Below are 72,089 nucleotides of genomic sequence, written 5' to 3'. Positions count from 1 at the left end.
CCTCGAGCAGAGGAAAGATTAGCTCCATCTTCAGGTAACATTTGGGGAGGACAGACCCGAACCTGTTCTGGCGATGGTGTCACAATGGAGTCAGCTCTGACCAGCTGTCCGTTTTGGCGAACAGCATTTTCACTCATAGAGCGCTCTCTTTTTAGCCTGCCAACTGCACGGATTTCTTCATTTTGAGGGGTTGGAGGAGGTCTTTCTAAATCCAGAAAATCTAGTGGTCTTTCACTTAATGTAAGTACACGAGGTGGTGTTTTTAGTGCCAGAGGTTTCAAGGGAGTTGACTGAATAAGGTCAAGATCTGCTGGTCTTGAAAATGGAATGTCTTCATTATTTCCTGCTACAACAATCCTCTCTGGAACCTGCATAATGACACTAGCGTTTGGAACTCCTTCTTGGAATCCTTGTTCCAGGTCAGCATTTGGTGGTGCTACCTTTAATTTCTCCGGGACCCTCATCTGCTGACTAATAACTTCGGTGTATTCCATTTCATACTGAATTCGACTAATCTCCGCCATCTCAGCAGCAGTGGGAGAAGGAAATGCTGCCCCACTCACTCCCTGGGCCCGCTGGAGGGTCCCCGGCAAGGGCCGCCGCCCGCCGGCTCCCGGGGCGTTCGGCTGGGCGCTCCTAGAGGCGGTTGGCCGAGCGCACTGCGGCGCCGGGGCAAAGCACCCGCCGGAGCGGCCCAAAGCGGGCCGGGTGTCAGGAGTAGGATTTAATGATTCATCCCTTACATATAGTACCCAGTGCTCAACCCAACAAGTGCCCTCCTTCATACCATACACATCCAATACAACCTTGATGCATGCTTCTCAGGGGACCCATACTCCTCAGAAGACCCAAATTAACACATCTGTAAAAACAAAATTCTAAAGAACAGTTTTACTTACTAGATGTTTGATTCTAGCAAGGGGATAATCTCTCATTAGAAACGGATTGGATTTGTTGTTGTTATTTTAATGTGTCTGGGTAAAGGGGATTTAAAATAGGTTGTTTTGCATGACATATGATGTTCTGTCACATTTACTGGCATAATATTTTCTTCCTCAATGACTGCAACTTTTAGTAGATATTTCATTTCTAGCACTGGTAAGGAGGGATTACTTATGCATTATAAATTAATAGATTCTCATTACATAATTGGTTACAAATGCAGCAGAATTCAAACTGAGACCACTGTAGGCAGGAGTACTATTTCCTTGCTTTAGATAGGTCTATGAGCATTACACTTTTTTTCTTTTTGCAAATAAGATGATGTGTTTCACATCAATTGCTCAAACAAGTGCATCAGAGCAATTCCTGTTCTTGATAACAGACTTCAAGGCTGGTGCATGTGAATGTGGGGTGAAAAGACTGTATAAAGGTGAAAATATCCTAGGTACTTCATTTGTCCTAACAAAGTATAACGCTATGCAACTAGCAAGAAATTCGTTTGAATCTCCCCACTACCAGATTAATAGAGAATTATTATTATTATATTTTTGGAGAAGGTCCAGTGTAACAGGATGCAGGTAGAAATCACAGAAGTATTATTTTAGGTTTTATGAACAGGAAAACCACAACATATAGCACCAGAGTCATTTCTTTTCTCTTAATAAATATGTGAATAGTAGTTAGAGGCTAGGTTTCTGCTCCAGCACCCTGACCAATCAACTGTTCTTTCTATTATAATGCATCTATTTTGGATCTCAGATTGACCTGAGGGAACTTGGCAAGTTGGCCAGGTGTCAGGGAAAAGTGGTCAATGTATCGAAAGAGCAAAGGCTCTAGGGAAAGGTAAAGAGCTAAATCAGAAAATCTAGGTATAATTCCAGGGATATGGGGATTTTTTTTTTTTTTTAGCTTTGTCTGAAATTAAGAAGGAATGAAAAACTGAAATTGGGAAAAGATAAATTCAGACTGACTATCCAACGCAAGACACAGGGTTGAGGATTATTAAAGGAAATAGTGAAAGTTCATTATATGGGACAATGAAAACCTAGACCAGCTGCAGAGTTCCAGAATGCACCCAAAGTAATCCTATCTGGGCTCCAGGGAGTAGCCTGACCTGGGTAGCAATTTCCAGCTTTAACTTAGGATCTCTGTTATTGCATTAGTTTTGTGGGTTGGCTCCAGGCATAAAATAGTTTTCAACGGTGACTATTATTTCCTGTAGTTGAATCCATATTTCCGTGGGCTGCCTTGCATTCAGGGCTGCTAAAATCTTCTACCTGCTTCATGGCTCTGGGGAATCTAATAGAAATTTTCACGCTGAAGTATGGACAGCTTGCAAAATAAGAAGCTTGCAATGGGATATGTGGTGTTCATGCCAAGGATATTCATCACTCATCGTTACCTGTGGGTTTAGACTGATCCAGGAATGTCCTTGTTCAGAAACTCTTCCATATGACCAAAAAACCTCAGATACGATACAGCCTTTTTGATGAAGTGAAAGATGTAGTGTTACAGTGATAGGGAAAGGGCTCATGAGTTTGAATGAAAGTTTTGGTTAGCAGTGTATATGAATGACAGAAGAGAGGTGGGATTACTTTGCTTTCATGAGAATTTACGCAGCCAGTTCATTATCATTATGCAAAAATTTCCCTTTGTTTTCTTGGAGTTTGAACTCAGGCCTCAATTCCTTAAAGGTCTATTTTGATCTACTCCATAGGTCAGCTGCAAAGACCAGGTTATAGGTGTGTGAGTTACTGTTGGCTTTAGCCCTCGAGGTGGCTCAGGGCTGCAGAAGCCTGTGGGACAGTCACCTTGGGCTAGAGCTGATTTGTCCATTTACCTCAGTGTTGCCATACAACAATCATTGTGTAAACTTACCATACCACCTATCTTTGAGTAATCCTCCTAGCTCCCTCTGATGGCCTGAAACATGCAAAGAGAGGTCAAGGGTCATATATGTTGTGCTTTCCTTCACTGACTCTTTCCCACAATCTGCTTTCTTCTACCAAAGACTTCCCCTTGCGTCTGCCCACGCATGACAACATGTATGTCCTCTTTTGAGTTCTGAACATTTCTAATCATAGGAAGTTTCTGATTTGACTTTATTTCAAAAGCTCTTCTTTAGCCAAAATGACTTACGTACTTATTTGTTTAGTGTGTAGTAGGAAAATAAAATGCCAGGCGGGAAATTTCCAGATCCAGCTAGACTTCTTTCCATTGAGTAAATCACCTAACCTCTCTGTATAAAAATGTTGATGATCTCTGATGTCCTTTCAAGCATGATGAATGTGTGGAAATGCTCAGTGTAGTCATGCTATACCATCTGGTTTTTAGTATTACTGTAAGTGATTCATTATATAACATGTAAACCTTGTAAATATTAAAATAAATATTTTTATTGAAAACAATATAAGTATCCATATATTCAACACTTGAGTAGATGTTTCATCTTAGGCACTGTGCTTGTGCTGGGTATACAAAAGTGACTAATTCATAGCTCGTGCCCCTAAGAAATTCATCTTCCAGTGGTGACCGATCATAAGTAGAAAGTTATGTTCCATATGGTGAGGCTGATGATAGAGATGATGTCTACACTCAAGGCAGGGTGGATGCAAGCTCCCAGAGATGCCTTCGGTTTGACAAAGGGGTGTGAGGAAGACACTGAAGTCTGCAGGCTGCTTACCCTCATCCTCAACTGGTTCTGCATGCACATCCTTCTGCCACTGTAGCTAAAGTTCTGCCTTTACCCCGTTGATTGTGATGGACCTAATCATACAACACCTTGGTGTCATCCTTCATCGTGTAGTTAGGAAAGATTCCCTTCTACCTATGAAAGGTAGATTTGGGTTTCAATTTTAGGCATGAAAGTGCACACTGACAAAACACTGATATATGAAGGTCATGGGTCATTGATTGCCTGTGTTTGCATCTGTCATTGGACTTGGAGGATGCTGATAAAGTTATTTTTAACTTTTCAGTAATTTAAGGCAAGGGGTGCCTGAGTGGCTCAGTCGTTAAGCGTCTGCCTTTGGCTCAGGTCATGGTCCCGGGGTCCTGGGATCGAGTCCCGCATCAGGCTCCCTGCTCCGCGGGAAGCCTGCTTCTCTGTCTCCCACTCCCCCTGCTTGTGTTCCCTCTCTCACTCTGTCTCTCTCTGTCAAATAAATAAATAAATAAATAAAATATTTTAAAAAAATAATAATTTAAGGCAAATGTAGTGATTCAGGGGAGAATGACTGCTACCTGTAATTAATGCTGTAGAAATAGGAAAACCTTCAAATTTTGGAAGAAAAGAGAAAGTTTTTTTTTTTTAAGAATTTTTATATAGGAAGGTTCTTTGAATAAAAAAAAAATTTGAATCAGTGCATATCTTTTTAAAATGCAGCTTTGCTGAGTGCCTGGGTGGCTGTCAGTTAAGTGTCTGACTCTTGATTTTGGTTCAGGTCACGATCTCAGGATTGTGAGATCAATCCCCCCATTCCCCGCTGCCATGCCGGGCTCTGTGCTGGGTGTGGAGCCTACTTAAGATTCTTTCTCTTCCTTTCTCCTTCTGCCTCTCCCCTTCCCCTCTCTCCCTCTCTAAAAAAAAAAAAAAAAAAAAGTAAATAAAATACACCTTTGTTATTTCCAAGTAATTCTAGTATCCGCTACTGCCAGGAAATAGCACTACTAGCTAATAAGAGTAATAATGGCTCTTAAGCCATACTGTTCCTGGGGCTGGACTCTGACATTTCCCACTTCCTATTTGAGCTTGGTCAGTTGGTTTAAGCTGTTAACCTTTCTCCCTCAGTTTTTCATCTGTGAAAATGCAGGTTTGTAATAGGACACATCTAACAGAGGATTCAATGAAACCTATATGCAAGGCACTTTACCAACAAGTGCTTAGCTTTGGAAAGCATTCACATTATCCTTGACGTTCACCTTTGGGGAGTCCTTTCCTCAATGTACTTTCGCATCTAGCATCTCATTTAATCTAATTTCAGCACAAATGTTGTTAGGTGGCTTTTGCTAATGAAGGCCCAGACTGGTGAAATTGTTGATCCAAAGAGATGTAGCCGATTAAGTGCAAATTCCGTATTCCTCCTCTTACTCCCAAGAAGCTCAAAATAAAAGGAGGAAAAATGATGGCTTGCGGATTCTTCTAGGCCTGACCGATGTTTTGCTTTTTTTGTCAAGTCTTAGTCTGGAGAGATGTTTTCCGTCATTTTTCAGAGCTGCCATTTGCCATTGGCTTTACTCCTAGCCGACTCTCACGCTGGCTGGGTTGTGAGCTCCGTGAGGTCAGCACGTGGGCAGGTTCTATAACGTCTCTGTCCTTTCCATTGCTCAGCCACGGTTCAGCCCCAGTTGCTCTGGGACTCCCAGCGCCTGTGATCTTAACCACAGGCGGGTCTGTGATTGGTAAATAACAGAATAATGTCAGATTAAAGTGAAAGGTGTGTTGCAATTGTCCTACGCAAGAGGAGCCGGAACAAAGGAAGCAGGATTATGACTTTCAGCAGGAAAGGAAATTCTCCAACTCGGCTTCTGCACAGACAGGAGCCCTTTCGGCTCCATTCCATGAAAATTTAACACGAGCACTCGTGTGATGGGCTCGCTCCTCAGAGAGGAGCCCCCCTCGTGCCTCAGGACTCTGAGCTCCAAGCAGACACCCTCCCTCCTGTTTTCTGAGGCCCCCTGTACCTATGTCCCCACCCCGTTTCTGGGCACTTTGGGCATCCCCTGTGGCAGCCTGCAGCCTTGCTGAGATCATGATATTTATGCTTTTGTTTATTTATTTACTTTGCCAATTACCTTACAGGGTCACAACGATTGTTTTTGTTACTCCTCCATTCACAGACTTGCACAGAATTTGAATGATGATGGTCGCAACTCTGTGTTCCCCATAAGCCTCTTATTTTTAGGGGAGCATTTTGCAGTATGCAAGGCTTGTCAGGAATGCGTACAAGTGCTACAGAAGCAAAGCCTGTAAAATCACTCTCAATTTTCAATACAATCCCATCTCCCTTACCTGCAACTCTTGGGGCCAGGTAGATTTTGAAATTTATATGTATATTTCTGGGTTTTAGAAGACAGTAGGTATGTGGACCATCTATCATCTCTATGTCATGTATGGTCAGCATGGTGTGATCAAACACACTGTAGTAAGTGGGATACGTGAAAATCGCAAATAGTTTCATGGGCGTTTAGTGACATTTTGAGTTACAAGATGCACTTTTGGTTTTCAGAGCTTTTTGGACTTTGGAATGGATTGCCTAAGCATCTCTCAGGGCCACTTCCTCTCTGCTGCTCTGATTCCGGGGTCGCATGGTGCCGTGTGAAGGCTGGCCTCTCAGAGAGGCAGCCTCTTGGGAAGCAGGGGCTGAGCTGCTAACCTCCTGCTTTCCACCAAGTGTGTTTGGGTAATTCAGCCACACTTTTCCATCACAGGTTTCTCTGTGTCTGGGAAAGGGAAAATGAGGTTACCAATTTCACTTTTTTCCCCCATCATTTTCCCCCACATTTTCCCCCCCTTATTGGCTCATTTTCCCCACTCTGCGCGTGCCCAGTAGAGACTTCTCTTAGCTCATGCTGTCTTCCTGTGCTTTCCTATGACTTCTAGGAAAATCTCTAAGATTGGAGCCTATTTGTGCTCTACAGGATATAAGCTGTTTGAATAAAACAAATGAATTTAAGACTTAAAACTGACATCTGTCTTTGTCTGTTTGGGCTGCTATAACAAAGTACCATAGACAGGGTAGCTTGTAAACAACATTTCTCACAGTTCTGGAGGCTAGAAGTCCAAGATCAAGGTGCTGGCAGATTTGGTGTCTGGTGAGCGTCTGCTCCCTCAAAGGTGGCCACCTTCTCACTATAATATGGGTAGAAGAGGCTAGAGAACCCGTGGGGGTCCTTTTTTTAAGGGTACTAATTCCATTCATGAGGGCCCTGTGCTCATGACCTAATCACCTCCCAAAGGCCCCAACTCAAAACAACATCACTTTGAGGGTTAGGATCTCAACATAAGAACTTTTTTTCAAAGGAGCAGGCACATTCAGTCTATAACAACTTCTTTCCTTGAAGCTGGGTTCCACTTTCCCCAAGAATGAGAAATTGTCAAGAAAGAAAATATTTTAGTTTAATATTAAAAAATATTTTGCTCATTTCATCAGCATGATAGTGTTTAAGAAATGAATCACATGACTCTTTTATATATACATATATGTGTGTGTTTTGTGTATGTATACATATGCAAACATATTTATATCTTGACATAGAACATTTCTAGATTATATAAAAGTTTGTGGCAGAGTGGAGCCTTATATCATCATCTTTTAGCCTAAGAGACTTTTTACATATTAGCCATTTAAAAACTTTTACAGGTATCCCAGTTGTAGGAGTACTCTCGTGGCAAGAGCAGTGACTTGCAAGTATTGTATTTAACAGTGAGATGGTGTTTTCTACCTATAATTGCCTGGGCCTTGTATTCCCTTTAATCTATTTAATGAATTCTAGAGGTAATGTATTTTTGAAGTGGAGGGATTAGCTGAACTATCTTATGTTTACTCAGTACTTCAAAAATCAGTACTAGTCACACGCACACTCACACACACACTCACATATTGACAAACTAAAGTGAGCCTCTCAGACACTCTTGGGAGGGTTGGTTGTTGGGTAGTTGATCTTAGAGATGAAACATTGATTGGGCTTTTGGAGATAGAGATAGGAAGGTACTGAGGGGGCTGTAATACTGAAATAGTAAAGTTCAAGTAACAGAGAACTTTCAGGAACAAATCCCCTCAGTCAATGTGAACTGTTTGTGTAAGGAGGAAGCCATGTCTACTCATCATTCACATGATTGCCTCAGTACATATTATCTGTGAATGGTCTGCTGAACTCACTGCCAACATTTTCAAGATAAAATATGTGGCCTGCTGACCACAGGGAGAAGAACTATTTCCCTAGGTTTTCTCCTCTAGCCATAATAATATTACAGGGATCAGATATTTTGAGCCCTGCTTCCTGTTAATATGAAGGGAGGATATGATGAGTCCTGACAAAACCACGTGTTTTAAATATGGTATGTTGGAACCTTGAAATAGGGACATCCTAGTGCTATTTCATTTTTTGTTCTTTTTGTCTTTTGCTATTTCATTTTTTGTAGAATGAACAGCAAGAAACTGAAAAAGGAGGATACTTAAATTTATTCATTTGCCACTGTGCTGGAGGGGTTTTATCTTCTTGTTTCAAAACATAGTGGGAACTCTTTGTTGGACTCTTTGCTTCAAAGCAAACCAGGATAAAGTAGGTTCATCTCATCCTATTTGAAAAGGATTATTTAGGGGTGCCTGGGTGGCTCAGATGGTTGAGTGTCTGCCTTCAGCTCAGGTCATGGTCTCAGGGTCCTGGGATCGAGTCCCATGTCGGGCTCTTTGCTTGGCGGGGGCCCTGCTTCTCCCTCTGCCTGCCACTCCTCCTGCTTGTACTCTCCCTCTCTCTCTCTCTGGCAAATAAATAAATAAAATCTTTAAAAAAAAAAGAAGGATTATTTAGTGAGGCTCCATTAGAATCTCATCACCAATCACATTCAAGAGAAACTGGTCCCAAAGCGTGGGCATCAGGCTTAGCATTCTACAATTTTACTCATATTTGGTAGAGGTCATTTCTTCCAATATTTTAAGCCTGAATTGGTATGAGTTTACATGTAAACTACTATAACTCTGCTCATATACTAAGTCTTTGAAGCCATACTTTCCTTTATGTCCATTATTTTCACCAGTTCTTTCTTCTTTTCCCACTCTTTATTCCTATAGCTTCACTGACTTCAAAGAGAACATGAGAGAATAGAGAGATTAAAGAATGAAGAAGGAAGAAACAACAAGAGGACTCACTGCATTCTGTGTCCCTCAATGGGCAGTTTATTTTCTGGCGCAGGGCATGGTGGTTAAGAGAGCAGGACCATGGATGCAGTGAGCCTGTGTTTACATTCTAGCGCCACCACTCAACAGCTGTTCAACTTGAGCAAAGTTACTTATCTTCTCTGTGCCGCCATTCCTGTGTGAAAAGTCAGGATAACAGTGCTGACATAGTAGTTTTTTTTAAGGGTGGTGGTGGTGTGAGGATTAAGTGAGTTAATCCATTTAAAACACTTAAAATGGTGCCCTAAACAAAGCAAGCCCTAAATTACTACTTCTAAGTTTTGTCTGTTTGCACTCATGTTCTTTTCATTTTTGTTGCAATTGCATTTTTGTCCCATCCTTTTTCCTGTTTTTTTGCCTTTATAACAGGGCCCAGCAGGTGATGAAGAGTGATTGACAGGGTTGCAGGTCTAGGGAAGAGAAGAGTGACTAAGACTGGCTAGTCTCTCATCCTTCTGCCTTCCGAGGGGAGCACACAGCAACAGTGAACAAGGAAAATTCAGAGAGTGTCAAGTACACAGATGGAAATAGAACAGTGATAGGGCGGAGATTCATGAGGGTGGAGAGCATGGGGTTACTTCAGATGGAATGATGAGAGAATGTCTCTCTGAGGAGATGACATTTGAATAGGGATCTTCATGTTCAGAAGGAGGCAGCCATGCAAAATGTTGGTCAAAGAACATCCCAGGAAAGGAACCAAGGATTAGCAAGTTAAAGAAAGTCCTGAGGCACAGACTGGACTGGTCTTTTCAAGGAATGCAAAGGATAGTCAGCATGGCTGGAGCATAATAAGCAATGGAGGTGTGACCTGAGGCCAGGCTAAAGAGAGATGGGTTAGAGGAAGAGCATGTGAGCTTGCAAAGAAGGCAAAGGGTTTAGATGGTGAGCAGGGTTTCTCAGCTGCAGCACTATTAACATTTGGCCACATAATTTTTTGTTGTGGGGCACAGTCCTGTGCATGATAGGATGTTTAGCAGCATTCCTGGGCTCTACGCAGTAGATCCAGTAGCATTCACCTCAGGTGTGACAATTAAAAACGTCTCCAGACATTGTCAAATGTCCCTGGAGGGGCAAAATTATCCATGGTAGAGAACCACTGATTTAGAGTGTTTTCAACAGGGAATGATATGAACTGATTTGCATTTTTTAAAATATAATTTTTGTCAGTTTGTAGAGAATGGAGTGTTGAGAGTAACAAGTGGAAATAGGAGACTGGTTCTAGGAAAGAGATGAGTGTTTGGAGTCGAGTGGTGTCAGCAGAGATGTATAATTAATATTAGTGGCTAGTATTTATTGTTAGTAAGATGATATGAGTAAAAGCTTTGTAAAGATTTACATATTATAAAGCAACAGCACAATGGAGGGCACATAGTCGGTACTCAGTAAATGTATGCTGAATGAATAAATGAACGAATGCATTATGGTTACCCTAATGTAATCATTGCTACCATGGCGAGTTACAGAACATTAAGTCCATAGTCAATATAGCGGTGGCTTTGGCTTCATTTTTCTCAATGAGCTGGTAGGTAAGATTCTTCCGGTTGTTGAAGGTTGATTCTGTCAGTAGGGTAGGGCCCTCAACTACATACTGAATCAGAGGAAAGTCCTAAAACTAGTAAAGTCTCAATTGTTTTTGTTCTTTCCACTTTAGATGATTATGCCTCATCGTAAACTTGACTACAGAAAAATGTGTATAAGGTACTTGACCTATTGTCGGGAGAATAAGTCATTATTTCCGGCAATGGATAAAAGCCTTTCCTTTTTGCATTTTGCATTCAAAAAATGCTCTGGGCGCGCCTGGGTAGCTCAATCGGTTAAGCGTCTGACTTTTGATTTCAGCTCAGGTCATGATCTCAGGGTTGTGAGATCTAGCCCTGTATCAAGCCCTGTCTGCACTCAGTGCAGAGTCTGCTGGAGATTCTCTCTCTCTCCCTCCCTCTCCCTCTGCCCCATCCCTGCTCTTGCTCTCTCTCTCTAAATAGGTAAACAAAACTCTTTAAAAAAAGGCTGAGTACCAAAATCTTTTAACCCTATTTGATGGAATGGGCTCAGATCTGTATTGAATTTTTTAAATCTATTTTTTATTTGGAATGATTCTTAATATTACCTATTGCATAATATCCATCTGCCCATTAAAGAATCAAAAGTGTACAAAAGTGACAGGGGACATGGCACAACAGTGACGGAAGGATGGCAAAAGGATTGGAGGCTCTGGTTGGAATATTTCTCTGGGTTTTTCTGGAGGATGCGAAGCTGCGCTGGAAAGCTCATAACAAGAGATTTTCCTATGATGTGTCTTTACTTTCTCCTGCCAACTGGATTGGAAATATTACAAATAAAAATATTTCTTGTGGTATTTTCACATATCTTATTCTAGCTCCAGGAAAAACACTATACGTGAAATATAACCATAAAAGGCTCCATCTGAAAAGTGATCAGTCTTTAGGGATGTTTGATTCATTTCAAGATTTAGGTAAAAGCCAATGTCTTTCAATTCTTCTCTTAAATCTAAATTACAGTTTGCTTCAGGTGGTTGTTATTGGTTTGCCAAAGGATTTCCATACCAAGGGTCTCCTCCTAGTTCATGACATCTAGGTACTTTGGTGAATTCAACAAACCTTGCATAAAGTACTTTTTTGAAGACTTTTTAAAGGAGTTGGTTCTTCTTAGGGATTTGAAGGGCAAAAAGCTGTGGGAAAGGAAGTAAAAACACTAAATGTGATCAAACTCCTTAAAATGAGGTTTGAAAACTTGAATGTGATTTCCAGGAAACCCTGAGAAAGAGTAGTGCTCTTTATCAGTGACTGGAGGGCAGTCTAGAGGAAAATGACAAAAGTCTTTTTCAATTATTTGGTAATGCTCAGTGGACTGAACAGCTATTAAAATAACATGACTCCATATTTTTTTATCATTTAAAAATTACAGAGAGATCATTCCCTACATATCTACTTTATCCCAGTTTTAAATAGGGCAATAAAATATCATTGAATCAAGGACTATGAATCCCCATAGTACTAGAAAGAAAATAAATTTTGCTATTAATTCTCCTAGTTTGAGAAATAAGTAGAAGAACCAGCAATAAGTCATCTGCATTTTTTTTTACCTCTTTCTCACATTTGTATTAAGATGAATATGCAAACAAGTAAATACCAAAATGTACCAGACTGAAGCAATCCTAAATAAGACATCCTAATATTTTGAGAACGTTTTGTAATGTTTATAGGTCTTTTTTGCAATCATTTTTATTTCTTCACTGACAAGGAACATATACTCCTTTGTTCATGCTGGGGCCCAGGTATCCTTAACAAGGTTGTTTCCAGTTTAATAAAATATATATTTACATTGACAAATTCCAACCAGTTAATAGCCTTGGAACATAAGTGTGATATTTGTCCTATTTGCATGAAGGCCGTTTGTTCTTTCTTTAGGTCTGTGCTCTTTATTGTAGGTAGGTGGTGAAAAGCTCACACATGAGTTTATCACTAGGGAAAAGACGAGACTTTGCATGGGGATGGGATGGTGGGGTGGGGAGTGTATTGACATCTCCTCAGGGAATAGGTGCTAAATCCTTTCAGGGGTTGGAGATTCCCTGCGAGCGAGGGTTGGCAAGAACAATGTAAATGGGGAAATGAGTTAAGCCCACCACAGGGAGAAGAAAGTCAAACCATTTAACTAGTTTTTAAATAAATTAATCCCTTAATCCCTGTGGCATGAGTGATAAAGACTGAACAGATTATATTTTTAGTTAAAATATGTGACCAATGGTAAACTATGCTGATGAATTTAAGAGAGCAGTTATTTCTTTTCTGTGGTCATGATTTTTGAATAATCATTTTCGCTATGCATTCAAAATAGGTCCTGATCTGGGGATACCATTTACACTGCTCCTTTGTCATTGTATCACAACGTCTCTGGAAAATGTTCTCCCTTGATCCTCACCCCCTTTTTTCCTGCTAGCTACTCCCCTTCCCACTTAAGACTTCCTCAGAGAAACCTGCCCTGCTGCCCCACCCCTACCTCCCCAACCCAAATAGGTCTGGTTCTCCCTTTATATGTTCTCACAAGTCCCTGAACTTTTCTTTACATTCTTTAAGTTTTATATTGATTTTTTGATTATTTATTAATGTCTGTCTTCCTTAATAGACTATAGGATCTATCAGAACTAGAAACAGCTTTCATCATATTTACCACGAATATCCCCATTTATTGGCTCAATCCTTGACACATGTGGCCCTAAAATTTTCTGCATGTAAATAAATAACATACTCCTTACTCCACCACATTTAAAACCAAGCAAACAGATATTTTACCAAAATTTGTGTATCCTTTATCTCTAGCTAAAACAAAAGAAAAATCTTTGTTTGATCCTGAGCTATATTATATTCTGCTCCTCATGATTTTGCTTCCCATCCTAGTTCATTTTGGAATTAAAAACCAAAGTTCTGTGATCCAGAAGGTAATATTGTTTTTTGGAAATGGAGAACAGCTGTATGTTACAAGAATTCAGTTCAGTGTTGCTGAAATATATGTAGTATTTTATTTTTCTTCTGATCCCTTTGTAAGCCTCTGGAAGAATAATATACACCTGTCAGTTAAACAAAAATGGTCAAAAAATTTTATTTCACAACTAGTCATATACTGAGTTCAGGTTTAAAATTTCACTATTTCATACAACTTAATCTAAGAGAGAGACTGACTGTGAACCATGGATGGGAAGTGAAGTCAAATCAAGTTTCAGTAAGAAGGTATTTTGACCACTAGGCAGACAGTAAAACCAGTAAGTCTTAACTGAAAGTTAATCTGGATTTGGATCTACTAGAAAATATACAAACTGAGGGAAAAAAGAATAGTCTCCATTTTGGGAGGAGGATGTGTGTACATATTTAATAGTCTTTTATACTGATGCTCTGGACTCATTTTTTCCCTCCTTAAAAAAAAAAAAGCATAGAATTATTCTATGACCTAGGATTGACTTTCTGTAAATGTATGTTTTACTGATAAATTATAAATAGTTTATGATGATTTTAAATTAAAGCCAGAAGTTAAATTTGGAACATGGAAGAGATAAATAAGTTAACTCTCAAAAATGTTGTGTCTTAAACTGTCATATCATATATCAAATAAAAAACTCTCTAGGGACTCTATCTGGCTGTGATCAGAGCTATTCTTAGCAGAGCCCCTGTCTGTTCTGGTAGTTGGAATCTGTGAGCCTTTGCTTTGGTAATTTTATAGTCACTGAGGCTGTTTATATTGAAACGCCCACTCTGGCTCTCACATTAATAATTATTAATGACATGATAGTTAAAAGTGGAAATTTAAGTTTCAGGGCATTTGGAGATATTTCAATAGAACCAAACAGTCTGAAGCATTGGTAAGTATATATCAGGGCTGTTTGTAATGATCACGGAGGACATACAATTACCTCTAAAGGATTGGCAGTATGATTAAGTGTGGGGATAACTAAGTGTGCTAATAACTGGTGGGTGAAAAAGGCTTTGAAGAGGAGGGATTTAAAAACCATGCCCCATGAATTTAAAATATTGGTTCCCCTGCATCTTTCAGAAGCATCGTGGCATAGAAGAAATAGCAAAACTGACCTTCCTTAATCTCAATTGCCACAGCTATAAAATGGGGTAGGGGGTTACTACAGTCCATTTTGTGGGGTGAGTATTAAAAGATGCAAGGTAGTAAGGGGTTACTACAGCCCATTTTGTGGGGTGACTATTAAAAGATGCAAGGTAGTAAGTGACTGACATAGTAGGTGTAGTAGGTGCTCAACAAATGATTTATATTATTGAGGAGGCAGTGAACGGAATGGTTCAACGTCCTTGCTTTATTACCTACTAGCTTTGTGATAAGATCATCAGTTTCTTAAGGTTTTTCTGTCATCTGTGAAATAGGAAAAATGACACACGAAAATTGCAGGCCAGTTTGAGGAGTGAATACGTTCATGAACAGAACTTTCCTAGTATATTACCCGGCACGTGGTTAACTGTAAATAATGGCAGCTTTAATTACAATCGTTAACATAATAATGAACAGTAACATCACTCAGTCTTGATATGCCTCGGTTTTTTATCTCTAGAATTAAACTTCCCTTGAGCAAAAGTACTGTTTGTGTCTGGTGGCAATACTGTAAAGAAAATCCCAGCCATGAGCGCTGTGTAGTCAAAGGAGCAAAGACTTTGGGAACCAGAAATACTGCCCAGTGGGGATTTGGCCTTTGTGTTTTACAGAGAGCATCGTGAATGGGGATAATAAGCATTATTGTCTTCAAAGAAATATTATTTTGTTTTTTGTTTTTAAAATGCTTTGAGGCAGAGTCACCAGAATGTAAGTCCTGAAGATATAACAATATATACATATATATTTTTAAAAAGTTCTTACTATTTCAGTCATTTCTGTCACCTATTTGTTTTCAGGAAATTGCTTTAGTTTCATTTAATTCATATACACACTGGGCTAGGCATGTATTATGCCTATCATGACCCCAGGAGTGGCTGGTGTTAGCTAATTACCACCTTAATTTTTAGTGACCAATTTTCAAACGTATAAAGCAAGACGGTAGAGAATGTAGGAAGCATCAACAAGTTAGCTAACTCGTCCCAAACCCCTCCATGCATCCATGCAAATACTTTCAAAATTACCTGCAAAGTTAATGGGAGTCCTCACGGTAAACATTGCATTAAGAGAAACACTCTTCCATCCATGTCTTTATGTTTTTATAGTCATTTGTATCTATTTATAGGCTAATTCATGCTATTATGCCTCTAAGGAGCGATCTTATCTGTGTATACCCTGATTTCCATTGCTAGGACTCCTCAAACATAACCAAACAGAAACGTAAGATCACCAAACAACACGTAACATTCTTAATTATAGAGTTGTTACTCTGCATGGTCTAACGTATACACTTACAACCTGCCCATATGGAACGCCAAAGGAAAAATAAAACAAACTAAACAAAGTACTGGGAGTGGAGTGGAGCAAGTAGCAAAAAGAATTGGAGGAATCATTTTTACTTTTTTAGATATTCTGAGTGTCAATTACTATCCTGAACTTTAGAGGGGCAACAAATGTAATTTCTCTTTCAGGTAGGAGAATCGATTCCTTTGGAAACTCTGAACTCTTTTGGGGATCAAGGTCAATGTTTAACAAACTCCCCATACCTTTGGCAGTTGGACAAGTTGGTGTTTTTTAAACTGAGATTGTACAAGGCAGGGAATTTCCACAGTCTGTTCTGGTGTTACCATCATTGTTAATGTGGGGATGAAAGGCATGTGAAGGGACTATAAGGAGGGGCTTTGTTTTCATTTCCTTATTTTAGGTAGGGGTAAAAAAATGTCAGATATCGGCAACTTCATGTGGTCCGCCTAGTAGTTTGTGAACCAGTGGTGTTAGGTTTTGTTTCATTCCTAGGAGGCTCTCTGAATGAAAACATGACATGCTGAAAGGAAAGTTATGAAGGTCATTTTCTCAGTCAATTGACAGAACATTTAATCACTGTATTTACTGCTCTATTATTTTAACTGTGAGGATCTTGAACACAGAAACTGATTTATCTTTCAGGTCTCAGCTCAGTTTCAATTTAACTTTTACAGAGAAGGGTTCTCAGACTTTCTACCTCCATCTCTATTTTCTCTCAAAGTAATGCTTATTAGAATTTGTTAATTATATGAAATATAATTTATTAATGCAGTTGTATTAACCTTTACAAACTTCTTTCTTTCCCCCGACTAAAAAGAATCCATAATTTTATAGGCTCCTCAATCCTAGATTGGCTCTTAGATATTTGTCATGCAAAATCTGAGAGGAAGGGGTGAACTTTGCTAGCAGGTAAAACGATCTCTATGGTAAGGGAGAGAGAAGGGACTGGGGGTAGGGTGTAAAAGGAAAAAGGAATGGAAGTACAGAGCATCTGCCATAAGGTATCTAGTGATATTTGACACTAAATATATATACGTATATGAGCATGTTTATATTTACATATTACTGTTATTTATTAAATAATATTTGTATTTGTATATTATTGTTATTTATCAAAGAAATGGCCAATGCTTTGAAAATGCTTTATGTCTAGAGGAAAAACAATCAGTAAAATATCAAACTTCAAAAAGTTGACTTAATATTGTAGCTCACATTTCAAATCATAAAATATCCGTATAAACTAGACACCATTAAATTGAAAACTATTTCAAAACTTTGCAAAATGTGTTCTTTATTACAAGGTGTTTTGCTGTATCTGGCTCTGAGTAATAATAGCCCATAAGAGAACTTTGTATTATTGACAAGTCTTTGGCAAGATATTTTCTGTTCTTTTCAGATAGTAGTTTGGTGGCAAAATGCAACCATTGTAGGTGTAAATTGTATAAAAATAAAAAATGAGTGCAGAAAATTACTTATATGATCCTAAATGGTCCACAAGCGAAACTGAGTTAATGAGCATGGGGGAAAGTATTTTGAAGAGATGGGTATTTAAACATATAGAGGTATAAAGTTTGAGTGGCTCAGGTTCCCTCATATAATACTTAAGGAATTTTCATTCGTGTAAGAGTTGGATTGTGTCCAACTGCTTGAGATATATCTTTATTGTAAAGGAAGTTTTCCTAAAATCAGATTGCTTCCCTAACTCTGCCTTTTAAAGAATAAAAAATGTTAACAATTACTTATGAGCGCTGACTTGGGCTCCGAGCAGAAATAGAAAGCACAAGAAAATGAATATCGCATTAAGCATAATGCCACCACAGGAACATTCACCAGATCACTATCTTCTAGGCTGTTTTATTTCCAAGGATTTGTCCTCCAGCTGACTATTTCGGAGACGCTAAAAAGAGGGGACAGTCATGACACAATAAGATGTAGGCTTTCTGGTGATAATTTAACACTTTATGGTCCCTTTAAATTCTCAAATCTTTCATCAAAGAAGAGATTTAGGACAATTCAAAGGAAGGTTTTTATTATAATAGCTATGAGAGGTAAAAGCACTCATTGACTTTAAAGGTGAAATTAAGCTGTTCCAAAATAAAGATTTTTTTTCCTAAGTCAAATGTAAAGGCAGGGCAAGTGTTGCTAGTTAATCTTGTGAACAGTCTGTTAGTCTATACTTAGTCTTAACTTCCCAATTTCATAAGGGAACTGATTTGTAAGGGAACTTTTCTATTTTAGACTTCAGAAGTTTCTTCAAAATACCTTCTCTGAAGGCTTTATCAGAGCAGAGATTGTTTGAGATGACTCAGTATTAATTTATTATACCAGGCAGACAGGCTTTTGGCTAGCAAACCTAAGTCCGGTTACACAATGTCGTTCGAATGTCATTTTGAGAGGAGAAGCAAGTTGGACGAGTGGCTCCAGGTAGTGGTCCCTCTCAGTGTAAGAATTCAGGAAATGAGCTGCTTTCTCATTCATAGTACTCATGAAAGAGAAATCCTAGGATTTGGTTTAAATAAATTAATGGGCTCCTTATATTTCAAAACTGTTCACACTTTGTTTTGGCACTCCAAGAAGTGCTATAGTATTTATGCATAGTAAATTATGAGAGATTAGTGATCATCCAATTTAGAATGAGCTAATGGTGGGTTTGTGTCAGAGAACTGAATTTACGCAGTTGTGTGCCCAGCACTAAGTAGGCATGCCAGTCTCGGGAAACTATGAAATGGCCATACAAGAACCCAGGGGGTGAACATGATGGTAATCAGGGCCATAAAGACACGGACTACCTTTCATGTTTTAATTTGCACCAGTGCGTTTGAGGCCTAAAAGCAGAAGCTGTTCTCCAGCATCTGCCAGACAAGCCCATGTGTTTTATTTTGTTTGTTTGTTTTTTTTAGAACATAAAAAAGTTGTAAAGCATGAAGACTTGCTCAACAGCTGGGCTACAGTCTTCGCTGGGTTAAGCCTATTCCTAATTCCGTATTTGCGAGTATGGATTTGCAGGAGTCAAATTCTCATGTTTTGTGAATTCAGATCTAGAAGAAATTATAGGATAAAATTGGGCCATTCTTTAAAAATAAAATCTATTTAAGTCATTATTTAATTCCAAGCCACTATCATACTGTATTTGGTGTTTCCTTCCAAAGAAATAGTATTCAAGACATTTGCCATGGTCCTGATTCTGCAAGACTAAGTCCTTTCTGTCTTATGGGATAGATAATTGAAAGGGCCTTTTAGCATTGTTTTTTGGATGTGCAGCACAAATCCCCTTATTGATTCATCTCTTCTGCTCTCGTAGGGCCTCATTCTATGTAGCATTGGAATCAGATAGGATACATTGTTCAATCATTTATTTATTCAATAATATTTATTCAGTATCAACTATGCACTAGATACTGCTGTAGGCCTGTGTTTCCAATATGGAAGTCACTAACCACATGTACCTATTTGAGTCCTAGAAATATGGCTAGTTTGAACTGAGATGTGCTCCAAGTACAAAAAGTATTTGCTGGATTTTACAGACATAGCACACAAAAAAGAAGGTAGATTATATTAATATTTTTTAGATTGGTTATCATTTAACATATAATCACTATAAACATTGCTGAGAAACTTTGTGAGCAACAAATATCATTTGACTTAGTAATATCTACAAAGCATGGATATGGAAGCTGTGAATGTCTATTAGAGCTAGTCTGTCACTGGCACAGGGTGACAACCACAGAGTTCCCTCATGGCCAGAAGCCACTTTGTCTAGATGCAGGGATCCTAAGAGAAAAGATGCTGACCTGAGTATGCCCAATTGTAGTGGGTTAAATGGTCAAAGCTATGTGCACTTCCAGGGGTGCCTGGGTGGCTCAGTCAGTTAAGCAGCTGCCTTTGGCTCAGGTCATGATCCCAGGGTCCTGGGATTGAGCCCCGCATCTGGCTCCCTGCTCAGCGGGGAGTCTGTGTTCTCCCTCTCCTTCTGCCTATTGCTCCCCCAGCTTGTGCTCTCTCTCTTTCTCCCTCTGTCAAATAAATAAATAAAATCTTAAAAAAAAAAATATGTGCACTTCCAAATCCCTGGAAATGAGTGGCCTTATTTGGAATAGGGTCTTTGCAGGTGTTTAAGTGAAGGATCTCAGTATGAGATCATCCTGCGTTATCTGAATGGGCTCTAAATCCATTGACAAGTATCCTTATAAGAGACAGAAGAGGAGAGGTCAGGAACACAGAGGACAAGGCCGTGTGAAGAAGGAGGCAGAGATTGGAGTTATGCAGCCACAAGCCAAAGACTACATGGGTCTACCAGAAGCTGGTAGGGGCAAGGAAGGATTCTCCCCTGGAGCCTCCAGAGACAGAATGGCCCTGCTGATACTTTGATTCTAGACTTCTGATCTCCAGAACTGTGAAAAAATAAATTTCTGTTGTTTTAATCCACCATATTTGTGGTAAATTGTTATGGCAGTCCTTAGAAACTAATACATCCACTCTCTTTCTTCCCTGTAATACGTGGATTAGATAACTTTGGTCCTTGAGAAGGATCAAAAGAATTACTCTAATCTAAGGTCCTTCATATGGAAACAAAGACATTCCCTTCCTGTAAAATGATGGGCTCTTTGTTTTTTTTTTAAATTTAAATTCAATTAATTAACATATAGTGTATTATTAGTTTCAGAGGTAGAATTCAGTGATTCATCAGTCTTATATAATACCCAGTGCTCATTATATCATGTGCCCTCCTTAATGTCCATCATCCAGTTACCCCATCCCCCCACACCCTCCCCTCCAGTAACCCTCAGTTTGTTTCCTATGATTAAGCATCTCTTATGGTTTGTCTTCCTCTCTGGTTTATGACAGGCTCTTTGCACTTTCTAGTTCCCAAATACATAGGTTCGGTTTAATTTTTTTACTCACATTATTTCACCCATGTTCTCATCCTTTCAGTCTGTGACAAATCCCAACCAACCTCTTCCTACACCCTGATCCAGGATGGAAATAACTCCTCCATGCATTGCCTCCCATGTTATTACTGCTTATTTCATTTATTCAACTAATATTTTGAGAATCACATCTATAGGACAATACATTGCAATATTTTTCTTGGGACACACTGTGAACAAAACAGACAAAAATCTCTGGCCTCCTGGATCTTAATTTCTAGTAGGGGCAGAGAGACAATAAATGATAACAACAAATAACATAGCATATTATAGACTAATGAGTGTTGTGGAGCACAGACAAGTAAAGCAAGGTACGTGGATTCAGGGGTACTGAAGGTGTGGGAGGCTGGCTTGCAGTATGAGATAAAGTGGTCAGCGTGGGCCTCATTGAGTAGATGACATTTACACAAAGACTTGAAGGAGTTAGCCAAGCAGATATCTGTGGGAACAGCATTCCAGGCAGAGAGAACAACTACAGCAAAGACCTCAGGGTGGGGAGCATCCCTGGTATGTGTGCAACAGAGTCCAGTGTGGTGGGAGTAAAGTGAGCAGGGGACAAAGTGGTAGGAGAAGAGGTGATGATGGGGGAGGGGAGCAGCATATAGGACCTGTGAGGCTATCGTAAGGATTTGACATTTCTCTTGAGTGGAATGCAGAGTGTTTGGAGATTTGAGCAGAGGAAAGTCATTTTCTGACTTAAATTAGAAAAATTATTTTGGCTGCAGTGCTGAGAATAGACCATGGAGGTGGCTGGGGTGGGAACAAAGATAGGAGAAAGATCTATTAGGAGGGTGCTGCAATTGAGAAATAATGTTGACTCGGACTTGGGAGGCTGGTGGACATATTAGGAAGGAGTGGGATTATGCATACAATTTGAAGGTATGGTCAATAGGGTGTGAAAGAGTAAGAGGAATCAAGATTGAGTCCGTAACTTTGGCCTGAACCTCAGGAAGGATAGAGAGAGATGCTTTCAGTGAAAGAAGACAGGCTGTAGAGAGAGCAAATGTTGTGAGGAGTGGATAGAGAGGGTATTATTCATTTTCAGGTAGATTTTGTCATTATCATATAATTAGCCTGAGCTAGTGATTCTATTAATAAGCAAATTAGAAGTGATGCAGGCATAGTTCAGTCTCCACTGGACTCAGGGGTGTTCCTGGCTTACCTCATTATGGTAATGGCAGAGATCCAAGCTTCACATTTACTTCTTATTAGTCTGACTATATACGATCCTGAGGACCTGCCTATGGTCTCCTGAAGTTACTGATTTTATACTTAACATTTCTTCTAGCTAACCTTCCTTCCTTCCTTCCTCCAACATGATAGATGCTCTTTTTAATTACTAATAGCTGCCTTTCACATTTTTCTGAATAGCATCTCAAATTTCTTTCAAGGGATCATCTCCCCTATTATTTCCCACCTTTTTAGTTATCGTCTTAATGTTTCTTTAGCCTCCCATTCATTTTCTGGGCCTACAATAACCTTCTAATAAATTCCCTTTTTTTTTTTTTAAAGACAAAGTTGTTTTTTATCATTATGATGAAGAACCCTGGTAGGTAGAGAAAAATGAGAGAAAATATGACTTTAAACATTAGAATTCTATATTACAAAGGTTGTCAGAATGCTTAATTCAGAAAGGTAATTTATATATTTTATGTGGTTTCATGTGCAGTGAACCTCATGAGCTTTTATCCTATGACATTGTCAACAATTATTATCAAAGAGTTCAATGGGATGGCTGCTGGTGAGCTCCCTAAGCTGAGATTTCTTTGCTCAGACTATTTAAGCTCAACTGGCTTCATGAGCTTAGTTGTCTCTATAAAGATAGGTCTGAGGGGGATTTTGCATGGAGTCATAATTCAATCACCATTGGCATATATTCACTCATTTCATATCCTTCAGCTTTGTTGCTGAACTGGGGATTTAGTCTTCTTTTTGTCTTAGGTTTATTTTTATTGCTTTCTTCAGTCCTGTATCAAATTGTTTAATATAATGAATACATTGATAAAACCAACCCTAAGGAGAAAATGTTTCCATTTCCGTCTCTTCTTTTAGATCCTGAGTCTACTCATTCTTAAATCCCGAGTTTAATCCTGGGTCATCAGTTTTTATCTTCTCAGTCCAATGGACCCCTTTGATTAAAAAAAATATATTTAGGCCATTTAACAAAGAAATTGTGAATTAAGAATAAAGGGATAGTGAAAAACAGCTATGGTAGAAATTTTAATAAGGATTTAAACAATATTTGCATTGTAAAAATGCAATCCTTCTGAAAACTTTGATGAATAATTTTTCTAGAGAAGATTGACATCTCTCCTCCATAATTATAAAACATTGTAATTTTTAGACTTATAAACACCAGTGAGAATAGTTATTTCTGTGAATTTTTTCATTTATAAATTACCTTATATAAATTATATCAAGTAAATTTTAGTGCATAAACATCATAAAAGATGAGGGAGTACTCATCCCTTTAGCAAAACAATATGGTCCAGATTCTTGTGAATCTTTTTTGCAAGATGAAATATTTTATGTTAAGTGATTAACTCATAAGAATACCATATTTTCTCATTGTTAACCACTATTCTAAGCAGTTCAGATATATTAACTCATTTAATCATTTAATCTTTACGGCAACCATATGGAGTAAGTACTACCAGTATCCCATTTTATAAAAAAGGAAACTGAGGAACATGGAGGATCAGTAACTTGCCCCACATCACACATCTAGTGAGTAGCAGAGCCAGATTCAAGCCCAGGCAATCTTCTCTGAACCAGCCTTATAGTCTATAAGAATAAGCAGTCTGAACATATGCCGACAAATCTTGTAACACTCTGGAAGCAGTAATATTCAAAATGGGGGAAAAACCTTACAAGAGGGCTGTGTAGAGCTTCCCAATCTGTGCATTACAGATAGTTAACAGATTTATCTACACATTTAATTCCATGAGTCCGTGGGCAGCCTCCTCTTAGTTCCTGGGAGACACTTCTATCTACCCCAATGTGGTTTATTATTTTCTATGGGTCATATGACATGAAAATGGTTAGGAGTACTGGTTCACTCTATCAATATACTAGTATATCCTTGGTATACCATCTTCACGCAGCTTAGAGTGTAGCAGGAAATATGGACATGAAACCAGTAATTACAAGTTTGGTAAATGCTATGAAAGGAGAATAATATTTCTGGGTCTCCTTACCTAAATACTTCTCCTCTACTTTTCTTTAAGCATTCGTGAACCGCGGGGCTTTCTCCTGGGTGCTCTCATCTTTTCACTCAAAGCCTCTCCGAGGAATCTCATCTAAATCCAAAGGTCACTTAGCCAGCATACATGGTGGTTTTCCAAATATGCATCTCTTGCTCTGTCTCTCTCCTGAGACTTAGACTGATATAGTCAGCTGTATGTTCTAACTTTATCCGCTGAAGTCTAGTTGGCATTTCAAACTCAACTTGACTGAAAATGAACTCATTTTTTCCTCAAAAGCTGTTTTTCCTAATGTACTCCCAATGGTAACAAGTGGTGATATGATCTATCCATTTCCCAAGTGAGAAGCTGAGGGATTCCTAGAAACACCTCCATCCCCTTCAGCTTCCACCTCTAATGGCCACAGAGTTCTATCAGTTGATTGTTTCTTCTTCCCATTGTCTTATTTCAGGCTATCATAGCTTTTAGCCTGTATTTTTGCAGTTACCTTTTGTGCTAAATTATACAAGTAAGTGGTAGGGTTCCTGATTTAGTTGTATGTTCTGTTTTATTGGTTTTGATCAGAGATTATTAAATTTACTATTCTTGCTTTTTGAAATTTATTAAAGTTTTCTTTGTGCCATCATATATAGTTAATTTTTTTAAAAAGAATTTATTTATTTGACAGAGAGAGACACAGCGAGAGAGGGAACACAAGCAGGGGGAGGGGCAGAGGGAGAAGCAGGCTTCCTGCCCAGCAGAAAGCCTGATGCGGGGCTCGATTGCAGGATCCTGGGATCTTGACCTGAGCTGAAGGCAATGCTTAACCCACGCGCCCCATATATAGTTAATTTTTAACAATGTATTACTAGCATTGAAAAAAGTGCCTTCTTTGGTTTTAAGATATAAAGTTGGGGATATATGTTGCCTTAATAATTATTCAATTGAAGTCATTCCTATCAATACTTTTTTTGTCCGCTTGATCGTCTGTGGACAGAGAGAGGTAAGATAAAATTTTGACCATTGAGGGTTAGTCTATTCTCCTTGTATTGTTTTGCTTACAAGTGTCAATGCTTATTCAAAGTTCACTGTGATTCAAATTGTTTCTGTGATTTCTTTCTTTTTCTTCTGTCCAGGCAACAAGAATCAGACTCTGTAAGATTGCTTGCCATGCAGAGTCCATCTAATTGACTCTGCCTCACCCACAGATCATTCCAGGTAGAGTAGGGAGTTTGAGTGATTTCTCCTTCTTCCTGGTTTTCTTCTGGGTCCAGGTAAAGTCCTTGCACACATTTGCCATTGTTGAAAATAAGGTCCTGTTAGGGTGGCCCTCAGGGAGGATGACCTGTTTTGGAGAGTATCACTGTGTGGCCTTGTCTGAGGTGCAGCTGCAGACATCTGTCTTCCTTGGAGTGTCCCTCACCATGATAGAGACATGGTCCCTCACTGTGACATTCACTGCATCTGGGAGCCTTTGTCATTTATTGTGGTTCAAAGTTATATACGGTTTTATTGAAATGGTATTTATGTTCCTGTTTCTCATTCTATTTGTGGTTCAGGAGTAATCTTCGAAAGGAGAAAGGAGTAGCATTTTTTTCCTATTCCACTATATAAAACCCTAAAATACCATGGTTGTCAAGCTGGCTTCTCTATCTGCAGACTTGTTCTCCAGTTCAAGCTCAACACTGCTTTCAGAGTAAGCTTTCTCAATGAAAGACTGATCAGGGCATGTTCTTGCTTAAGGCCCTTCTGTGACTTCCTACCACCTTCAAGTTACAGTTGAAAGTCCTTCACATGACACAGGATGTTCTGTATGGTCTGATGCATGAAAATCTTTAGCCTAATTTCCTCCCTCCCTCCTTCTCAACACACACACCATACTGAACTGTTTGTAGTTTCCCAGTTGTCCATGTTCTTTCTGCTGCCTTGCTTTTGTATATTCTATTTGCTTGACCAGGAATGGATGCTTATATCTGAACCCAGCTGGAGTATTGCATTCCCTGGTCTCTTTCTAAGGTCTCTTTCACAGGCTTGAGTGTGTGCTTTGATAGTACCCATGTCTAAATGCCATGTTATTCCTTTATTTATTGAATTTTTATTATGTACCAGGTCCTGTTAAACTCTTGGGAGTACAGTAGCAAATGAAACAGAAGTTCTACCCTCAAGGGATATACAAGATTATAAGAGATTTTTAAGTTTTTGCTTATCATTTCCTTCATTAACATGTGGACTTCTTGAGTGCAGGGATTGCATTTTTAATCTTGTGCCCAAAGTGCACTGGAATATAGCAGATTTGCAACAGATGCTTACTGAATGAACAAACGCCAAGGGGTTTGTAATAGTCCAGGGGAGGGCATTTGGGTTCCTGATCCAGAGCAAGGAAAAAGTTGCCAATTGTGTGACAAGGGTTGTGACACAACTCCTGTAAGTGTTGCGTTTTGATGATGGAAGGGTTTTAGCATAGTTCAGCTTTCTGGATTGGGCTACTAATTGAGGGAATGCGGAGGGGTGAGCAGTGGAGAGTTAAGTTTCTGCAGCCCATTCTGAAATTTCAGCTGAAGCATTGTGATAGAGCACAGGCTGCATTCCAAAAGGAGTGCTAGACCATCTGCTAAAACTTCAAAGATATGAAAAAATCCAGAGAGTGAAAACAGATAGGGTTTTTATGAGAAAGCTTTGGGAAAAAGCTGTGTTGTGAGTCTCCCTTCCTCCTACCTACCCAAAGTGGTGATGGTGGGGGGTGCTGCTTCTAAACTCAGTGGCAAGGGCTTCACTGAGGCCCATATGGAGAACTTTCTATGTGTGCCCTGAAACAGGAGGACACAGTGACTTGGTGACTAGCATGAACCTGAGAAAGCTGGGGCAGCTCATAGTAGCCGAGCAGACAGCTGCATCTGGGAAGTTGCATTCCCCTCTGATGGAGGGATCAAGGTGTTCCAAGGGCCATGACACTTGGGACTTCTGGTGGGAATGGCAACCTTGGGTGTTTTACAAAGAATCCTGACTAAAAGAGCAGCCCCTTGGGCCGATGTGTCCCCAGCAGGAAGAGGCTATGGGGACTGAGGCTAAGGGAGGGAAGGGCAGCCTCGTGCAGGAGAGGCATTGCCATTTCTGTGGTAATCTCAGTTGGCAAAGCCCAACAGGGGAATCTTTCAGGAATCCACAGTGGTCCCTGTGAAAGACAGAAAGATCCAGATATAAGCACCCGCTAGGCCCAGAGAGTGAGAAGGCACCTTCTGTAGTGACAAGTACCATCAAGTTTCCAATCCCTCTTACCACTTCCTTACCCCTCATGGACATAGCAGGGCAAGACAAGAAAGCCAGCTTCAGTTCTTCTGGGGCAAATGGCCGACTCACAGAAGGCCCCGGCAGGGGAACAGGAAGAGTCTTAAAATTCAATCAAATTTGGAGTTGTGAATCGATATTGGTCTGAGAATCCTAATTTCTGAATCTTGATCACATGGTCTGAAAAGTCTTGAGGACTTGAGGCTTCCATCAGAGGCAAGGTTAGGATCGTCACCACAGGCAGAAGAGGTTTAAAGCCACAGAAGGAGACCAACATAAAACCGTATGATTATACCCTAGGAGTGCTGATCGTTAAACGTACCAACTACATGTATGTTTAGGAGCATCAGCTTACAAATGGTCATTGAGATAATAGCATGAGATTGGTGGCAATAGATGGTTGAATAAGGTGACTAGAAGGTTTTGTTCAGGACCCTGGGGGGGTCATGAACACGAATAGGCTGGGCAGAGGGAGAAGAATGCAGAGTGACAAGGCATTGCCAGAGGTGGGGGAAGGCAAAAGGAAAGCGGTATCATGGAAACAGGGAACCTGGGAGATCCAGGTTCTGTGCAGCCCGAAGCTTGTTCAGTTATTGATACAAGTTAGGTAAAAAGTGGATATTTCCTTATAAAGAGAAAAAAATACCTAAAACCATTACAAAATCTAGAAAAAAGAATATGACATTTGTGTTTTAGTTAACTGTTTAACACCTCTGTGTAGTATTTTCTTTATGCTTTTTGACTGCATTATTATTTGCCTCCTCTCTTTAGAAAGACAGAAAAATAATTCAGTTTTTTTTTTTTTAAAGATTTTATTTATTATTTATTTGAGAGAGAATGAGAGATAGAGAGCACGAGAGGGAAGAGGGTCAGAGGGAGAAGCAGACTCCCCGCTGAGCAGGGAGCCCGATGTGGGACTCGATCCCGGGACTCCAGGGTCAAGACCTGAGCCGAAGGCAGACACTTAACCAACTGAGCCACCCAGGCGCCCAAAATAATTCAGTTTTTAAGATGGCTGGTAAAAGCTCAGTTTTTATTACCAGTAACTTATTATTAAGAATTTTACTATTAGAAATTTTTATTATTATGAATTTCTTTTGGCTTTATCATTCATTATGATTAATAGCAAATAAATTTTTAAGATTATTATCAAATTTTAGAAGAGTTCTCTAAAGTTTCTTTCACACACGAATGCTAAGATTTCAGGACTTTTAAAGTATTCCCATGTAGTTACTGTGGTAATTTTAAAACATGTTTAGAAGTTCTTTGACTCATCTCCCATGAGAGGAAGAGTAGACTATGCCCCGTCCTCTTGAATCAGGGTGGGCTTGTGTCTGCTTCAATCAATAGAGTATAGTGGACATGAAGTTCTTTCACTTCTGAGTCTCAGTCAAGATCATGCATTTTGCTACTTGGTTACAGGAATACTTGCAGTTGGAGTCCTGTGCCTGGATGTTAGAAGTCAGAATGTTAGAAGTATGACTACATAGGAGTGTCTGGGTGGCTCAGTAGGTTGAGCTGACTTTTGATTTCGGCTCTGGTTATGGGCTCATGGGTTATGGCATTGAGCCCCAAATCGGGCTCTGTGCTCAGCGGGGAGTTTGCTTGAGATTCTCTCTCTCTTCCTCTTTTTCTGCCCCTCCCCCTGCTCTCTCTCTCTCAAATAAATAAATCTTTAGAAAAAAAGTATGACTACATAGAAGGCACCATGCTCTGAGGAAGCTCAAGGCACATGGTGAAGCCATGTGTAGACTCTGATGGACAATCCCAGATGAGCCCAGTCTTCAAACCATCCCATCCCAGGTACTAGAAATGTGCATCAAGGAGCCGTCAGGCTCCCAGCCATTTGAATCTTTCCAGCTGAGGCCCCAGGCATGGTATTGCAGAGATAAGCCATCCTTGCTGTGGAAGTCCAAATTGCCAACCCACATTTAAAAAACTGTGTTTTATATGAATAAGTTTTAAGATGGTTTGTTACGTGGCAATAAATAACATGAAGAAATACTAGTCTTAAACTCCTCGAATTAACATAGATTAACCAGTTGGTTGTCAATGTTTTCCTCATGTTAGTGACATGTTATTGAATGTTATTTGCTTTGAAATTTTTCTTGTCAAATCAGCAAGAAATTAATAAAAATGAGTGCAGATGTGATGGAGCAAGGCCATTTCAGGCTGAGGGAAAAGCATGAACAAAGATGTGATCTGGTAAAGATAAGGGGATGAATTTGAATAGAATGTAGTGAACATATAGGGTGGCAGTGGGTGATAAGACTGGAGCAGTGCACTGAAGCCTGGAAAGGAGGAGGGAAAAGGTGTCTGATGCTAGAATGCGCCCAAGAATAGACTCTCAGATTCTAAGAAGAGGCTGAGGACAGACTAAGTTGAGGAATCGGGGGCTTGCTGATGGATCGCTAAACAAGCGAAAGGCAATACAGTGTTTTGTAGATTGTTAGTATAAGAGTTAGACAATCCTTATTTGAATCCTACCTCTGCCACTGACTAGTCTTTGAGATCTTGTTAACAATTACCTAATTACATATTACGCTGATTGGCAACCACACAAATATATCCTTCTAAACCTAAGCTAAATGTATTTCCAACTGAATTTCTCCTTAGCTAGATCCCCAAATGTCTATGTTTACTCAAATGCCACATAACATGAGGAGAGTGTGCTGAAGGGAGAGTCAGGGTGGATAGAGACAGCAGTCTTAGTTAATCAAAGTTAAATATCTTACCTTTTCAAGTAAAAAAAAAAAAAGATCATGGGAATACATTATGAGGGACTATCCCAGCATGTTGATTCTGTGTAAGCAAACGGCCTGGAAGCTTATACTTTTTAATTTCATGATAGATCTCCCTTTGCTAATGGGGATGTGTGTTTTTAGAGTTAGATGGTGTCACAATGATAAAGGGAGTCCAGTAGCACTGGTTTTGGCAAATAAGAGTTGCTGAAGTATAAGATTGGTTTCCCCGAAGGTTTGATGTGGTGTATGAGGATGGAAATCATAATAGTAAAGGCTCAAAAGTGAACTGTTTAACTGGATGAAATCCTGGAAACATACTTCTGGACCTGGGGTTTAATCTTTTTTTTTTTTTTTAAATTCCTGATTCAATGCCTGGATATGAAACTCTCTTTATATGGTCCCCCAAATATCAATAAATTAATGAAACTTCTAGACCTAAAATTGTAAATAATTTTTCAATTGGTTAGGAAGGTCTACATGCTTGTTTAAATTTTGAATATAGGAGAAGGCAACCAGCTGGGCACATCTGGTGGCAACTAATAGGAAACACAGCCTCATCAGAAGGAAAGTGCTTTGTCTCTTTCAGCAGCTGGATTCTGCCAGAACATGCACTGCTGCAACTGCTGGATCCTCTGATGGAAGGGAATCTGCTTTTGTCTGAACAGCTAAAGATGACCCAAGGTCCTAGGGGACCTTCTGAAGGCCCAGACTACTCTCTACTTTCAGAAAACTGGATTAGGGAGAGGAAGGGAAGATGAAAGGCCTTAGATGGATAAGGAAGTGGAGGCAAAGAGAGAAAGTTTATTTTAGAATGGAAAAGTCTTGAACTTGTTTTTGAACAAAGGGGAAGGAAAGAGGTAAACTACCAAAGGGAGAAACAGGACCTGGAGAACATAACTAGTGAAGCGAGGGGGGTGGAAGAGGGCAGAGTGAATGACAGGTCCGAAGGTCGAAATTGAAGATGACTGTCATTGGTATCTCTGCTGATTTTCTATCTACTTGTTTCACCAGTTGTTATGTCTTTTTAGATCACCTGGGTCCTTTATAATAACGGAAATGGTCCTCTTTATCCCTGTTAATATTCCTTGTTGTAGAGTTTATTTTGTCTTCTATTAACATAGCCACTCCAGTTTTCTTATGAGCAGTGTTTGGGTTGTATACTTTTCTGTTCTTTTCCATTCAGACTGGCTGCATCTCTATATTTAAAGTGGGTTTCAGGGCGCCTGGGTGGCTCAGTCATTAAGCGTCTGCCTTTGGCTCGGGTCATGATCCCGGGGTCCTGGGATCGAGTCCCACGTTGGGCTCCCTGCTTCTCCCTCTCCCACTCCCCCTGCTTGTGTTCCTGCTCTCGCTGTGTCTCTCTCTGTCAAATAAATAAATAAAATCTTAAAAAAAAATAAAGTGGGTTTCTTGGAGATAGCATACAGCAGACTCTTGATTTTTGGCCAATCTGACAATCTTTGCTTTTTAATTGGGGGGTTTAGATTATTTACATTCAATGCCCTTGTTGATATAACTTGGTTTAAATCACCCATCTTGCTATTCAGGTTTTATTTGTCCCATCTCCATATGCTTTTTATTCTTTTACACCTCTTTCTTTTTTGATTTTCTCATTATTCCATTTTAAGTATTCCATTTGTTTATTTCGTTTGTTTCTATATTAAATACATCTCTAGTTTTTAGCAATTGCTCTTGGGGTTATAATATACATCTTTAACTTTTCACAGTTTACCTTAAAAAACACTAAATCCGTTTACCTATGTTGTAGGAAGCTTATAATTGTGTATTTTATTTCCCCTCTCATTCTTTGTGCTATTGTTTTAATCATTTATTTATGTTCTAATCATTTACATATGTTATGAACAACACAGTGCACTATTCTTATTTTTTCATTAAAGAGTTAACTTCTAAAGAAATTTAAAAAAATGTCTTTATGCTTATCCACATATTTATCATTTTTGGCATCCTTCATTCATTTGCACGGTTTGCAAATGGATTTGCATCCAAGTTTTCATCAAGTATCATTTGCTTTCCGCCTGAAGAACTTCCATTAACAATTACTTGAAGTGTAAGTTTGCTAGCAATAAATTCTCCTTGTTTGCTGAGTATAGATTTCCAGGCTGATCTTTCTCCCTCAGCCCTTAAAAGATGCCATTCTGTTGTCTCCTAGCTTGCATAGTTTACAATAAGAAGACTGTAATATTTTCATTTTTGTTTCTCTGTATGTAATGTGCCCTTTTTTCTCCTGTTGCTTTTAAGATGGTCTCCTTATTACTGGTTTTCAACAATTTGATTGTTTACTCTGGTACACTTTTCTTTGTGTTTATCCTGCTTAGGAGTCATTGAGTCCTAGAAATTGTACATTTGTAGTTTTCATTAAATTAGAAAAAATCTTTTAGCCATTACTTCTTCAGTTATTTTTTCTGTCCCTCACCTGCATTTCTGCATAATTGTGTCTCCAATTATACATAGGTTAGAATATTTGATATTGTCCCTTAGGTAACTATGACTCTTTATTTTTTCAGTCTTTTTTCTCTCTGGATTTCATTTGGATAAGTTCTATTGTTGTGTCTTCAGTGTTAGTCATCCTTCGTTCAGCTGTGTCTAATTTGCTTTTAATTCTATCCAATGGAATTTTTATTCTAGATGCTGTATTTGTTATATTTTGAAGTTCTAATCAGTTTTTTTTGTGTTCCATTTGTCTGCTTATTGTGTTCATAATTTCTTTTAAATCTTTGAGCATATTGAACATCTCCATCTTAACTGTTGTTTGCTAAATCTGTCATCTCTGTCGTGTCTGTTTTCTGTTTCTATTGATTGATTGATTTTTCTTTTGTTATGGGTCACGCCTAGATATATATATATGTGTATATATATATATATTTTTTTTTTTTTTGCATGTCTAGAAATTTTCTTTTTTGGATGTCAGACATTGTGAAGTTCTCATTGTTGCCTGCTTGATTTGGTTGTGGCCTTTAAAGATTGTTGGACTCCATTTTGGCAGGCAGTTAGGGTGCCTGTGGATTAGGGTGATCCTTTCAAGATTTGTTTTTAAACTCTTTTGTGCAAGTATAGAATAACCTTTATTCCAGGGCTACAAGGTATAACCTTTTGGGGGTCTCCACTCAATTCCCTGTGTATGTAATGAGATCTCTTCACCCTGAATTGTGGAACTATTCATGATGATTATCAGTCCTGTGTGCTCTGAGAATTGTTTAGCTTACAGCTCCCTGGTAATTATTCTCTTCCCAGACTAATAGTATTTTAGTCTAGGCATGAAAATTTGTTATTTATCCAAAGTCTCAGGGAATCTTTGTGTAGATTTCTGGGACTTTTTGTTCCTCTTCTGTACTCTGTTCAAAAAATCATAGGCGTTTAGTTTCTTTGTGCTCTGATTTCTGTCTCTTTAATTCAGCAAGACTTCCAAGCTCTATTTGTATTCTCCCTCCCTAGTCTATGATCTGAAAATTTTCCCCAGTCAAAATCTGGGGCAATTGTAGGATCACTTCATTTGTTTCCCCTTTCTGAAAGATTACAGTCTTGCATTGTCGTCCATGTTTGAAAAAAGTTATTTTACCATTTTGCCTAGCTTTGTAGTTATTTATAATGAGGGTGTAACTCTGGATCCTGTTACTCCCTAATGGCTAGAAGTGAAGAAAGATGCAGTGATTTTATCCAATGGTTAAAAGAGGTGACAATTTGTGGAAGTAAAGTTAAATTTGGGATTAGTTATGAAAATATATGTATAGGTATATGCATTGAATGGTCTGATCTTATAAATGTATACCTAGTGATTAAAATTATTTATAAAGCAGTAGTGATATTTCATAATACAGTAATGTTTTTAATTTCTCATAATAGGTTCAGAATCTTTATAACGTTTAGTATAGCATTTATGCGCAAACTTGTTCCTTCCTAATAATGTTGAATTTCCAGTAAGTAATTAAACAAAAGAGGGGCATTAAGGACATTTATTTTCTAGAAATGTGAGTTTTCAAGGGAAGCATCAAAATTATAATAAAAGAAAAATCAGATTTTGTGATATTTTCTTACATTTACTACTCTGTGTTTGTGCATGCATGTGCTTAATTATATGAATTTGCAGGCTTTCAAGATACTTTTTGTAATTAGGGGTTCTTAGGGTCTTAATCTATTTACCACAATATTTAAACATAGTGGAAAATAAGTTCAACTGTAAATTTACTATCAAATACCTTACTGTTGATACTCTTATGCAAAATTTGTTAAAGGTAGAGATTACTTTTGTTTTTGATATTATTACAGTCTGCTACTTTGTCATTCTTTACTGATCTCTTCAGATATTTATAACAACACTTAGCATTATATAGCAGCTAGAGTTAATTGGGATCCTGTATTTCCAACTTTAGTTTCTTCCTTCAGCAAATTTAGCTTCTAAGTCAGAGGTGGTACACTTTTGTTTTGCAGGTCTGAGACAGCCTGTAGACATAATTTTTCAGCCTGTACATGGTTGGCCTATATAGTGTTTTTTTCTACCTCCAGAGTAATCCTGACTTTCAACAATTTTTCAGAACTGCCCACTTCAGATGGGGCATAATTTTTCCAGGTGGAAATTCTCCTAATAACTCCTCTTTCTAGCCATAATGTTTATTTAATTCATCCAACATGTATTTATTGTGGCCTTTGGCCTGGCCTCTTTATACCTTTATGTTACATGTTTGATCCCTGGTCTAGGGTGAAAGAGAAAGCTAGAAGTAAGAAGAGGGAAACAATTTCAAAAGACTGAAAAAGTAGCACTTGTTTAGGTTTACACATGGTTTTTGTAGTTTTCATTAAGGTTATGGATTTAGGAGCTTTAAGGTTCTTTAGAAGAGGGACCAAGCAGTTGGTATTCATCTTAGCTCAGTGCTCATTTCCTCAAGTGATTGGAAGTGAATAAGGGGACAGATAAAACTGCATTCCTCAACTAGAAAAAAATAGAAGAAAGATTGGATCCATAAGGAAGTTGGTTAAAAGCAACTTTCTATGGAAAAAGAGGCTAGAGGTAGAGAATATCTATTTTTTTTTTCCTTTGTCAACCAGAGGCAAAAGCTTGCTGCTCCCTTAATTTGAACCTTTGTCATGTCCAGACATTTGTTTAGAGAAAAACCTGCTGGTACCATAGTTAGTGATCCAGTACGGAAAAAAGTTACTGGGCAGAAGATAGACTCCCTTTTGATGGATATAAATGGGAAATATATAAAAGGAAAGTATGTGAAAAGCTATAAGACTATTTTATTTTACATTTACCTTGGAAGAAGAAGAAATCAGGAAGGCTCAGAAAACATTTTGTTCTCAGAATGTTCATTTCTTTCTACATCGACTTGCCTTTCCTTTGAGCAGCATGGATACTCTGCATTGTGAAGCATAATGTGTTTGGAGAAGCAGTGCTATAGGTTGACCCATCTGGTAGGAGAACTTGTTCCCTTTTTAAAAAAACCTCGCCTGTGTGTTATGACATCATTCCATATAAAGGTAGAGATAGATTATTGTGCACATATAACATAATGAATTTATATGAGATATAGTGACTATCCCATGAGTGAGGGAACAAGACATAATTTGGAGTTGGAGCCTAGAGTGATTTATGAAGGTCATTGTCTTACAAGTTCAGATGCTTTCCATATGGCGTCGGAGAAACCCCCTTATGTACTGTATGTATAAAACATATGTAGCAAATTAGTTTCACTTACATTTTTTCCCTTAATATGTTTTGGTTTAAAAATGACAGTGTCTTTTGTTTATCTGGTCTATAAAATACTACACTTTTTTTTTTTCTAAGAGAGGAGTTATTTGTTAATAAGAACTGAGAGTTTTTAAATGCTACAGACAGAATCGAGTGTGAACCCTTTTGACACTGGGCCTGGCTGTGGCTTGGGTGCCAGAGTCTTCCATTTCATTGGATTTATGGCTTAACTTCTGTATCACGCTTAACTTGAGTGTGCTCAGGAGTGTGACCTTGTCTAGGAAGAGGAAAAATGGATTGTTCATTTTCCAGCTGTAGTGTATTAGATTTCCATCTAATTGCATTTTCAAATAGATGTGAAGATGCAGCTACTTTCACTTAAAAGGAAATTGCTCTACTTAAAGAAAATGGAGAATGTATTAGGAGTAATATTCAAAATTGAAAGTATTTTATACCTAAAATAATAAGCTTTTGTTTGGACGAGGCTGCAATCCCATTGATGGATTTTTTTTATTATTGTTTTACTTGTGAAGACTTAAAGTGTACATGCCCTTAGCCTCTGGTCCCCTATTTCTAGCCCTCTAGGAACGGTTGACTTTACAAACCGCCCCCACTACAATCTGTAGTGAACATGTTCCATTTTAACACTAAAAAGCATGAGTGGTTTTCCAAATTTAATTTCATATTTTATTTGAAAGATTTGTAACACACTTCAAAATTTCAGAAACTCACTGGGATGTGAAAAAACCAAGACTGGAAATCATTGGAATTTAACCCCAAAGCAAGACTGCCTAATCATTTTTGTTGAGGAGTTTCTTGCATTGTTAAAACCAGCCTGGCTGGACGTTTGCAATTGATTTGTGTCTCATTTATGCTATCTATCAAAAGCGATCTATTCAGCTAGAATTATATAGAATTTTCGGTTGTACAATCTCTAAGTCGCATATTGCAATAGGGCAACAATTGTTCTTTGGTTTGAAAACATTGATACCATGCATTTGAAAAATATTCTTTGAAGATAAAAGTAAAATCTAAGATGCATGTGACTTCCTTTTAAGTTCGGCCAGAAATTGGGATTTTGCAGAGAGCTTTTTAGTTTTCAATGCCACATTTAAAATGAATATGTATATGTGTATGCCTATATATATACATATATATATATATATATATGCATTTGTGTAGGCATACACATTCAAATTCAGCAATAATATCAAACTATCACTAAGTATTGGTATATGCCGGCCCATCTTGGCAAGGTGTTTACAAGCTCCAATCCCATATTACTAAAGCCTGGTAGTGTACCTTAATTCCTATGAAACATTTGGGGTCTGTGCTTCAGGATATGCAAGCTATCTACTTATTTCTGGTGAGAGAAAGAATTGTACCAGAGAAGTTTTAACAATTTTTTTTGACGGTTAGCTTCCTGTATAATGCTTTTCGCGTGGATTAAGAAGAGGTGATGGTCTTTGAAGCTGTCAATTTAGCTTTTTCAGAATCACTATGATTTGTTTGCTATAGTGAGATTTTTCCCTTCATGTAAGCAGGCAAATTTTGATCTCAGTGTAAATTCTTCTCTCTTTCTTCATTCTTTTTCCAGTAGACAGCTCACACAGCTGTGACCTACAGCAAAGTCATTTGCAGTTACAGTAGTATGATTTTGGGTGTGAGGAAGTAGTACAGTAGCAGGTCCTGTGGATGTCTTTCTCCTTGTTCTCCGTGGTCTCGCTGTGTGTGCCACATTGCTTAGCAGATTTGCATGGGCTCCTGGTTGGCTTTGGACACTGAAAAAGAAGGCTGCAACTATGTGAAGTCTAAACATCTGCTAGAGTCGTGAATGGCTTTGGGTATGAGCTCATCAGCAGGTAGGTCAACTAACTACTCAGCTCAGCTATCATCAGCCAGATTCACTACCGTTGCCCCATTGAGAATTACTAATGTGTCTCAGTGGACATGAGATTGGATAGTCAGCCAAAGAGCTAATTTCCTCCTGTCTTTGGGTGGGGGTGGGGATGACTATGGGGAAGAATGGGAAATGGGAGAAGCCATTTCTGGAGATCTATTTGAGTTGCTTACATTATGATGTGTAAATCAAAACCAGCCAACCAAACAAACAATAAAAAGTAGAGACTGGCATGGCTTCACTGATTTCCCCAGAGGCAGGACTCATTAGATCTTGAGGGAGGATGTCAACCCAGATTCTATTTCTATCTTTGACCAGTCTTTCCCAAACTGTGCTTACAGAGAATGCTGATGGCGCAGTCAACTTGATTTGTCACTAGAAGTTAACAAAGGTGTTTTCCTTAGTTCATAAATTAACAAAAGTAGTATTAAGGGAAAATATGTGAAGAAAACTGATACCATGGTTAGAATTCTCTCAGTATTACTGTTTTATCCCCTAAATTTATCTCAAATGTTTCAACTTAGGTCTGCATTTATTAAACACTACTATTTGGCAGGCAGAGTGCTAGATTGGAAATATGTAAATGAATCAACTCTTGTACTTGATGATCTTTCGATCCAGTGGAGCAGATATACACACAGCTGGTTTCGTTTTGTTGGGGAGCAGCCGCCAACGGGCCATAAGCAAATGAGCATGAATTGAAAGAGTTTGAAATTAGATTTTCTTAAATGTTTTTAAAGATGCAGTGATTTACATGCATGTAGCATAAACTGTATTTTCGTCAATCAATATTTTCCTAGTTTTTGTGATGGCATCAAATGAGGGTATGGGGAAAATGTACCATTTTTATTTATTTATTTATAATTTTTTTCCCCAAGATTTTATTTATTTATTTGACAGAGACATGGCGAGAGAGGGAACACAGGCAGGGGGAGTGGGAGAGGGAGAAGTGGGCTTCCCGCGGAGCAGGGAGCCCGATGCAGGGCTCGATCCCGGGACTCTGGCGTCATGACCTGAGCTGAAGGCAGACGCTTAACAACTGAGCCACCCAGGTGCCCCAAATGTACCCATTTTTAAAGCTACGTATGAATCTCAGCTCATGAATAGAGTGAATTTCTGAGCTTCAGCTCCTTCATCTGCATTACAGGGCTGATAATACTTTCTATGCAGGATTGTTGAAAGTGATAGTGTGTGGAAAAGTGCCAGCACCTACCTGCTGATATGGGAATCCTCTTTGCTACATCTTGACTGGGTGTAGCACACGTTTTTGGATACTCTAGTGATGGGGAACAAAGTTTCTGGTGACAGAATAGTAACGGCTAGAAAGAGATAGGGACTCAAATTCTGATAATTCCCTGAGTTATTACAGGATGAGGCATAATGTGTGGCTATGGTATTGCTAGGGAATTTGCCATCTTTTCAACTAAGAAGTTCTCCAAATCATTACCTGTGGTAGTAGGTGTATCACTATTTTATCCTTATAATTAGTTCTGTGTGTATTTTCTCATGATATGATAGGATGAGTTATAAAGCACCATAGGGGTCACCCAATGCTGCCCCTCCTTCATTCTGGAGTTAAGGAATGGAGGCCCTAGTGTTTTTTTGTTAATTAGCAAAAGACCTGGGAGAACTCAGTTGTGTTGAGCTCTGAAATCTTTTCTCTGTCCTACCAGGTCCCTTAAATGTGCTCACTGCTGGTGACCTACTCATTGCTTGGGTTCACACAAACACACTCTGCACAGAGTACCTTACACATCAGGCTTCTAGGCGGTGAAGATAATTATTATTACTATGGTTGGTTACTCTGTTTGAATCCCCTTCCACAGGAACTTATTTTCTTAATGTTTCAAAGCAGTGCTGTTACTGGATGGATGTTTACCAAAGTGGCCTTTATTGCTCACTCAGACTGAAAACATTAATCGTCCTTGGGACTATGCTTGAAAATAAAACTGTGTCCATTTTTTCAGTAGACTTATTTTTTTTTTCCTAACAGCTGGCTTTGTTTCTCTAAGTTCTAAACTTTGAAAAGCACGTCCCTTTTCACTTGTTGTGTGTTAATGTTTTTCAGAAATGTTCATTAAACAGATCAATTTTTCCACCCCCTTCAACACTAGAAAAACAAAACAAGTTGAGTCATGTCAAAAGCAAGTAGTCCACAGGGATAAGGCAAGCATAATGTTCTTTCTGGATATAATTTAAAAATTAGAGGGGCATATCACTTTGTGAATTCTGTAGGGGCTGCTTAAGTACCACCAGGGAAGCAAAGTTTGTGATGTAGAAACCCCAACACATTTTTGTAGCTTTGAGTCCCTCAGCTTTGAAAAATACATTATGAAAATGACTCAGTGACCCATAGATTGGAATTTTTACACTAGGTTGTCAGATTATGAATCGAATAATCTATTGTACAACACAAAATACTATTTTAAGATTTATTGCTTTAAAATACATAATAAATCAAAACCAATATATAAGTTTCCTCACAGCATATATGATTATTAAATAGTTAATTAAAAATGTTTTGGTACGTGGAATGTTTGTACTTTCAGCCTTTGTCAAGATGTAGACACTAATTAAGGCATTCCTTGAAGACAAACACTGGTCTAGGAATTGCCTCCCAGATCATCCACAAGCACTCTAGGAAAAAAGTCACTATAATCCATGATAAAGGCTCTTCTGATTCATTGAAAGCTATTTACTGTGTGTTTGCTTGTATTTCCTTTGTGAACTTTTATATATAATATTCAGTTATTTGTAAACTTGGTGGACTTACTCATTTGCTGCAGAACTATTCTGATAATTTCAGGCTCCTTAGTCACATGATTCTATTCTGTTTGAGGAAAATGTAAAAGAAAATGGAGAATACGCCAGAACAAGAAAGAGTTACTGTCAGCGCCTTTCTCAGTAGTTATTTCCCATGTTTCCTGAGAACTTCGAGAAAATCTGTAAAAGACTACTGGATGAGTTAAGGAACTGCTTTTGAAATTTAAGTTGCAGAGCTAAATTTCAAATTTAAGCCACTAACATGACATGAAATTCTCTTTTTCACATTTGTTGAGGATATAGACCTCATCAAGTCAGTGGATGAGGTTTACCATACCCAGTTCGGAAGGGCATATCCATTCTTTTTTTTTTTTTAAGATTTTTTAAAAAAACATCATTTATTTGAGAGAGCGCGAGTGAGAGAGAGAGCACTCCTAAGAGAGCAAGCAGAGGGAGAGGGAGAAGCAGACTCCGTGCTGAGCAGGGAGCCCGATGCGGCGCTCCATCCCAGGACCCCGGGATCATGACCTGAGCCCAAGGCAGACGCTTAACCGGCTGAGCCACCCGGGCGCTCCAGGGCATATCCATTCTTGAATCACCAGGCACCACAACCCAACTGGGATCCTATGCAGATGAACAAGGGCCTGTTTTTCAGAATATTGTCTGTGATGAGTTTTTAAACCGTTTCCCATGTTGTGTAATTGTCCACATGTTTGGGGAGTACTTTATTTGGGATCTGATCAGGTGGTGTGACTTAATGAAGGGAACAAGCGACTAGGACACAGGATCCGCATTTTATCCTGGGTTGTGTGGTTTCGGTGGGGTGGTGTAGCCTCCTTGAGTTTTGATTCCCATCTCTAAGATGGTGGTGAAGCCTTCCCAGCTTGTCTCACAGAGCAGCTGTAAGGATCAAGTGAGATGATGTGGCTTCTCTTCAGGTTCTGACGTGTGAAAATGTTAAGTCACTGTTATCATTGGTAATATAGAACTGGTAGATTTGGCCTTTCTCTTTGTGGATTTTTGCTTACCTCAGCGTTCGATCTGCTCTGCTGCATTGTTGCAACAATGGCTGTGGTGGTTGAAGAAGCTGAGTTTTGTGTGTGTTCCAGGCCTCCTTCATGGCATGTTCCTTCTCTTGGTTGGCACCAGTGTAACCTTCCTTTCACGTGGATTGAGGTAATCTTTGAAATATGTCCTCAGCCTCTGAATTGAAAAGTTTTTTCAAGGGTCTACTCTTTAAGCTAATTAACAACAGCCGTAGTTAACGCTCTCCAGTGGGTTCCATCTCCTATGGAATAAAGCTCAAATGATTCCCTGTGATCCACAGGGACCCTCCATGAGTTCTCTGGCCTCTGCCTGCTCTTCCGTTCATCTTATACCTCTCCCCCTTGTGCTTACTCTGCTCTGGCCACAGTGGCCTTTCTAGTCCTCCAATAAGCCTAACGCCTTTCTGAGCAGTGCATTGGCGCCAGTGGTTTCCTCTGGACAGCTTTCTTCTCTTCCTTTTCCCTTGCAGATCTTCTTGTAGTTGGTTATTTCTTGTTATTCTGGTCTCAGCTCAAATAACCCTATTCTTAGACAATCATTTTCAATCCTCCAATCTCAAGAAGGTTCCTCTCCCATTCTTTCTCTTTTGCATGACCCTGTTGTATTTTTAGCAACCCCCCAATTTTTTGTTTATCTATTTACTAATCTATTATCAGCTTTTCCCACCCTTCACTTGAATGTAAGCTGCATCATGAGGGCAGGGATCTTTCTCATCTTGTTTAAAGCTGGGTACCCAGGCATCTGGAAGACTGTTGTGTTATAGCTCTTCATAATTTCTTGTAGAATGGATGAATCAATGAGTACCAGTACTTCCATTAAAAAATATTAAAGTTTAAACCAGCATCCAAGTAAATAACTTATAATGCAATTTTACTTACTCCTCTTGTGTGGGAGCATTTTGTTTTTAACACAGCCTTTAGACCCAAAAAAGTTTTCTTAGTTATGAGTTATTTGTTACAGATCACCCCAAAATTTAATAGCATAAAGCAAAAATTTATTACTCCTTACCATTCTGTGGATTGGCTGAGCCTTAGTTGGGTGGTTCTTCTGCTTGGACCTTGGAGGGGGTGGGGCTGGAGCATCCAGTCTAGCTTCAGGTACCTCCTCATGTGGCCTTCTCTTCCTGTCTGAGAAGTTGGACTTCTTACATAATGGCTACCTTCCAAGAAGGAGCAATCCAAGGAGAAAAAACATAAGCCCCGATCTCTTAAAGCTCAGCATCACTTCTGTAGCATCCTACTGGTCAGGGCAGTCATAAAGACAGCCTGTATCCAAGAGGAAGAGAGAGAGATGAGGAATAACAAAGAAGGTGGGGCTGTCTTACTTCACTACAAGAGTGGTCTTTTCCTAAGGGAGAAGGAAAGGCAGTTTTAATTGCATATCTTCTGCAGTATGCCAGACAGTAGGGATAGAAAACCGTCACAGTCTGTGGGTAGGTGTAGTGTGTAACTCAGGGTTTGGAGTAAAGAGAGTTGGTCTCTCATTGATGGCCATTGTGTTTTCTGAGACTTGACAGATACTGAGAATTTTATCCCCTACTTTGCATTTCTTGGCTGAAAGAAATTGGTATTGGGGTTGCCTCAATCTAGTGATCATGAAGTATGTTATGAAAATAGAAAATAATTCATTCTTCCATTCTGGGAAATTAGAAATTTGGATATCTTCCTAGGATTTTAGTGAATCTTTAAACTTTTTTTTTTTCACATAAGCAAGTCTCAATCATCCATATTATGCATAATTGAATCTTACAGTTAACTGTTGTGCATGAACTTAATCAATAGTGTCAGTTTTCTCTCTTATCAAATTCCTAACAGAGCTGCTAAGTTGTCTCAAGGGGACTGATTCAGTTTTTCTCCCTTTCTTGCCTATCATGTGGTGTGGGTGCAAAAGGCGCCATGTGAGAACAGGAAGACAGATAGCAGAAGAAGAATGAAGATCAAGGGACCCAGCCAAGCAATTACTTGCAACCCAAAGCATCAAAATACCAGTTCTTATCTAATGTCCCAGAAGTTTCATTTACTTCTTTTTTTTTTTTTAAGATTTTATTTATTTATTTGACAGAGAGACATAGCGAGAGAGGGAACACAAGCAGGGGGAGTGGGAGAGGGAGAAGCAGGCTTCCCACTGAGCAGGGAGTCTGATGTGGGGCTCAATCCCAGGACCCTGGGATCATGACCTGAGCCGAAGGCAGATGCTTAACGACTGAGCCACCCAGGCGCCCCTCATTTACTTCTTTGATACTTGCTTTTCTCTAGTCTGAGAAGGGTTTCATCTTCATTGGATTCCACCACACTGCTGGATCCCAAACCTTTTGCTTTTAGCATATCTCTTTCTGGAGCTCTGGGTGCTCATTTCTGAATATCTAAGAGATACCTCTACTGGCTGGCCACATCATCACTGTAACTTGTTCTAAACACATCTGTTATTTGCCCCCTTCAAGTCTGTTTTCTTCAATATTCCACACCTCAATTAATGCTACTGTCATCCACCAGTCATCACAGTCAGAAGCCTTGGGTCTTCCTTGAGTTTAGTACTCATATTCAGTTTTTATTTAAGGTGGACTTTTTCCTACCCCCTGAATATGTCTTGAGTCTCTTTCCTCTCCTCTATTCCCACCACTACTCATTTATTTCAGGCATTCATCTTCTCTTGCCCACAAAATAGCAATTAAGTGGTCTCCCTGCTTCCTTCCAGTCTCGCTTTCTCCTACACATCTACAGTTTTATCTGAATTACTTTTAGAAAAACTATTCATCGGGTTAAAATCCCTCATCATGAGTCTCTATTGTCCCCTGGTTAGAGACAAAGCACTTTTCAGTAGTTTACAAATCACCCAGAGTAATTTGTGATCTTACCAATCACTTATTTTTTCAGGCTCCAACTCTTGCCACTGCTATCCACCATCTCACTGACCTTTCAGATTCTTTCATGGGCTCATGCCTCCACGTATGCTCTTGTTCCAGTTTCATGGGCTCCTCTTCTCCACTGTGTCTGCCTGATGGATCCAGTTCATCTTATAAAGCTTACTTCAGTAGCTTTAAATGACCTCTTGAAACCATTTGAGAGCCCCCATGACTGTCCCCTAAATAAAAAGGTATTTCCTCATTCATGTTCCAGTAGTACTTTTATTATAATTTCTTGGCTTAATGTTTGAATTCTCTCCTGTTCCTCTTCCGCCACTGTTCTGCAAAATTTGAGTTGGGCAGTATCATTTAATATCTAAGTTTAAATGAGGTATAATTACCCTATTAGTTAAAATAATAGTACCTAGAAAAATGTCTGGCCTTCACTATGCTTTCCTGTCTGTAGTTGGCATTTTCTCCTCCACCCAGCAAGTGTAAATTTGAATCTACAAACCTTATGGTCAAGATGCTTTTGAACAGTTGATGTGCATAATTTCCCTCCATGAATCCTGTTTTAATCCAGCTTGAATATGGTTAACCATAGAGAGTCTTTAATGAAACTATCTTCCATTTTGCAATTCACCCTTCTTCCCTCCCTCCCTCCCTCCTTTCCTCCTTTTCTTTTAGTCTTTCCTTCCTCTCTTTCTCCCACCCTTCCTTCTTTCCTTCTTCCGTTGCTTCCTTCCTCCCTTCCCTTCCCTTCCCTTCCCTTCCCTTCCCTTTCCTTTCCTTATATATCAGGAACTAATTCAGTCACCCACATTTGTCTTACCCATGGCTGATTGCACCAAATCAGTTTATCATTATAAGTGACTTTATTTTTGGCATTAAAAAAAATTTCAGTCCATTTCAAAAACTCATAGATAAAAAAGAAATTAGTTTGCCCCAGTTGTTCTTTAAATTAAAAATTATTTCCCTTATTCCATATTGCAATGTACGGCAGTTTGTTTAACATTCCCCACTTCCCAATTTTTCAAGTTATAAGATTTTGTTAAATATTAAATACTATGCATTTTTTGCTCTGATTCTAATATTTTAATTAATAGGTCCACCTTACTTTTTTTAAACTTAGATGTTTAGCACTACTGCCTGTCTTAAACTGTGTAGAATACAGGCAGAGGGGGAAATACAAGATTCGAATGCTAAATGACTTCCTGATTAAAGGGACATATTGCTGATGCCACACCTTCTACTCTTTCCTTACATGAGTGTGGATGTTCTTAGATCTGTGGAGCCAACTTTCAACCATGACATGACAAAAGAAAAGATTCCACAGAGATGCTTGACATACCTTGACATACTTGAATAGTTCACTCCAAGAACCGCAAGTATATATTTAATAACTTTTGCCATTTGAGAAAAAGCCTAACTTGTATGTTTATTTAGTAAGGGTGTTGAAGAGACAGGTGTTCCCACAAAATAAATCTGAAGAAAGGAAAGGTGGCTATTTTAGGTAAAAAAAAAAAAATATTTGTTAAAGCAGCTTGAGTTAATTAAATCTCAAGCTGGCCTTTTATTTATTTGCTTTCTTACCTTCATGCCTCTCTCTGTCTCTCAACTCAATGTTGGCTACCTTGAAGTTAATTGGCTTGAATGAGAGGTCCACACCCTTAATTTGATCTTTCCCCTGAATCACTTCATTCAACAAAGAAATTTTACTGGGACTTTTTTTTTTTTCTTCAAAGTCCTTTTAAATGCCACATCTTACTATATCTAGAAAATAATTTTGGGTGTGGTTACTGGTACACACAGCGTGGAACTGACTGGGGGCAAAGTGATTAGAAGTCCACTGAGTCTTTGAGGGAATTCCTTCCAAAATCACAACGCTAGTTTAGAAAGCCTTTGGTCTCAACAATGCAAACACTGGACCCCCAAACTGTGGTGCTAGAAATATAGATCTGATGTAATACCCCAAACTATCAAAACTAAGAAAACAAAATGAATTTTTTAAGGAGTGGATACAAGGGGTCCTTGTCTGAGTCTGTTGGGATCTTTCTTATTAATCTGCACGAATCTCTGTAGAGTGGGAGAGGCAATGGCAGTGGGGGTGTTGTGAGGATAAAGAGCTTGACAAGAGAAACAAGGGAAGTTGAAGAACACTGTGTCCCTGGAGCCAAGACTCATCACCGTTACAAAAAAACACAAAGGATACTAGTGCAACTGATCATGAAAAGAGCTTTTGTTAGTTCTTTTTGTATTTTTTAAAGGAAACAATTTTTGCCTTGTTAAAATCAATTTCCTGCCCATAGAATTTTTAGTTTCTTTTACTTCAAGTGCAAAATGAAAGTCACGTTCAAGTGAAGTATCCTATTCTTTCAGGTTCTCCTGGACTATGATGAACATTTGGCTGGACCTTGGGCTGGACCACATCCAGCAGTGCTAAATAATCTCAATAGATGCAGTGCTCTCTTGTTTTATCACAAATATTTTGCCTAACTTTTATGATTCCTGATTGTGGGCTCCTCCAAAGAAGCAGCAGGGTATGTGACGCTTTTCCTGATAGGGATAAACATAATTGAACAAATTAAGACCTTCTTTTTCCCAGTGAAATAAATTCAGAGTCACAAGTCTGGGTCAGGAACTAAGTTTATGACAGGGCGTCCCGGATGTCTCCGCAGTTTCCTCTTTATATCAGACGCCAGAATCCAGTCGACTGGGTCCAGATGGTTGCCAATCTGTTCAGCTGCTCCTCCCACTGCTTCCTCCCCCTCCCCACACCCCTCCCCTGAGCAGCCGTGGATTGGGTTGTACTGAGACCTTACAAGGTCTCCGGTCTCCAAGGATGTTTGCAAATTATGTGCTGCATCCTCGCAGGCCAGGGAGAAGGAGAGATGGAAGCACTACCTTATAAAGGCGAAACTGCCACCACCTGGGATTAAACTGATGGACGACATTTATGGTTCGTTGGCAGGGTGAAATGACAGACCAGAACACAGGAGTACTGATTAAACACATCTTTTTTTTTTTTCCCCTTCCTGTGCTTCCTTCTAAAATATCAGAATCACTTTGTCTACTCTCACTTTGGGGGCGCTAGCCTCCTTTCTGGGTGCTTTTAAGTAAAATAGCTTTTAAGGTCTTTATTTTTGTTTGTTTCCTAAATTATAGATACAGTCAACAGGGTTTTGCTTTATTGCTTTGTTAGTCTACATTTTGAACAAGGAATAAAAAATTTTTCTTTGAAATACTCATTATTTATGGTATTTAAGTACAGCATTTCATTTTTTTTGAAGATTTTATTAGAGAGAGCACGCATGTGTGTGAGCAGAGGGAGGAGCAAAGGAGCAGGGAGAAAGAGGGGAGAGAATCTCAAGCCAACTCTGCACTGAGCGTGGAGCCCTTCCCAGAGCTCCATCTCAGGACCCTGAGATTATGACCTGAGCTGAAATCAAGAGTTGGTTGCTTAACCAACTAGCCACCAGGCACCCCAGTATAAGTATTTTTATAAGTATTATTTTTAAAGATTCAGACTCACTGTGAACCTCTCCTCTTCTCCCTTTGCTAAAGTCCATCACTACTGTGGAGAGAGTCTGCAGTAAAGGAGCTGGGGAATGGCAGAATATGGGCTATATCCATTTCTCATTAGCTGGGACTGTCCTGGGCTAGAAGCCCTAAGTCCACACCTAAAACCTAACCGATTTCGCTTCTACAGTCAGCTTCTCCCATTCTTTATGCTTTAGAACCTTAGTTCGCCACATCATTATGATGGGTAAACAATCATATAGTGTTTGTCTTTTATCATCTTGGAGGACATTATCTGAGGAAATAATGAACTTAATTCTTTCAGCAGTGCCTGGGCTGCTCACCCAACTTTTACACTCTCCAACATATTCTCAAGAAAGTTTTATGTTAAAAAAAGAAAGTTTTATGTTACATGCAATATTTTAGGTATCTTATCTGAGTAGTCTGAAGAAGAGTCCAAGTTAGCGAGGCCTAATTATGAAGATTGAAAGGGTATTCTAAGGAAATAGGCCAATTTAGCAAATTTACTCTAAGAATTCTAGTCATTCTTTCATTCTTAATGATTGAACAAATTCATGCTGTTCTGCACAGAGAGACAAAAATCTATGCGGAGAGATTTTAAGTCCTGAGTAAGCCAGTCTAATTAATTATCCAGGGCTTCGTCTTCATTGGCTCTTCAAAATTCCACATTCTGAAGAAGAATCCTGAAGGAGGATCGTGAGGATGGCCCAAAAGATATCTTGGACATCCTTTTAAAAAATTTAACATTTTATAATGATTTAAGTGTAAGCAAATCAGAGACACATGGATTATATTTCTCTTGGAATACACATGGGTTTGAAACATTAAGGGAAAACAGGCTTGGCACATTGTGGTTGGGCATTATTGAATGTAAAACATTTGGGGAAAATATTTAGTTTTTTTGAAAAGTGCCAAAAATGACCAGGCTTGCTCATTTGCTTTCCCTCTCTTTTGCCTTTAGCATTAGCCTAAAGTTGAAGGGCTTTGGAAGTGAGAGGACAGAGAGGGCTTTGGATTTCTTTGTCAGAAAACTAGCTTTGCCTTACCTTTCTATTCTTCCGTCTTTACCATGTCTCCCACCACAGAAGGGGATGAAGAATTCTTCACTTTGAAGACTGGTATGTTTTGGGACAGTATATTTCAGACCTGAGTAAATTCACATGGTATTGAACTCTGCAGAGCCCAGAGAAGGGGGTAAATAAATCTTTATCAAGTCAGATTGAATAGCTTAAAGGAATAATCTGCCTTAGTAGTTTTATTGTGCAGTTGTTAGCTGCATTGTGTCTCCCTGCCAACTTACTCTTTCCTTCCTCCTTCCCTCTCCCACAAATATTTATTGAGCATCTATTATGCACAAGAAAATGTGCTAAGTACTGCCAGGAGCTGAACATCTGATCTTCGGGTATTTTTAGGTGGTGATAACCTTAGCATAAACATGTAGTAGATAAGTGCTAGGTTGGATATTTTGAGGTTTCATTGCTCTTTGAGGCATTTGCAGACAATTATGGGTAACCCATTATTTGCTCTCCTGCTATTTGTCAAATACTCATTTGTGTGGTATTTCTGGCAGATATGCCTCTTTGATTCTGATTCTATGGTGGAAGAAACAAATGTGATTCATTCATAAGTAGGGGGTCTGATTCTATATACTTGAATGGTGTTCTAATTGCGGGTCTGCAGGCAGAGATTCATCTCAGGGTGATGTCACAGGGGACAAGACGCGGCCTTGCCTTAATATCTCCTTGGAGCTTAGCTTTTTAAATTCTATTTATGGCACCTGTACCCCCATTCCCTATTACCAAGGTCAGTGGAATTATATCTTTAAAAAAGTAATGAAGTATAGGTCATTATAAGTGGCTTATAAGAGGCAAGACAATTATAGGTAGTCTATTCTCCCAAATTAAAATGAGGGAAACTTCTCACACCATTGAGTCTATTGTTCTGCCTCCATTACTGCATACATGGTCTCAAAATAAAGGCCAAGCCTGGAAGGGCAAACTTTCATTTTTTGAAGTTTATGGGAGGGGATAGAATAATTCTCCAAGTTTATTAGGCCTGTCAAAATAAAATTCAGTCAGGTTTAAAGCCTGAGCCCACTGGGGCATCTGGATGGCTCAGTCGGTTTAAGCATCTGACTCTTGATTTTGGCTCAGGTCATGATATGAGGGTTGTGAGATGGAGCCCCACATTGGTCTCTGTGCTGGGCATGGTGCCTGCTTGGGATTCTCTCTCGCCTTCTCTCTCTGCCCCTCACTGCTCCCCTAAGAAAAAAGAATAATTAAAAAAAAGCCTGAGCCCCATGGAGTATGAAAGTCTGAAAACTGACCTTTGATTTACTTAGCTGTGTAGTAAGCACACTGGGATGGGCCACTTCCCCAGGTGGGGACGCAGGCATGCAGTTGCGACTTCTAGAACGAGAGGATATCAAGACCCTTCAAGAATGTTAAAGAGAACGTCTCAAAGTTCTCCTGACAGCTATGTCTTCAGCCTTGCTTTTTTCTCTTCTTTGCAACAGATGGTCACCCTTGAAGAAATATTTCTTTGCCTAATGGTCTAGTCAAATTTTGCAATGTGTCAAAGGTGCTGCCAAACATTTTAATGGAGAGTTGGATATTTGAATAATCATTTGCCTCCCCTTTCCCTGTCTCAGAAAAAAATCATTTTCATGATTCTCTATGATTTTTGAACATGGCTAAGATGTTTTGTTTGCTTTTATGGTCTCTCTCCATTTTAATTCATTAAAAGTCACCAACTAGATTGGGACTCTGTATCTATTATATGCGTCTTAAACTTTAATTAAGCCAGCTTGAATTTATTTTTATCTCTCAGGTTTTTGAGGTATTAAACATTAAATCCAAATCTCACTGGAAAATTTTATCAAAAGTTTCTAGATAACACAATACCTTTACATTGTGTTATCGCCTTAATCACCTCTATGTATCTCTTTTCACTTTGGCTTCTCATTCACCTACATAGCATCAGTAGGCAAGTTCATTAATGGCAATAAAGAAAGTGAGAAATAAGAATCTGTGGATATTTATTCTTTGGTAAGATGGTAGACTTGAAAAAGTGAGTACAGAATTGATGTATTATTGCTAAACTGGAGTTAAAAAAACACATAATTACAGTTCACTGTGACTTTCACCGAGGTTTATACACATTACTTACATACTACAAAATGATGACAAACTATGTTTTTTAAGGCCTATAATCTTCCCTTGGGTATTGATATTAGTAAAAAGTCTCCAGAATATATCCCATGGTCTTTACATCTCTCTACTTCTGAATTCTTCTTCTAGTGAAAACTGTGTATCTGAAAACATAATGCACGTGTGAAGAAAGATTGACATTTCTGAGAAAGATGGATGTGTAGGATTTCATGTTAAAAGGTCAAGCCACATTCATTGAACCTGTAAGTGTTCAACACAGATTTGAATGAGTCTCAGATGTATGGGTATGTCTTAGTTATCTATGGCTGTGTGGCAAATAACTCCACAGTCTAACAGCTTAAAAACAAACCAGCCTTTTTTCACAGTTTCTTGGGGGGAAATAATTGGGCATGGCTGAGTGGGGTGGTTCTGGTTCAGGGTCTCTCATGAGGTCAAGCTAACAGCTTGACTAACTGTCGGTCTCTCTGAAGAGTCAATGAGGGGAGGATCTGCTTCCAAGCCCTCTGGCTCCTAGTGGCCAGAAACTAAAATTCTATTTTATTTATTTTATTTTATTTTATTTTATTCCAGCTTTATTGAGATATAATCGACATATAACATTGTATAAGTTTAAGGTGTAAAATGTGATGATTTGATACATTCATATATTGCAAAATGATGACCATAGCAGCTTAGCTAACATTTCTATCACTTCACATAATTACCATTCCTTTTTTGTAGTCAGAACTTAAAAAAATTTTTTTAAAAGATTTTTATTTATTTATTTGAGAGAGGGAACAAGTGGGGAGGGAGGGGCAGAGGGAGAGGGAGAAGCAGACTCCCCGCTGAACATGGAGCCGGTCTTGGGGCTTGATCCCAGGACCTGGTTCAAAGGCAGACTCTTAACCAACCGAGCCATCCAGGCACCCCTGTGGTGAGAACTTTTTTAAGATCTAATCTATTAGTAACTTTCAAGTACATAGTACAATATTGTTAACTATAATCACCATGCTATAGATTTTATCTCCAGAACTTATTAATTTTATAGCTGGAAGTTTGTACCATTTGACCAACATCTCCCAACTTCCCCTGTCTCCTGATCATTGGCAACCACTAGTGGCAACCACCATACTACTCTGAGTTGTGCTTTTTCAGATTTCACATATAAGTGATGTCAGGCAGTACTTGTCTTTCTCTCTTTGACTTATTTCACTTAGTATAACTCTCTCAAGGTCAACCCATGTTGTTGCAAATGGCAGCCTTTCCTTCTTTTTCATGGCTGAATAATATTTCATTGTATATGTAAACAATTTTTTTCATCCATTCATTCACAAAAGGACATGGGTCATTTCCATATTTTAGCTATTGTGAATAATGTTGCAGTGAACATGGGGGTACAGACATTTCTTCAAGATCCTCATTTCATATATGTCCTCCTTTGGATATATACACAGAAGTGGGATTGCTAGACCATATAGTAATTCTATTTTTAATTTCTTCTCTTTTTCATAGTGGCTGTGCCAGTTTACATTCCCATCAGCAGTGCACAAGGGCTCTCTTTTCTCCACATCCTCATCAGCACTTATTTCCTGTCTTTTTTATTCTAGCCATTCTAACAGGTGTGAGGTGATGTTTCATCAGGGTTTTGATTTGCATTTCTCTGATGATTAGTGATATTGCACATTTTTTCATGTATGTGTTGGCCATTTGGATGCCTTCTTTGGAAAAATGTTTATTCAGATCCTCTGCCCAATTTTTAATCGAATTGATGGTTGTTTTGTTTGTTTGTTTGTTTTGCTATTGACTTGTACGAGTTTCTTATGTGTTTTGGATGTTAACCCCTTATCAGATATATGACTTGCAAATATTTTCTCACACTTCATAGGTTGCCTTTTCACTCTGTTTATTGTTTTTTCTGTTGTGTGTGGCAGCTTAGTTTGATGCGGTCCTACTTGCTCATTTTTTATTTTTGCTTTTGTAGCTTATGCTTTTGATGTTATATCCAGGAAATTGTTGCCAAGACCAATGTCAAGGAGCTTTATCCTTATGTTTTCTTCTGGAAGTTTTAAGGTTTTAGGTCTTATGTTTAAGTCTTTAATTCATTTCAAGTTAATTCTTGTGAATGGTATAAGATCAGGGTCCAATTTCATTCTTCTGCATGATATTCAGTTTTCTCAGCACCATTTTTTGAAGAGACTACCCTTTCCCCATTGTATATTCTTGACTCCTTTATTGTAAACTAACTGATCATACAGGTATAGGTTTATTTCTGTGTTCTCAATTCAGTTCCATTGGTCTATATGTCTATTTTTATGCTGTACCATACTGTTTTGATTATTATAGATTTGTAATATAGTTTGAAATCAAAAAGTGTAACGCCTCCTGCTTTGTTCTTCTTTCTTAGGATTGCTTTGGCTATTCAGGATCTTCTGTCATTTCATATGAATTTTAGGATTGTTTTTTCTATTTCTGTGAAAAATACCTTTGGGATTTTGATAGGGATTGCATTGAATCAAAGGTGCCTTTGGGTCATATGGACATTTTAACAATATTAATTATGCCAATCCATGAGTATGGCTATCTTTCCGTTTACTTGTGTCTTCTTCAATTTCTTTCATCCACATCTTGTAGTTTTCAATGTATAGCTCTTTCACTTCCTTGTTTAAATTTATTCCTAAGTATTTTATTGCTTTTGATACCATTGTGAATGGGACTGTTTTCTTTCTTTTTTAGATATTTTGTTATAGTGTATAGAAATGCAACTGATTTCTGTATGTTGATTTTGTATCCTGCATCTTTGAATTCATTGATTAGTTCTAACAGGTTTTTATTGGAATCTTTAGGATTTTTTCTATATAAGATCATATTATCTGCAAACAAAGACAATTTTACTTCTTTTTAAAAAGTATGTGGTTGCTTTACTTCATTGGCCTCTCCATGGGCTGCCCGAGCGTCCTCATGTCATGATAGCTGGGTAACCCCATCAAAGAAAGTGGTCCAAAAGAGGGAGAAATAAAGAGAAAAGGGAGTTGGGGGAGAGGGAGAGAGAGAGAGAGAGAGAGAGAGAGAGAGAGAGAGAGAGAGAGAGAGCATACCTAAGATGAAAACCTCAGTTTGTATACTTTAGTCTGGAAAGTGACATGCCGTCACTTCTCCTGGATGCTGTTGTTCATAGAGCCCAGCCCTGGTCCAGTGTTGGTGGGGAGATTACACAAGGGGGTGAATACAAGCAGGTGGGGCTCCCTGAAGGCTGCGATCCACAGTATGTATGTGAGCCAAAAGTAGCAGGGTATTTGTTTTTTTCACTATCATCATGCAATTGTCAATGTTTATTTTTCTTTCTCAATTATTTGATTTCTAGGTTATTAGTCTTTTATAAATAGTACAGACAATTTTTTAAAAAAATTATTTTCCTTGTTGGTCACAAATATTTCTAACTCCACTTTTCAATTTCAAAATGACCTCAAGGTTTTTCTACAATTTAACCAGCAGATGGAGCATGAAAACCTGACATTTTAATAACTACTTTTCATTAGGTTACATGTAATACAGTCCTGTGGTTTTGAAAGTGGCCTTAGCACTGGTTTAATCCTCTTCTACAGATTTAAAAACAGTGTTCAGAGATAGTACCAGAATCTGGGTATTTGGACTTCCTGCATTTCCCTCTAAACCACCTGCTTCTTTTGGAATCACTTGATGTTGACTCCTAAGAGCACTGAACTCAGTTCATTTCTGTTATTCACTCAGCTCCTATTGTGTTGAATTAATGCAGAGAGGAATAAGACAATCTATGTCCTATAAGAGATTACAGTTTGGTTGAAGAGAGAGACAAGTAACGAATAAGTTCAATGCAAAATGCAATGATACCTTAGGATTTAGGGCTGTGATGCCTAAGGACCATGTCATGGATATTCAGATAAGGAGATCCTGGGCACACAGTATCTTAAAGAGTTAGCAGGAATTATCTAGGTAGAGTAGGGTTTGGGTGATAAAGGATACTCCTGGAAGAAGGAAAACAGGAGGAAAGATAGAAAGGAGGGAGGTAGGCTGGTGTCTTTGGGAGACAAAGTAGTTCCATATTTCTGGTCTGCAAAAGAAAAATTAAGGCTAGAGTCACTCAAGTTTACTGAATACTGATTGAACTGTCACAATTAGTACGACAGCCAGCCCTATAATGACCTTGGAGTAAATTGGAGACTTTGTTTTTTTGGGGGTCAGGCAATCATTCAGTCAGCAAATAGTTCTTGAAAACCTACTATGTGCCAAAAGCACTGTTCTAGGTACTGAGAATACAGCAATGAATAAGAAAGATGAAATCCTTCTCTTACATGGAAGCTGCATACTAAATGAGAGATTATAGGTCAAGAGACGATGATAAGGCCTTTGAAGAAAAATAAAGCAAGGTAAGGGAGAGAGAGTTTGCTGCACTGGAGGAGGTATAATTTTAAATGAAGTCGTTAGGGTAAGCCTTATTAAGAAGCAAAGACCTAAAGGAGGTGAGTTGTGGTTTAACAGATTGGTTGATAAGATCATAGAAGTCTTTTAAATTATAATGTGAAGAATTATCACAAGTGGAGCAGAAAGAAGGACTATCAACTAGGAATTTCACAAGAGACAATATATACCATTGATGCAATATATTATACAGAAACCTATATCATAAATATACACACTACACAGAGAGTGAGCTTGCCAATACACTGATGGCCAGATGAGGGCCAAAGTCTAATTAATGATCCATGTTTCCTGAAGTTCTTCCTTATGCTACCAAAGTTGTGAAATGGATACTTTGGAATTCCATGCCCATGTTTACCTATTGCTCTGTTGATTCATACTTCAGTTTATTATTCTGACATTTGTGAGTGTTGGTAAGTTCATAGCACTGCACTGGGTGTTCCCCTGTGCATATCCATGGCAAACAAATGGACTAGCTGTATTTGGATATATTTCAAGGCAGGTTACAAAAAAATATTCAAGACTTTTTACCTCCTTTACCTATGAAGATTGTGTATCATATTAGAAATGAAAAATGTAAAGAAGAGTGTTCCTTAAACTTTGACCAGTTTGTTCATATATATATATAAAGATACATTGGGCACCAAGTCTATTTTTTCATAGTCCATAAAAAATATGGAAAGATTTTTATTCATGTCTTTGAGGAGCTCACAATATAGGGCAAATCAATAAATAACCATAATAAAGTTTCACATATTCTCTTTAAATTAATGTTAAAATAAATTGAGTTTTCTCTTCCTTTCTCCCTCTCAAAACTCCATGAAGGGCAGAGTCCGTGTCTTATTTGTTCATTGCTGTGCTTCTAGTGCTTGCTAAATGTCTGGCACAAATATTTGGTGAAGGAATGGTAGACTTTTATCTGAACCCTATTTTCTTTGTTCATTATCTACATGAAAACTCCCACATAAATCCGTTTGGGGGTGGTTTAGGTAAATCACTGTGTTATGTACTGTGTATATACTCAGTCAGATGGTAAGGGTGGTAACTGTCCCAATTATTCCAATGCTATTTTTCTTATAATTGTTTAATTTGAGCAGGCTAGGCTTGCTAATTACTTTATACCCAAGTGGAAAATTACTCAAGGACATGCCTCTTCCAAGATGGGGGAAAGGGGATTGAAAAGCTGACTTTCAGGGTTCCTCTTTGTCTTATGATTTATGGGTCTTTAACTGCCAATCTCCCTTGATATGTAAATACTTGCTCTTTCTATGTTGATAAATCAATTAATTTTATTTGTGTGTTTTATGGTGTAATATACCCTTAAGACAGCGTATTATATTGACACCATGGGGATAAATTTGGAGAGACTTAGAAAAAGTCTATTTTTTTATGATCTCAGTGGGATTTGCTGCTGATGTGGTAATTTGGAAATCTGATTTGTTTTTTGATACCAGAAACATTATCTCTACATTAAAATGACAAAAAGAGAAAAAGTTCAGTCATCACCAGGTCCTTTCTTTCTAATTCCATACTACAATTTGGGAGTCACAAAGGGCTTCAGAGTCGAAAGTAACTACTTCTGAATTAACTCATAAGTCATTGACCTGGACTTGAACGTGCATTTTGATTTTTAATGTATTCTTATGGGGATATTATTGTTTAAAGAAGAAATTGGATGTTAAAATACTTTTGTCTTTGTAGTTTTTAGAACCAAAAATAGGCTTTCATCTTATTAATGAAATCATGAAAAAAAGATTTATTTTATTCTTAGGCTTGTCAACTTTTTGCTGAGAAGTGCTTTATATGTATGTGCATGTATGTGTAAGAGAGAGATTAAAAGATTAGCGGGTTATGACAATTATGGGTTAAGTGATGAAATGTCTGCATTTTAGTACTCCTTTATTTTTTTTTTCCAACAAACATTTTTTATACTGGATTGCCAAGGCGAGGTAACAGTAACTATCAATGCAAAGATTATGCCCCAGTTTCTGTGTAGTTTTCTGGGTGAATGATTTCTGATTCCTCTAAGTAGGCAGGCTTGACTTTTTTTTCTAAGTCATATTACTGGAATAGTGATGGACTCAGACGTGCTATGAAGTTTTAATAAGCAGAATATCTGTATTTTCTGAAATGATTTCCAGGTAGTTGCTTTGGGATGGAAATTATTTTTACTCTTTAGATGACTTTTGCATTGATTTTCTTTGACTGTCCTCTTTAACATTGGCCAGGCAATATTTACTTGGCAATATTTATTTCCTTTATAGAGGAAATAAAACAATAGAATATAATTTTAGCTAGAAAGGATTTTAGAGATCTCTCATTCCTATGGCTCATTTTATGGAAGAGGATTGTCTTAGTCTGTTTGAGCTGCTATAACAAAATACCGTAGCCTCGGGGGCTTAAACAGCAGACATTTATTTCTTATAGTCCTGGAGGCTGAGAAGTTCAAGATGAAGGTGCCAGCTGATTCAGGGTCTGGTAAGGACCCTCTTCCTGGTTTGCAGACAACTTTCTTCTTGCCATGTCCCCACATGCTGGAGGGGGTGAGATCTCTCTCTCTCTTCCTCTTCTCCTAAAGCCATAATACCATCATGAGTGTCCCACCCCCATGACCTCATCTAATCCTGATTACCTCCCACAGGCCCCATTTCCAAATGCCATCACAATGGTTGGGGGTCAACATATAAATTTGGGGGGGACATGACCATTCGATCCATAGCAAGGATCAGAGAATCAGAAAGGCCAAATGATGTGTTTAAGCTTGTACAGTAAATTAATGGCTGAAGTAAAACTAGAAGTCATATTTTATTATTTTATACATTTTTTATTATACTCAAGTCATTTACTCATACGATAGATTTTCATTTAAACTCACAAGAGCACACTAAGTCAATGAATATCTAATATTTATCCCATCCCCTGATAAAAGGTGCATGTCAATGCTCTAAATTTTTGTTTAGATGGAGAAGTTAGAAGTTGCAGATGTGCTCCTGGAAGTCATCATGATTCCTGCTGTTAGATCTGTAGAAACATTTTCTGTTTGGGAGCTGTGACAGACCACATAGTTCCTCTAGTCCCTTCTCAAAATTTCTCCGCTTAATGATAACAAACTTCAGGAGTAAAGATAGGCATGTCCTGCAGGCAGATGTGTTGGGGAGAATACTAGGTAAGAGGGAAAATTGGAGAATTTATCTTGATTGGCAGGAAATTCATCCAATTATGTAGCTATATTAATTGAGGTAGTCTTAAGACTGGGCTTTACTACTGAGTAATGAGAGAGACGTTGGAAGATGAGAGGCCATCTTGGCTCAACTGGGCTCCCTACTGAATCCAGTCGAGTGAGTGTCTCAGTGACACAATGTTGTGCAGAGTAACTGCCCTGTTTCTTTGTGAGCCTAGTCAACTCACAGAGTCATGGGAAGTAATACATCATTGTTGTTTTAGGTCACTAAGTTTTGAGATGATATGTAATATGGTACTTTAGTTTGTGAAAATTGTATGTTGGCCACATACATTTACTCTTCTCTGCCTTGGAGTCATCTTCATTTTACCTCATACTTTATTTTACTTCATAGATTGAGCCACTTACTCTCCCAATTCCTGCACTAAGATAGCAGTACATAAACCATCCTCACATGACCACACTGCTCATTCGTAAGTGCTCAGCCATTAGCTGCCTCTTTTTCTCTCTTCCCATCACTGCCAAGTGTCTACAGACAATCAGTCTGGAACCTAGATGCCTCAGTTGGGTCCCAGGCACCTGTGTCATTACCAAGTTGCAACTGTCACAAAGAACCAGACTTCTGCCTTGATCTCACACTCCCTAGTCTGCCCCCTTTCACTGTCTTGAACTGCACATTCCTCCCACTATAACCTAGCTGGTGGTTGGAGTACCGGTTTCCTGCCCAGCTCCTGATGGTCTTTGTCCTTAAGAAACATTCTGTTGTCAGCCCCTAACAGTTAGAGGGGAACAGAACAGAAGAGTTTGTCAAATACATGGATAAAGTCTTCAGGATGAGTAACAGTGTTGTAGAGTAGAAAGAATGTGGACTTTGGAGTCATACCGACCTGGTTTATATGCTAGACTGCCATTTACTAGATTGCGATTTTTTGGCAAATTTCTTGGTCTGTTTAAGATTCCATCTTCTAATTTGTGAAAAAGGTATTAAGTCAACACATTGTAGCTGTTGTTAATTTCTATCATATAACACTGCCCCTGCAACTCCCTTAGCTCCCCATCTTTGCCTGTGCTGGAAAGACTTCTTTCTCTCTATCAGTACACATTGTAGGTTCCAGCCTGCCTCACACTCAAGCCAGTATTGTATAGATAGAGTTTCCTAAGAAAAACAAGCTACATGATAGTCCACCAAAAAGATAGTTGAAAAGCCATGCTTAGTTGGATTCCTTTTAGGTCTTCTGCTGGATTTCCTTTAGACTTGGACTGATTTTCATTAGATCTTATACACAGGAGCATGTTTTAATTTACATGTCTGCTCTACTATTTCTCCTTTTTTCTACCATAATCTTTTGAGTTAACAGCTTTAATTGAGGTTGCAAGGCAACAATACTCTGTAATTTTGGATTGTTTCTAAATAGGGTGCTAATTGCTTTACAATTTTCCCTTTATACCATTAAGGACCTGTGTGTGTGTGTGTGTGTGTGTGTGTGTGTGTGTGTGTACTCAAGGACTAATCTATTATACAAACTATTAAAACTTGGGGCACAAAAAACAAATAGAATCTATGATTTTGTAAATGAAACCAACCCATTTTGATGCTGTACTATATTCTACAAGTTGTTTTAATTGCATAGGGGAAGATAAAAGACTTTTGGGAGTGTTTACTTTATTTTAAATCCAGAACTGTATTACTCTTAATGTACTGGACACCCCACTGACTGGGAGTGGTGCAGAAGGAGGGATGCAATATGTAAATACACTAATCAGATCAATGCCAATCGTAATAATACATTCCTTTATGGTCTGGGAGACAGCTGTGTAAAAGTGATTTTCGTTTTCATAGCTTTGGGTGAAACTCTTTAGCAAATCCTATCTTCCTGATTCTGTGATTCTAGCTTTGTTGTGTTTTATTTTGATTATTTTTCCCTTTTGGTTTTTGTGGGACTACATATGGTGAAAGTTGGCATTTCAGGCCTCAGTGGCTAGTTTTATTTTCTTCTCTTTGTGTCCAACTGGTTTTGGAACTTTTGTTTCCAATAACAGCTACAAAACCACATGAGCAGAGCTTTTGTGAGGTTTTCTGCGTGACCAAAGCAGGGTTGGTGATGTGACAACTGCCTCAAAGATTTTCTTAGGAAAGAATAGATCATCATCTTTGGAGAAAGAATTTTTTTTCCCCTTTAAAAGATTCAACAAATTATTTCAGTTTACCAAACTTGATGCCATCATTTCGATGTTTTAATCAGGTCAAAACTTCTGGCTACTTGCTTATATGGAAGATATATTAGTACCATTATAAAAGAAAAAATAAAAGTTAGATAGATATGCCCGTTTCCCTGGGATCTTAACAGAGCTCACAGAAAGAAGGAAGTGTAGCTAATGGGAATTAAAAGAAATCAGAACGTTCTTCTGAGTTATCATAAGTCAAGGGGAAACTAAAAGGTGAGAAGAAAAGAAAAATAACCTTGCTCATCAAAAGTTTAGAATTTTTAGTCATTAAGTCAATTTTTAGTGGTGAAATTGCATAATCCCTAAAACTGAATTTTAGAAATAAACTTTTGTTAGATCTTTCCCTCCTAAGTGGAGGAACCCACAGCAATCTCTAGGGAATAAAGTACCCAGACCTTTTCAGATCACTCTGAAAGGCAGTTTTTTTTAAATTTATTTATTTATTTTAAAGATTTTACTTATTTATTCATGAGAGACAGAGGGAGAGAGAGAGAGAGAGAGAGAGAGAGAGAAGCAGAGGGAGAAGCAGGCTCCCAAGGAGCAGGGAGCCCAATGCGGGACTCGATCCCAGGACCCTGGGATCATGACCTGAGCCGAAGGCAGATGCTTAACCATCTGAGCCACCCAGGCACCCCTGAAAGGCAGTTTTAATAAGATGAGTTGTTCCGGGGGCGCCTGGGTGGCTCAGTCGGTTAAGCATCGGCCTTCAGCTCAGGTCATGATCCCAGGGTCCTGTTTTTGAGCCCTACATCGGGCTCCCTGCTCAGTGGGAAGTCTGCTTCTCCCTCTCCCTCTCCCTCTGGCCCCGCCCCTGCTCATGTGCTCTCTCTTTCTCTCCTCTCAAATAAATAAAATCTTAAAAAAAAAATAAGGTGACATGTTCGGCACAAATCTATAGGTTCCTCTCCTCTCATTTCCTGGGGGAGCGTAAGTTAGGAGAGTGCAGGTCTTTCTTGCTGAAACTTTTGAGGAATCCCCTGGGTGTAATTGTTCCTAGAGGTAGAAGAACAGACAGAACAGCCTGACTTAGTCTGCAGAGATCAGATAGATCTCCGATAGATAACTCAATCTGCTGAAATAAATGTCCATTGACATCACCACAACTACCTCCTCATGTACATTTCTATCTACATGTCTGCCTGTCATATGGATAAGAAATCAGAAAGTTCTACTTTTAACAAATATATTTAGTAATTCTCAAAAACAGATCCCCAAGACACCAAAAGAGTAGGCAGGCACGAGGGTACATTGAACAACATCATTAACTGGTAAAGAAGAAATGAGACACAAGACTAAAAAAATACTTTGGAGTTCCAACTCCCACTCAACCTCTTCTGAAGCAATCCACTTCTCTCTCTACCTGCTGCCACCACCATAGTCCAGGCCAGTGTGAGTTCCAGTCCGGATTAGTATGATAATTTCTGATTGAATTCACTCATGTTCTGCCTGCCTTATCCCTATCCAATATCTGCACTGTTGCTATTATCCTTTGGCTTAACATCTTTCAATGGCTCTATACTGTCTGTTGGATAAAATCTCCTTGTGGTCTCACAAGCCATCAGGACCTTCCTGATTGATGGGCTCTACCTCACTCCTTAGAGTGCTTAGAGCGCTCTCTTTGCTTCGACTCTAGCCTTTCTGTCTTATCAATCAGATCTTTTGCATTAAGGTTTTTTTTTTTGTCTTTTCTACCTTTTATCTCCTTATTTTTTCCTCTTTCACCTCTTCCCCAGTAGTAGTTCTTATGCCTACAAAACAAAACAGTGAAACACCCCAAAAGCCTAAACAAAGAAATAAGATCCTATGGTTAGAGGATTGGTGATGAGAGACTTCTTCTGAGGCCAATATCAAGGTTATGGTCCCATGATGATCATGAGCTGTTTGTCTAATGTTAGGCAGAAGGCTCCCTCACTCAAACACTTTTTACTTGGTCTTGGAGAAAGAAAGTTTAGAGCAACTCAACTAGGTAGGAGGGACCATGGATGAGATTCTTTGGAAGCCACCTGAAAGCTCCCTTTTAGGATTTCCTTTCACATCAACTAGGTGAGTTTGGCTGCATCTCAGTGAATCCCTGCTCCAACACACATAATTCAGTTTGAGCAATGGGTGTAGGCGCCTTACACAATTTCACAAATCAGCGAGGAAGGCTGAATAAATGGCAGAGATGTTTTCCTCTATCACATCCAAAAACCTAAACCTATCTATCACAACTGAACCAGAGATCAGATCTTGTTCATCTTTCCGATCTTCCTGCCTCAGCCTTATTGTTCTGTGAAGCCTTTCTTTTTCTCACTGCTTTGTAGTCTTCTAGCACCTTGCCCATACTCCTCTTAGACTGCAGTCATCACAAGCTATTTGCTGATATGTCTGCCTTTCATAAAAAATGTAACTACTGCAGGACAAGCTTCACTGAAGATAAGCTCATAGTAAGAGCGCTTTGAAGAATTTGAGAAAAAATCTGCTGTGAAAGAGAGCTAGTAGACATCATACCCAGGAGAATTAGCATCCCAAAATTGAAGACCAAAAAACAATCTTAAGAAAACTACAAATTACATATATTTAAAAATATCAAAGAGATAAAGAATTAAAAACCAGACAAAAGATCAAGCTGCTTGTGAAATCCAAGCAGTTTTGAAGAAGAACCAAATTAAGCTTCTGGATATGAAAACTGTAATTATAAAAAAATAAGTTCAGTGGTTGGGATAAATAGTAGATGAATGTCAATTAAAATGGGAACCAGAGAACTGAAAGATGGAGTTGAGTAAATTGCCCAGAATATAATAGAAAGAGAAATAAAATGGTTTTAAAAAATTATGAAGTGATGTTAAGATATAAAGAAGATAGAATGAAGGGATAGAATGAGGTATTTGGAAAGAGAAAATAAAAGAGGGGGAGACAGTATTCCAGGGGATAATGACTAGGGAGTTTTCAGAATTGAAGAGGGATATGAACCCTCAAATTCAAAAATCATAATGGGTACCTAACACTAAACCCAAACGAACTCCCAAATACAAACAAACAAATAAAAATACACAACCACACTAGGATGTATTATGGTGAAACAAACAAACAAACAAACCAAGAAAACCCCCACAACCCAAAAATGAAGTCCAGAGACAAAAAGAGATTTCTTCTAGAGAGGAATATAGTTAGGCTGACAACAGACTTCCTATTAATAGTAGTACTACCAATAGACATTAGATGAGACTAAAATCACATGTCTAAAGTGCTGAGGAAAAGCAACCCTCAATCTAGGATTCTTTTTTTTTTTTTAAAGATTTTATTTATTTATTTGACAGAGAGAGACACAGCGAGAGGGAACATAAGCAGGGGGAGTGGGAGAGGGAGAAGCAGGCTTCCTGCTGAGCAGGGAGCCCGATGTGGGTCTCGGTCCCAGGACTCTGTTCTGAAGGCAGACGCTTAACGACTGAGCCACCCAGGTGCCCTCAATCTAGGATTCTAAACCCACTAAGCTATCATTTAAGACCACCAGCAAAATAAACACATTTAATTTTGTTTGTGAGAAGTTTTGTTATAGATAAGCCTGAAAAACTGCTGAAGATTTTCATCATTCAGAATGAAATCAATTAAGAAGTGGAATACAAAGAACCATGTCTTGTAAAGAAATTGATAATTCAAATAAATATTGACAAAAATATAACAAAATTATTTCTAACTAGTTGGAGATTTTTATTTATTTATTTTTTAAAGATTTTATTTATTTATTTGACAGAGAGAGACACAGTGAGAGAGGGAACACAAGCAGGGGGAGTGCGAGTGGGAGAAGCAGGCTTCCCGCCGGAGCAGGATGCCGATGTGGGGCTTGATCCCAGGACCCTGGGATCACGACCTGGGCCGAAGGCAGACGCTTAACGACTGAGCCACCCAGGTGCCCCTAGTTGGAGATTTTTAAAAATGAATCTAAAATATTGACAATAATTTGAAATGAAGAGGCAGTGATAAAATCAAGACATTAAAGAAAATGTTCCAAGGACCTTGCATTGATTGGAAGAAGGCATTTGAAATAGAAATAGATTATGTAACTCAAAACCAATAGAAAAGGTAGATGAAAGAAGACTGGATGAATCCAGTGGAAGTAATCCATGGAGAAAGACGAAAGTTAATCAGGCAAAACAAAATAGATGGTTGACATAAATCCAAAGAGATAGAAGTATAAACAATTAAACCTTCCTGATGATAAATAGAGATGATCAGATCTAGTTAAAAATCAATCAATTGTAAATTCTTTGGTTTGTAAAAGCTGGGAAGTTCCATTAAAGAGGTTGATTGTAAGTTAAACAAAAATAACCCTGAAGCTTCAGGGCTCCTATTTGGAGATAAAATGTCATGTCATTTTACCAAGAATAATAATCTCTGCTCCTCCTCCCCCAAAAAATCATGTATCAATTTTCAAATCAAAGGTACATTATACATTTTTTTCACAAATGATATGATCATCTACAAGAAAGCCACAAAGAATCTGAAGATTAACTATTATAAGCATTTAAGGGTTTATATCAATTTGCATTCCATACATATGCATAAACTGAAAGTGTAATAAGAAGAAGGTAGCATTTACAATAGCAGAAAGAAAAAAGTGAAAAAGAGAAAAGTAAGATACCTAGGAGTAAATCTTATAACATTTATATGTTTAAGATCTGAATAGAAAAATTATAAGGGGTCCTCAAAAAGATATTGAAGAGTGCATTTGCTAATTGTTCGAGACATATAAAGATACAAGGCTGAGAATAACGAGGCCTGCTCTGCATTCTGTAGAGACTGAGGATCTGCATCGCAGCAGCTCCAAGAGCAGAGTAGCCCTAGCTCCAGTGCCTCGAGGTCCTGATGCCTGTCAGATGAAAACCAGAGCGCAGCTCGGCCAGGATCCCCCACAGAGAACAGTGCTGACTGATAATGGGCAGTACAGGAGGACCTGTGGTCAGGGGATCACAACAATCAGGTGTTTCTCTGGATCAGAAAATGTCTTCCCTCCAGCTGGAAAGAAAGTGCTCTCAGTCCAGGTGCCAGCCAAGCAAGGATTTGATATCTACATGGATGAGATACTGCATGGTCCAGGAGCCAACCAAGCAAGGATTTGATATCTACATGGATGAGATACTGCATGGTCCAGGAGCCAGTCAAGCAAGGATTTGCATGCTACCTGGATGAGTCTGAGAAGAGGGACAGAGACAGCTGTACAGGGAAAGAGGAGATGACATTTGAGGTTGTGTATGAGGTAGACACCAGCACACTCAAGTCAGACCTTCACTTCCTGCTGGATTTTAACACAGTTTCCCCAGTGGTGGTAGATTCATCTCTCCATTCCCAGTCTGAAGATGCATCAGATTTTGGTACAGATGTGATAAATGTGACTGAATATGCTGAAGAAATTCATCAGTACCTTAGAGAAGCTGAAATAAGACACAGGCCTGAAGCACACTGCATGAGGAAGCAACCAGACATCACAGAAGGCATGTGAACTATTCTGGTGGACTGGCTTGTTGAGGTCGGCGAAGAGTATAAGCTTCGAACAGAGACTCTCTATCTGGCTATCAACTTCCTGGACAGGTTTCTTTCATGCATGTCTATTCTGAGAGGGAAATTGCAGCTTGTAGGCACAGCAGCTATTCTTCTGGCTTCGAAATATGAAGAAATATATCCACCTGAAGTAGACGAGTTTGTCTACATAACTGATGATACTTACACAAAACGCCAACTGCTAAGAATGGAACATCTGCTCCTGAAAGTCCTGGCTTTCGATCTCACAGTGCCAACCACCAACCAGTTTCTCCTTCAGTACTTAAGGAGACAAGGAGTGTGCGGTCAGAACTGAGAATCTGGCCAAGTATGTAGCAGAACTGAGTCTTCCTGAAGCTGACCCATTCTTGAAATATCTTCCTTCATTGATAGCTGCAGCAGCTTATTGCCTGGCCAACTCTACTGTGAACACACACTTCTGGCCAGAAACCCTTGCTGCATTTACAGGCTCTTCATTAAATGAAATCGTGCCTTGCCTGAGCGAGCTGCATAAAGCATGCCTTGATATAGCCCATCGATCACAGCAAGAAATTAGGGGGAAGTGTAAGGCTTCAAAGTACATGCACGTGTCTCTGATGGAACCACCTGCAGTTCTCTCTCTGCAGTAAGTTTCCTACGGAAGCACTTTCAGAGCTTCACCTCCAGATCAACTGAATTCGTCTTAACTTTTATAGGTTTCTGCAGGTTAGGTCAACTAGTGTTGCTACAAGATAGATGCCATATTTTTTAAAAATGTAAATGTGGTTAGGTCTGCTTAGACATTAGTAACTTGTAATATGTAACATTTTTTAAAGAATAGACAAACAACTTGCCTTGTGGAAAAAAAAGATATTGAAGAAAACCCAAGTAAATGGAGAGATACATTGTCTTAGTTCATTTGGGCTGCTATAACAGAATAGACTGGGTAGCTTACCCATAGACTGAGTAGCTTATAAATAGAAATTTATTTCTTACAGCTTTGGAGGCCGTGAGTCCAAGATCAAAGTGCCAGCATTGTTGCATTCTGGTGAGGATCTTCTTCCCGGTTCACCTTCTCATTGTATCCTTACATGGTGGAAGAGGCTGAGGACCTCGGTGGGGTCTCTTTTATGAATCACTAACCCCATTTATGAGTGTTCCATCCTTATGACTTATGCACCAACCAAAGGCCCCACCTTCTAATGCTGTCATCTTTGGGAGTTAGGATTTCAACATATGAATTTTTTTGGGGGGGGGAACAAATTTTCAGGCCATAGTATACAGTATACATGATATTCATGAGTAGAGACTCAATTATTAGAACAGTGTTACTTGTTTCCCCTTCAGTCTTTTAGGTAGAACCATAAGAAATTGTCATCTTTGTAGGTCAGAACAATTTAATTTCAATGTCAAAAGGTTTAAATTAATATATAGATGCAATTGTATTTCAGATAAAAATAAGTTTTTATAGAACTTTGCAATTTAATTCTATAATTTGTATGGAAGAACAAAGGCTCAGGAATAGTCAAGACAGTGCTGAAGTAGTACAGCAAGGTAAGGGGACATCAGTCAGGTGCCATAACTTATTATCCAGTAATAGTAATTAAGGTAGTGTAGCACTGGCCAGGAAGAAACAATTAACCAGTTGAAAAGAATAGAGAGTTCCTAAAGGATCCCATCCTGTTATTGCCCATATGGGACAGGTTATCACAGATCACTGAGCAATGGTAGACTGTTCAATAAATGGTGGTGGGATAATCCAAAAATGTGTTAACAGTGAGAACTCAAATCGGCAGACAATACTAAGCTCTTCTAAAGTAAGAAGAAATGCTGATATAAGGAAATTACAGGAAGATCTTTTATGGCCATTGATGTAAAAGTGGCAGATGAGTTTCAGTGTTTCCGATTTGCCTATCCCATGCCACAGAAGCTGCCCTTTGGTGTTCAAGTCTGGTTCAGGTGGAGGTAAATTCTTTATTTTCTTTTCTGAACCCTCTTTCTTAGACTTTTTGTTTGTGAGCTGCAGGTACAGTTGGAAGGTAGGGATACAAACAGGTGGCAAAACATATGATAAGGTTTTGATAGACTCAAGGAATCAATAACCTTTGGTTAAACAAACTTATTCAGGATTCAGCTCAGAATATTCTGTGCCCATAACATGCCAGCCCATACCTCCTGTCCTTTAGCACAGGACTAAATGGAGGTTCACATTTATTAGTGAAAATCAGATGTTTTTTTTAAAAGTTAATCTGGTGCAACAAATATCATACTAAAGAATTCCCAAAGCAAATAAAATATTTTATTACTCACTCTCTTGAAATAAATGTTAAATGATAAAGTTGAGCTCATCCACATGATGTTCTTTGAAATCTTAAATTAGCTCATTGATAAAACTGTTTTTGCTGAGTAACACAGTAAAGACTCTGCTATCTATTTGGGTATCGTTAAAGGATGAACGAGCATATTGAAATATTACACTGTTAGCAATGTAAATGAGTTAGCTAAAAATAATTTAAAAGCACTTGACAAAAATTAAAGTGCACAGAGACATCACTACCATGGATCTAACAATGGCCAATGAACAGCTCGAAGCAAGAAGTGAAAGAAGCTTTTCTATTTCCAAAAAGGAATTTGTATCAGTTATCCCATGTGCAGCCTCCTAGGTGTCCACGTACCTGGACTCTGCATCCTCAGTTTAGATGTGAAATTAGTACTCCAAAAATTGTTATAATCGAGGTGATTACATCTCAAGCTAAATATAATCCTCCAACCAAACAACCCATTGAAGATCATGCAGCAGAATTAAGATTTCAAATTTACCACAAGTCCCAGAAGTTTACATCTCTCAAATAAATGCATTCCATGCAAAAGCAAACAAAATAGCTTTTCAACATAAGAAATCCTTTGAGTTTCAAAAAAACTCCACCAAAGCCAAGTAAGTACTTCATCATGCAAATCAACGATTTTCAGGAAGAAGGCCAGTCAGCAGCATGCGTGGATGATACTGAGAAAAGCAGAGATTGTTTTCATTTTCTCGGCAGGACGAATTCCCCATGCCACAGATTAAATGACCCCTCCTTCCCCATATAGTTTAATAAAAGGGATGTTTTAAAGATTTTTAAAAAAAGATTTTTTTTTAAAGATTTTTTATTTATTCATTTGAGACACACAGATACAGAGAGAGAGAGAACATTGGCAGGGGGAGGGGCAGAGGGAGAGGGAGAGGCAGGCTCCCCGCTGAGCCAGGAGCCCTATGTGGGGCTCGTTCCCAGGACCCTGGGATCATGACCTGAGCTGAAGGCAGACGCTTAACCATCTGAGCCACCCAGGTGCCCCTAAAAAAAGATATTTTAAATGAAGCAGATCTCAAATTCCTTTCCTGTGACCTCTGAGTTAGCATTAAAAAGAGTAGTTTTGGGGGTGTCTTGGTGGCTCAGTCAATTGGGCGACTGACTCTTGGTTTCAGCTCAGCTCATGATCTGGGGGTTGTAAGATTGAGCCCTGTGTCAGGCTCTGGCTCAGCACAGAGTCTGCTTGGGATTGTCTCTTCCTCTCCCTGCTTGCGCATGCTCTCTCTCTAAAAATAAAGAAATAAATCTTAGAGAGAAAAGCAGTTGGGGTAAAATGGATATAGGCAAATAACATTGGTGTTCCTGAATGTGGTGACCACCGATTACTGATTCAATTGTTTCGGAAAAACTTCGAGTCTTAGAAATGGGTATAAAGGGTTATGTTCATCACTGTGGCCAAAGTCCGCCACCATTGAATGCATTACTAATATATCCAGGGACTGAAAAATATTATTAGGTTCTGATTATTCAGACTCCAGAATGGAGAGAAAAGAGGGCTGACTACAGTTAAAATTGTGACTGATTCTCAAGATAACAGTGTTCATGGAGGCCCAAATATGGCTTTCAGGGGCTACATGGGAAGGGAGTGCCACACTGAGTAAGTACATACTGGATAAAGGCCTTGTCTGGGCATGAATGACAGAGACCAGGATAGTGAAGAAATGCGGTAGATAAATTTTCTATATTTGGGGTATTATAGCCCCTAGAAGATTTTAGGGCAGAGAATTAAGGAGGAGAGTGAAAAGCATTTTAATAAGTGTATTATATGTTTGGATCTAGTCTAATATTAAGATTTTTGAGTTTCTTAAATTTCTTAGAGTCAGAACTAAGTTTTCTGAAATGTGACCCTATTCTAGAACTCGACTACTGGGGTTTCCAAGTACTTAAGGCATTTGTTGTCTTGTGATGATGAGAAACCTGGCAGGTGAGAGAAATTCACTGCACAGGTCTTTAGAGAAGGCGTATATAAAGTCCTGGCTCCAACTCAACGCAGCAGAGGGCCACAACCCCAGCACTAACCGAGCTATCGTCAATGTTTGATTTGGAAATCATTTGCAAATAGTCTACCCCATAAAATGTGGAAGTTTCTTAGAGGCTTAGAGAAAGTTGGCAAAGGAATCAAGCAGTTATTACTCCATGCTTCACCTTAGCCTAGAAAAATGTTGAGAGGAAAAACCTCAGGCCTAAAGTAAGGGATGCGATTACCCTCACTACCAGAGAAGTCATGACATTGAGTATCACCCTATAATGCTTGGGTGCATCACCTGGCCCAGCATGCTCTGCAGTGTTGGGGTTAATGTAGAGCATGAAATCAGCCATAATACCTGGCTTGCTAAAATGTAACACGGAGGCCACTGGGGGCAGGGAAGGTTTCGGAGAAGGGCATAGGCTTTAGGAATGCTGAGGCCTGTGTGACAACTCTGGCGTAGGAATGCTGCCGGGAGTGGCCGTCCTGAAGCTTTCTCAGCCCAAACAGCCACCCTGTGATCTAAGAGATGTCTGCATTGTCCCTTAAGCTATGTTTAGCAGAACTCCTAGAACATGCAGATTAGCATATCTTTCCCATAAACAGATTCTCCTAGTTCCAGTAAGACCCCTTGTCACACATCACATGCTTGAGGAACAGTGATAAGGATTTGTGATTATCCTGAAGGACCCATAAAAGTGGAGCAAAGAAGAGCAAAAGGTCTTGTCTCTGAACGTTGACCCCCTTGCATTCTCCTCTCTTTCACAGCAAAGTTTGGAGTCATGTTTCCACCATTATGTACAGGAGTGCTGGCTATTCCCGGCACCCCAGAAGGAAGGAGTTAGGATCTCTCTTGAAGTAGGTATAGGCAAGGCCATACAATGAACTTTTGTGGATACTTGATCATTTATCAGCAATATACCCAGTCTTCTGGCCTTTACTCCGATCACACTAGTATGACTGCTTGCTCTCTACTCTCCCAAGTTCTAATTGCTCAGAATTTGCCTTTTCCCAATAGGCAAACACTGTCGTAAATGGTTTTGTTTCTTTTGAACTTGCAGCCTATCTTTAACTGACTGTTTTGTAAAATAATGATAATTATGTACTAAAAGATTTTAAAATGCCCTTTAAATCTTTATAGAAATATTAATTTTTAGCACAGATTTTATGGCAATGCATTTCTTAGTACATACTGCAATGCTAGGTTAGCTAAATCATTTAATCAGTGAACCATCCTATTTCTTTATTATATCATATAATAGAGAGCTCATTGTCATTTCCATTCATTACCTAAAACCTTATATTATACTAGAAACAGAATTGTGAGCATCTAGAGAGCCATTCAGGGTCAAGAATTACGGTGAGTGATGATGAAGTTAGCACTAGCTATTTAACAGATGCAGTCATTAAGTTGATTTCAAGTCCAATGTGGTACTCTGATTTTCAGCCTTTGGATTCAGAGTAGATTTTCCTGCTTGAGGATGAGGTAAAGGTGAATGAAATAGCACATAAGGTTTCTATAGCAAGAGATTGACCCTAGAATACCAACTCCTGTCCAGGTGG

At 38.8% G+C, this 72,089-nt stretch overlaps 2 pseudogenes; one reads left to right on the top strand and one right to left on the bottom strand.

The window, feature by feature from the left end:
• The window catches only part of LOC112825609 (mitochondrial fission factor pseudogene), a 1,143-nt pseudogene extending 438 nt beyond the window's left edge, over positions 1–705 (bottom strand).
• A 19,217-nt stretch (positions 706–19,922) lies between these two features.
• On the top strand, positions 19,923–66,859 carry LOC112825641 (cyclin-A1 pseudogene; annotated as a pseudogene).
• The last annotated feature ends 5,230 nt before the right edge of the window (positions 66,860–72,089 follow it).

Source organism: Callorhinus ursinus, unplaced genomic scaffold (genome assembly GCF_003265705.2).
Source record: "Callorhinus ursinus isolate GAN/ISIS: 27379988/994484 unplaced genomic scaffold, GSC_fseal_2.0 scaffold4, whole genome shotgun sequence".
Lineage (NCBI taxonomy): Eukaryota > Metazoa > Chordata > Mammalia > Carnivora > Otariidae > Callorhinus > Callorhinus ursinus.
This window is presented reverse-complemented; position numbering and strand designations above follow the sequence as displayed.